The sequence below is a fragment of the Parasteatoda tepidariorum genome, chromosome 3 (assembly GCF_043381705.1).
Source record: "Parasteatoda tepidariorum isolate YZ-2023 chromosome 3, CAS_Ptep_4.0, whole genome shotgun sequence".
In the NCBI taxonomy this organism is placed as follows: domain Eukaryota; kingdom Metazoa; phylum Arthropoda; class Arachnida; order Araneae; family Theridiidae; genus Parasteatoda; species Parasteatoda tepidariorum.
In genome coordinates, this window is record NC_092206.1 from 69,592,511 (window position 1) to 69,664,599 (window position 72,089).

The 72,089-nt window shown below is 28.9% G+C and overlaps 2 protein-coding genes across 5 annotated transcripts in view; one reads left to right on the forward strand and one right to left on the reverse strand.

The window, feature by feature from the left end:
- Positions 1-5,471: 5,471 nt before the first annotated feature.
- LOC107444059 (putative sodium-dependent multivitamin transporter) lies at positions 5,472-59,397 on the forward strand. Of its 4 annotated transcripts, none has more exons than XM_016058125.3 (13): positions 5,472-5,495; positions 34,166-34,540; positions 35,544-35,609; positions 37,558-37,677; positions 39,164-39,318; positions 41,125-41,265; positions 43,160-43,298; positions 46,706-46,916; positions 49,029-49,183; positions 51,261-51,496; positions 53,843-53,940; positions 56,033-56,121; positions 58,706-59,397. In XM_016058125.3, exons 2-13 carry the CDS (start codon positions 34,199-34,201, stop codon positions 58,835-58,837), a joined length of 1,884 nt encoding a protein of 627 aa, XP_015913611.1. In that variant the 5' UTR covers positions 5,472-5,495; positions 34,166-34,198; the 3' UTR covers positions 58,838-59,397. The 4 variants fall into 4 exon arrangements, with proteins under 4 accessions (XP_015913611.1, XP_071034912.1, XP_015913608.1 ...); XM_071178811.1 differs by lacking the exon at positions 5,472-5,495 and adding an exon at positions 7,309-7,403; XM_016058122.4 differs by lacking the exon at positions 5,472-5,495 and adding an exon at positions 14,447-14,847.
- An 8,634-nt stretch (positions 59,398-68,031) lies between these two features.
- LOC107444064 (sodium-coupled monocarboxylate transporter 1-like) overlaps positions 68,032-72,089 on the reverse strand; it is a gene marked incomplete in the record, with an annotated part of 32,326 nt that continues 28,268 nt past the window's right edge. The window contains 3 exon segments of the mRNA XM_043045349.2: positions 68,032-68,296; positions 69,576-69,691; positions 71,832-71,929. Coding sequence (XP_042901283.2) covers positions 68,231-68,296; positions 69,576-69,691; positions 71,832-71,929 — 280 coding nt within the window.

Here is a 72,089-nt window from a genome sequence, read left to right on the forward strand (position 1 = left end):
TTGTAAATGCTATTATATGTTTAGAAAATAATAATTGGTTCAAAAAAAGTATCAACTCTTGGAACCCATGTGATCCTGTCACAGAACCCCAGAGTTCCATGGAACACATTTTGGAAACCGCTGCCTTAAATGATGAATCATGATATAAACACAAATTTGAACGTATTTACAAAACGAAAGATTTCTATTTTGAAAATATTTAATAAGATTATAGAATTTTTTTTCACCGTTTTATCGCTAATAATCTTAAATTAGGTTTTATGTCCAACAGTTAAACTCGCTGTCCAGCCCTGAGTATAATCTTTAGTGCTTTCGCGGAAAAGATAAACTGAGCGTAAACAATTAGGTTGTCACAATCTTTATCAGGTTTGCCATTTTTGGGGATTTTCTCTGCATTTTTCATTTTTTACAGAATAATACTAAAATGAATAACAGCAATGTTATTCAGATTGTTATAAATGCATAATTGATTCAGATGTGATTTTTTTCTGACGCTCTTCTAGAGGTCTGAACAATGAAATCTTTCCGTTCTCAATCGTTATATAAGTCAAAACGAACAAATCACAAAAACGGTAACAAATATTCGCCGTCTGTTTCGCGCTACTCCAACCAAGTGATTGGCGCCTACAAGTGACGTATTTTTTTATTTACATCCAGTCTATTTTTTCGCTGAACTGACTATTCTGAAACTTGGGTCTGATCTTTGCCCTATTACCGTAAGATGAAAATGAATAAAATAAACCAATTCGTGGTTTTCGTTTAAATGAAAACTAAAAATTAAAAAAAAAATGCAATAAACGTCGAAACTGGTTATCCCGGAAATATATTTCTTTATTAACAAATTTAGCTATTAAATTTTGATTTGAAAAGTGAGATGGGAAATACTATTGCCATTTTTTTTAACGCATACCCTTTCATAATTTATCCAATCAATTGCTATCAGAAAAATTAGATAATTAAAATATAATTCTGTAAAATTAAAACTTTAAATAATTTTGTAAATGCAACGAATTATTAAATAAATAATGGAATATAGATTGGATCTTAAGGTAATTAAAGCTTCAAAAATTGTTTTAAAAAAGTCCCAACACTCGGAAGTCCTTTAATTTTTTTCCTGGAACACTAAGGCTTCGTGGAACACCACTTGGGAACCTCTACTCTGAGGTACGTTAAAATTGCCAAATTTTACCACATTTGCTAAGTTTTATCACTCATTATAAACTTTATTTTAATTTTAGTGTTAATTTTACTAAAATCAGAACTAGAACCTTCGGTAAAAATTACCGAAATTTGCGTTGTTCCCATAGAGGCAGAAACATGGTAAATTTTACCATTTTCTTTTAGTTTTGATCAGAATATGGTCAAAAGAACAACTCGTAAAATTTCCCTTTTTGAATAATTATTAATATCAATATTTAGAGACGCAACAATTTAAAGTTCTTTATTTTAACATAAACTCTGTGTAAGAACCCAAGGAAAAGGTAAAGAATAAAAAGTTGAGCAGGTAAAAATGGAAGTACACCAAAGTTATTTTTCCTCCTATTTTATGGAATAAAAAAAAGCTTAGGTTAAATAAATGAGCAACGTATTTCTGGGTGATTTCTGTTAAAGAACGCAAGTCTTATTTGTGTTATTTATTGAGCATTTAAAAAACTAAAATGTAGGTCAAAATTGTTATGAGACAACGCAAATTAATGAGCATAACTGGAAAAAAAAATCAGTTTTTGATTATATGAACTGTCCTCTTTAAATCTTTCATTTCTGCCCAATTTATAGCACACTTTGTTTAATTTTTTCCTTCTCGAAACTAAATTTCCTCGCTTTGTGACAATTTATACATTAATTTTTTGCACAAAGCAAATCATTGAAATTATTGTTCTATACAAAGTAAATTAAAGTTATATCTTTACTTCAGCAGTGAAAATTCTCACAGAATTAGATGAAATGAAAAAAATAATAGTAAAATGACAAAAATTACACTTTTATAAAAGTGGTGTAATCTTTCTTACAATATAAATTGTGTATTTACATGTTAATAACTTAAGCAATTTCCATACAATATGTATTGCTAAAAACGATATTTGTCTGCGTTTATTAGTAAAATTATTTTTGTTTTCATAAACACCAAAGTATGCGGAATTATTTTACTATAATACGGCATAATAATTCATCTGTCATAATTTTTTTCCCTAAGTGATTTATTTATCTTACTTTATTCATATATTTAAGATGAAGGTCAACGCTTATTTATAATTATGAACTCAACGTGGCTTTAACTACAAAGAGTTTCGTATAATTTCTTTCACAACAAAGGATTTTTATTACGAAAGTTTCTTCTTTCGTTCATACGTAACTTTTACTTTTTTTTTTTTTTTGCTTCAAAATTCTTCAATATTTTTTGCGGATATCAATCAGGAAATATCAGAATAATCTATGCTGGGTTGCATTCTAAGTAACTATAATTACATGAAAATTTGAAATTATATAAACTAAACCCTGTAATTATTTTTAATATATCGCTTTAAAATGTGTTAATACTTGTCTAACGAATTGGAATCGAATTATTTGAACGTACATCCCTAAACTTTGCCTTAAAGATTTTCAGATTTTGATTAAAAGAAATCATCTACCAGACCATTAACGACTTACAATTTCCTCGTAAATCATTTATTTCGTATAAAATTGAAACTTTAAGTAGAAGATTGTTTGAAATAATTGCATTATTTCCATTTCTGAAGGAAAAAAATATATATCACACATGTGTGAAGTTTCCGGTAGTAGGGAAATCGCCAAAATGTATGACGTTCTCTTAGAAAATTAAAATTTGCTCTTGCCACAAAGATTGCCATTTTCGAGTGAACATTTGTAAATTTTGATGATATTTTGCTTTCGTTACCTTTTATTGATTTTTAATAAATTTATTTATTTATTGCAAATTGAAAATTTTGTTAGACAAATTCTACAGTACTTTTTAAAAATATATTTGCTACTATGAATGACCGAAATTGGTGGTTGTTGACTTCCACTGGTGAATGTTGGCAATCACATAATCGCTTTTGTAAATGTCCGAAATATATATTAGGTCTAGTTAAGGGCCAATACCCGATCGGTATACATTTCCCAGTATACCCTACATCAGGGTGGTGAACCTTTATGCACCAACGTGCCATTTTTTCTAAAAAAAAATGCCGACAAATAGTTTTGCGTGCCGACAAATAGTTTTGACTTCGTGATTATTGGGAAAATAATAATACGAAATACTATCAACTCAAAACTCTTTATTTACTACGGATAAAAAATACATTTTGCAATGTCTCAGATATGCGCGTAATTCAACTAAAGTAACATCAGTGTGAGTTCTGTTGTTGCAGATTAGATGACAATTAACATATATTAGGGTTAAAAGATGCTAATTTAAGCCGAACTGTTTTTTTTCCTAGTTATTTATTGTTAGCTTGTTTTTGTATGGTTATTAATTGCTTTCTTAGGCATCAATTGCGCATTTTTTTGTTAAATTTATGTGAATTCTAATTTAATTGTTAATATGCTTCATAGTGAACTTTGTGATCGGTGGCGTGCCCAAAAAATTGTGTCGCGTGCCATAAGAAGCACGCGTGCCATTGGTTCGCCATCCTTACCCTATATCAATGTTCTTTTTAGGGTCTAATGCCATTGCCCTGTAAGCAATTAACCTGTACTCCGAACACTGATATTTCTCCTAATCCATTCTCCGTAGATATTAAAACATCAAATAATTATAATAATATCAACGAATAAATTAATTTCAAATCAGATATAACATATATTTCGGACATTCACTAAAGCGACTATGTGATTGTTGACATTCCAAGGTGAAAGTCAACATTCTCCTGATTTAAATCCACGGTAACATATTCAAAGCAATACACTTCATCATTTACGTATTAAGAATAAAAATGATAAATAATTCATTTCTATAATTAAAACAAAATTAATCTTAAACGAAATCGTAAACGAAAGAAGCAGGAAGAAACTGAACAAACACATCGATACTTTTTTCTCCAAAATTATTTTTACATAATCAGATAAACTGTATTTTTCTGCTATAGGCAACAAGAACACGAATAAAGAATACATTTTCAAAAAAATAAAACACTTTCACCGTACACAATTTTAAAAGATTTACTTCAAAATGTCGTAACAAATTAAGATAACTAGATAAAAATGATTTGGCCAAACTTATAAAACTAATATTTCCAAACACAGAATTTTTAATCTGCTATAAATAACATGATTTTTTGTGCAATAAGGAGATAATGTCAGTAAAATATAAATATTTTAATTCTTTGTTAGTAAGAATCGGTATCTGCAGTCAAAATATACTATATTTCCGCAATTTATCAGAGAGGTTATCTTGTAAACTTTGACTTCATTTAGCAATGATTCAATGCACTTATCGTTTCCTTGCTATTAAACAAATTCATTTTAACGTAAACGCTGTATAAGAAAGACAAGAAGGTTTTGGACTGACATTAATTAACTATTATGTTTGTTTAAATTGAAATTTCTTTCGCGAAGTTCCTTACGATTTTTTTTCACAAAAGACAACAAAAAGTTTATTTTTGGTTGCTTTTTGAAATAATAAAATTTAAAATACTAGAGGGCTCCGCCCCCTGCTCGCTGACGCTCGCCAACCCCCGGAGAATTNTTCCAACCACATTTTCTGTATTTACAGGTCTGGTTTGATGTGGGCAAATGAAAGTCGATGTTGTTGCGACTGTGTAGCAATTACACACATTCTCTTTTAGCTCAACCTTTGTTAGTTTAACTTTTTTTTTGTTAGTTGAATCATCATTAGGTTGTATAAGCAAAAGAGCATTATTTTCTTCTATACTATGAAGTTTACGTTTTTCCCGCTTTCGATTAGCTTTCGCATTGAGTTGCGACTTTTTAGTAATGTTAGGTCTTTTCTTTTTAGGCATTACTTGTAAATAAACAAATCGAATTAAGATTTAAAACCAGATTAAACTTACGAATTAACGTTTTAGAAAACAAATAATCAGATTAATCAATATATCAATACGAAATAAGTTGAGATGTTGTAAAACTGAAGAATGAAATTCTAACTATTTTGTGATTGGTTGCATCTCTGAAAAAGAAAATTCAGACTTGTAAATCGCTTTTTTAAGCTTGCCGTTTTCAGACATGTGATTGGCTGTTGTGAACGGCGGTTATTCTTCATTATTAACTGCAAAATCGTGCTTTAAAACTAAAATAAATAAAAATTTAAAATTATGTAAAAGATTTGAATGCCCTAAATGTCTTCCCTGAAAGATTCTGAATGAATTGATTCCTTAATCTTAGATTTTCATCACGTAGTTAAAAAGTTTTTCAGGGGACAAAATTAACTGCAAAAACTTTTTTTTAGAATAGAGAGATATCACTATACATAAACATTAGAAATTAGTCTTCAGACTACAGACCTAGTCAGACTCTAATACTTCAAGTTAAGTCAGGTATGGAATTTTAGTTTTAAAGATACTAACCAAGTTAAAATTTTGCTAATCACTAATTTATAACAATAAAAAATTCAAAGATTATTTTAAATGCTTAGAGAATTAATGTGAATAACTTTTGGTGACTGAGACAAAAATAATAACGAGAATGATTTAATAATAATAATAACTATAACGATTTAATAATAATAATAATAACGATTGAAATAATAATAATTTTAAATAAAAAAGAAGGTTTGGTTAAGACGTAATTGCTTCAAAAATCAAAGGTTTCGAATTTAAAAAGTAATTAGCATCTATGGAGCGTAATAACACTAAAATCTCGATTAACCGAACCTCTTTAATCTGTATACCTCTGATAACAGAAGACGACTAATCAATAGAGGTTTAACTTACATTTCCTTAGCAGTTATAATATTTTTCTATTTCTAATTTGTGAACAAATATTTAACTTCAAATTTATGTTAAATTATATGCATATATAACAAATATCGACAAACAAATCGAGCAGATTTCAATTGTGTTTTTTATGTTTTAAATTTCAAAGCTGCTGAAGAAAAAAAAACTAATATCACTTTTTTTTGCTGGAGCGGAAATGGAATTAGGACATTTTGATTAGACAAATTTTTCTGAAAATTATGTTTGCATACTATTTGCTCAGCTGAGAAAATATTTCTTTTTCATTAGAAACCAGTTATTTAAGACAGCTTACACAGACAGTAGAAAGTAGTTTTTTTCTACATATCATTCCAATAAAAGGAGTGAATTCAACAGATTCTGAAATTAAACTTCGGAAACCTACGAGTATTTCCTAAAAATTAGTCCATTTCTATAAGATGATTATATTAAGTACACTGTAAAACTTCTAGTTCAAATTACGATAAAAAGCACCGGCACTCAGGGTGCAGGCGCTTTTTACCGTAAAATCCATTTTTTACAGGAACAAGTGGCGAAACCAAAAATCTGATATATTGTAGTTTTTGCAGTATTAATTACCGTAAAATCTCTGAATAAATTTAAATAAATAAATCTTAATATAAAATTTCAGTGGAATATTTTACGGTTAAAAGTAGTTGAGTTTATTGATTTCACCCTGAGTTTATTGATTTTGAAACAAAACTTTTGAAACTTACGAACGTTCTCTGAAACTGAGTTTATTGTCTGAAATACACTGTAAGAAATTCCAGATCAGATTACGATAAAAATTACCAACTCTCAGAATGCCGCTACTTTTTACGGTAAAATCCATTTTTAACGGAACATGTTACGGAACAAAAAATCTGATAAACCGTAATTTTTATAATAATAATTACCTTTAAATCACTGAATCACTCTATTTAAATAAATAATACTGTAAAAATTAAGGTATAATATTTTACGGTAAAATGGATTTAATGGAACTTATTACCGTAATTTGTCCCGGAATTGTGCAGTGAGCAGTTTTATTTTGCTACCATCTGTTTTAATGAAGGATGACACGTTATCTTTCTTTCTTTCTTCTTCTTTTTATTTTATTTTATTTTCAATGAAAAATGATGTGCATTATAAGTGGTTCGTAGAATCATTGTGCGAACTGTAAGATAGACATCTTCAATGACTATTTTGTTTTCTGGAAACATGCTACTACTACATTCTTTGATGTACATAAAATAAAAAAGTAAACTCGTTCGTCACATAACTCGCAGAATTATAAGATTACATCGAAACATTTCCCTATTGAAAGGAATTTTGGGTAATCCCGATAACTTCAAGGTTACATAATGTTATTCCAGCCGCATTTTAAAAAAGATAATAGTTAAAATAGACTTAAAGGAAATTGCGATATGTATTGGGAAATAAACATCTCACTCGGCAATAGATATTGCTGTTAAATTTATTGAAGTTATTGGGATTTAGCTTTAGTATTTGGTAAGTATATAAAATTTGAATTAATGTCTTGAATGATTATTGATGACACTTTAGCCCACTAAGCGTTAGTTCCGATTCTTTTTTCAAACTTTCGAATGCAGGTTTGTCGGTATCATAAAACCGGTTTCTCCCTTGTCAACCTAGAAGAAAGTAGACCTCCACACGAATAACCATAAACCCGATCCTCTAAGAGTCCAAACGTAGAAATCCGATCCTATAATAGTCCAAACGTAGTGACATAATTTCTATTTACTCCCTACTGTGCAGATTATTTTCGCTACGTCGGACTACTAAATTGATCCGTGCAGAGGCCTTCCCTCTTCTAGGAGGTGTTGTTTCTCAATTTTATTGAATGGGAAAATAGTGAGAAACAGGAACAGTTCTGTAGAGTTTTAAACAAAGGCTCAGCTTTTCGAGGATCACCTTGAATTAGATCTAAAAGAGTAAAGAGTTAAAGAAAAAGAACTGGAAATAAACTGACAAAAATTAAAATAAAGATACTTTCATATGTTCAAGGAATACAAAGAAAGAAAGAAACCACACGAAGAAAAAAAATAATTTAAAAGTATCGTACTGTAATAACATTCCTGGTAAAAAAAAAAAAAAAAAAAAAAAAAAAAACATTATATTTTTAATTAAATCAAAATTTACTGTATGTAAGCCATTTATTTAATAATTTTTTACCTTTCATATGGCAATGGTTAACAGGATAATCTGTTTTTCGAAATTTTACTTCTTATTACGACACATTTATTAAAAAGGTCAAAACAGAAAAGTAAATTTGACCAAATAAATAGTTTTTAAGCCATGTTCTAAGGTATCATAATAAAAACTCCAAAGTGTACAATATTTGCCAAATTTTATTACACAATATCAAACCATATTTAATTGTTAGTTTTACCAAAACCATAACCTAAATGCTATGTTGGTGTTCCCATAGATGCAGAAAAACGGTAAAACTAACAATATTCTGGTAGTTTTTACCACACATTTTTCTCAGTGCGTAAATGGTTTCATACTTGCACAAAATCTGCAGAATCAATATTTTCTCGCAAAAACTGACATTTGTTCCAATACACTCCCTCCAAACAAGCAAAACTTTTTATGATTAGCTTTTCATTTCTAATTCTTTCAGGAATCTTTTTTATTATTTAAAGTACAGGGAGAAATAGTGCGGATTAAATTTAGTTTTAATGAATAGTTTGTAGTAAACATATACATGTTAGGAATTGTATAAAAAGTACAGTTATTTGGGTAGATTTAATTTTCCAAGTTTTCCCTTCATTGAACAATATTAACTGACCATGTGCATAATTAATTTTTTCTCTTAATCTAAGGATGTTTTATAGAGTAAAACATAAGTATATTTATCCTTTATCTTTTTTTAAAATTATTTTTATCAAGTAATTTTTCGTAAATCAAATTTATTTTATTTTCGTACTAACACAGTTTTAAAAAATTTAGACAGCTTTTCAATAAATAATTTTCTCATACACTTTGTAAATAGAGAAGGCGTCTCAATGTTACGTGACTTTCCCATTCTCCAAACGTTTCCCCTCTCCGTTACCATGGTTTCTACAAATCTTAACTTTCCCCCATGCCAGTTCAATACAGCTTCCCGAGGAGGTAAGAAATAAGAAAGAGGCATGCAGGTGGTGAATTCCTGTACTTTTGCTTCAGGATACACAGAGGTGATGTGCTCATGCTAATGCTTAAGTACGGAAATTTACCTCCTGCATGTCTCTTACTTACCGTTTGCTCCCTCTGCGAGTGATTTGCCAACTGAAATGTACTTCAGTAGGAAAGCAGCAAGTTTTGCCCAAACCATGGTAGCTGAAGGGGGGAGGAGTGTAGAAAGTATGGAAATACCGTTGCCTTGAGACTCCGAATTTATTTTACAAAGTAACAATATAGAACGTTCATGAATTAATTTTTTTGCTGAATTTTAAAACAGTAATTGTAAAAGATTAAACAGATTTGAATGTTTTTTGTACACTATGCTTACGCAGAATAATTTCATGTCCACGCGAGGGTTTTCAATAATAAGAATTAAATTATTTTGATAAACTTCCATTTGAATCAAAAATATTTTAAATACAGCTATATTTTATACAATGTATTTTTTTACAATTGTATTAATTAAGTTACTTATAACACGCACTGTATTCTAAATGTTATTACCCCCAAATGTGTATCTTTAACCGCAGAGGAAGTAAATAAATATATAGGCTGAATTATCTATTCCATCTAAGATTTTATAATTGGTTTGCAAATAAACAAAAATATTTTTCAGCTTCTCGAATGTTGTACCATGTTGCATTAACCTACATTTTAAAACAACAAGTTTATTTCCGGTTGATGACAGATAAAATGACTATGGACAAAATTTGTTTTTTTCCTTAATGATGCAAATATTAACTTACAAGATTAAATAAACTAAATTATAATTTCATGAACTTAGCCAAACTTAAGCCTTTTTTCCACTTCATGTTTAGTCAATCAGCAAATATTTAAATACTATTTGATCTATCAAGAACATATTAGGATTATTTAATTTTTTTTTCTCCTGAGAACTCTTTTCTTTTATCATGGTTTTAATTGCTTCAGTTTCCGTGCATGTTATATGCTTCCTTTAAACATTATTATCATTTTCTTTACTGCACTCCGCTCCACTGGAATGACGCTGGCGAACATTGCACTACGCCACGAAGTGTGCACATTGCACGTAAAGATTTTTTTTATTATATTTTATTTTTGTAGCTAGGAAATATTTCACGCTTAAATATTACCCACAGGCGTAGCTTGTCCCGACTCACAAGACACATTACGCGAGTTAGAAATGTATTTTTAGTGGTATTAATCCCAATCTAGGGGAATGAAATTTTGTTCTGGAAGTAAATGGAGTATTAGCTATGGTGACAGTTTGAGGCAGATTGTGCGGTTGCCAAAAAAGCTTTCACGCTGAAAGCCGGCTAAATACGGAGCTGGTACAGACGCTCATCGCGCGTTCACACCTCATAGAAGCGAGAAGGCATCCACACTGAAGCGAGAAATGCGATTCCTTAATAGTCCGAATGTTATGATATCTTTCTTAAACCCCCACTGCACAGTTCAGTAGTACAAACGCTGTGTCATATTTCTTATTTATTTTCCACAGCGCAAGATTATCACGTTATCTCGGGTTACTATAGTCTGTCTAAGAGCAGAACCCCTATTATCATTCATCTGGATCATCGGGATGGTGAATATGGCTACGAGGTTTAACTATTTCACGTAACCTCTACTTGAAATAGTTGAACCTCGAAATCGATATTTGACACGTAATCAATAGTTGGATCGACATTTGAACGTATTTTTGTTCGGGTCGGCAAGCGAGAAGGAGTCAGAGTAGAGGGAAGCTCTTTAAATGTGCTACTTTTTTTATTTCCATAGCTGCAAACGGTGTTGGACTTAATGGTGAGGGGAGTTCTTTCGATAGACAAACTATAAATTAATCTGTTCGAAGTCTTTCTCTCTTCTAGGAGGCATTGGTTGGTGCCGACAATTAACTACGATATGAGCCGGGATGGTTCAGGAGATAGAGCCTTCGCCTTTCAACGAGGTGAACCGGGCTCAAATCCCAGCGATGGCTGACTTATACGAACTCCGCATCCGGTTTACACCGTCCACAGCGCTGACGTAAAATATATTTTGTTTTAGATGGATTACGAATTAGAGTCCTCTTGCTATCAGACTAACCGTGGGAAGTTTTCGTTTTTTCTACTCCCCATGCGTCGCAAATGCGGGTTAGCTCCACCAAAAAGTCCCCCACGAAGACAAATTTCTCCCAATATTTCGTCCAGGAGTTCCCTTGTCTTCTGGATCGGGATCAAAGTTACAAAGCTAGGTAATTGAACATTAGCAGTCAGAATTCCGAAAAATTGAGTCGGCTGTTCAACAACGGTTATATAATAAAAATAAAATATGCAACGCTAGTAACGAAAGGATTAAACGCCTCCACTCCCTTTCCTTCCATCTACTTTAGAAAATATACAGAAATATCTTTCTCTATAAATCAAAAACATCTAATATCAATTGAATTACTCGAGTAATCGGAATAATCAATTGACCAATAAAGAAATAAATCAATTCCAACAAAAAATAAGTTACGTCGTTAGGTAATTTACTTTATGCCTAAAGAAAAATAACTTTGAATTATCACTAGGATGACAGTAACATAACTATTGCGTCATTATATGAAAAAAAAATTCATTATGACGCTTCAAGGCGCTCAAGAAGTCATAGGTCGAACAGTTAGTTCTTCGGAAGATGTTTGCCCATCATCTTGATCTTTAAAAGATCTTTGCTTTTAAAACCAGTTTCAACACTCATAAAATGTTTTTCCCCAATATTGGCGGCGAAAAAAAATGTAGTTTAAACTTGGCGACATTTAAATGATTTTTCTAAGCTGCAGAATATACGAGTAGTTAAGAACAATTTGATCAACAATTATTAGTTCGTTTATAATTATTCAAATTGCTGCTGATATGTTTATAATTATTCAAAAGTATTGAATCAATATTCTTTCGAAAATAAATATTTATAAAACTGTAGTTAAATATTAATGATTTAATTCCGTTTTCTCAATTATATAGCTTTATAATATCATTTGAACACTTAATTTAATTGGGAATACTTTGTCCAATGATTATGAAATTATTTATAAAAAGTAAAATTTTCAAACAATTTCCGATGGGTACTAGTATGTTTATAGTCCTAATTCTAAAGTATATAATTAATATTTTTTCGTAAAACTAACTATTTATAAAACTAGTTTGATGATTTTTAAATTTTCTTTAAACTATTTAGTTTTAGAATGATATATAAGCAATTATCCAAATTGAGTATATTAAGAAATTACGTGTTATAAATTATTTTTATCGTAATGTAATTGTCATTTGGTATTAACTTGTTTATAACAGGAATTTGAAAGTTAAATAATAAATTTTTTTCAGAGAAAAATAAGTAGCACTAACGGAAGACAATAATTAAATAACATAATTAATCTAAATTTTATTTGTTTGTTCATTCAGTTTTATTTATTTATTATTATTTTTGCAAAATTATATAATGTTCTAAAATTTTTTTTGAACTGTAAGTACATTTTTTAAAAAAAAATATTACAATGAATTGGTTTTTAATTTCTTTTCTCGTTGTATGAATAATATTAAAGTTTTCAATAACTAAAAATATGGCACATCCTTTCTAACTATTAAATTATTAATGGTAAAAAATAAAAATATTTATTAAACACTTCGATTCACGAGGTAATAAATTTAAAATAATGATACAAAGAATTTAAATTAAATAATACAAAGAAAAATTTTTTTTCAATAGAAAACTATAAAATATGGATTTATTTATATATATATNTATATGTATGTATGTATGTAATGTGTATGAAGCATAAATTTTTAGTTTTTGAAAGTAAAAATATTTTTTTATAAAATCTTTAAACTAAATATTGGACAGCATTTATATGCTCTAATTGCCCAAAATTATAATTTTTTTTTTATCTAAGTTTAAAACCTATCAACTGGCATAATAATTAACTCAATTTCAGAAATTTGGGCAGTATTTATGTTTAAATTTTCTATACAAAGTTTCATTATTTCTAAAAAATGTTATTATGTAAAAATTCAATGACATATTTTGCAATAAATACAGGTTTGACGGATTTCAAAAATTTATAACTGCGAAAAAATAATTTTTTTCAACAAATAGTGTGAAAAGTTTACATTTACCACCCAAACTTTCAGTTTTTAATTCAAATTTTTTTCAACAGATGGTGCTGCAGATAATTAACATCTAAATCTAAGTAAAATTCTTGAAAATTGCAAATTTGGAAATTTTAATATATTACCATTTTCAATTGTTTTCATTGATTCTTTCAAAAATTTTTTCTTATCGAATCATTTAAATTGCATTTAAACGCACTATCATAAATACTCAAAAACAGCATTCGTCAACATAGAAAGAATAGTCGAAGGGATTTGCAGCGTCATCTGCCCAAAAGGTTTAAAACATGATTTTGTCTTAAATTTTTTTTAATTAATTAGTATATAAGTGAATATCTCTCATGCTAAAATTAATGTTAAATAAATTCGGAAACTAAGCAATGTAAGAAATAAATCAAATTCTGAAATTCTGGCTATCGATGGCTATAAAGTTCAAAGATATGCAAAATAACTTGCAATTACATAATAAAAACAAACTAAAAAATTCAAACTCCAGAATTAAATCTTCCCGCCACAATAAATTGAATTTGAAACTAACATTTGAAAGCAAATAAATGAAAAAAAAAATATATAAATAAATAAATTCCAAAATTTTGCTTCTGATTTCAAAAGAATTCATAGAAATAAGAAATAAAAACTTATTTACTAAACGATAATAAATCAAAATTTCAGGTCAAAAAATTACATCAATGTAGATTTAAAAAAACTTAAAGAAAATAAAATTGATTTAAAGGAAACAAATAAAAAAAAATTAATTCTGAAATTTTTAAATTTTTGTTCCAGTTTGTATCTTCGTAATTTCGAAAAATAAAATCAAAGAATTTGAAACAAAATAGGTATACTCTATATGAATAATTTAGCAATAAATTAAAAAATAAAACTTGAATTTAATATTAACAATAACATAAAATTACATTAAAAAATACAACTACTTAGAAAGCAAAAAAAGGGAAACTGAGGCCCAGCAAAATTATCGCTTAACATATTTAAATAAAAGCTGAAATAAATTTATAATTCAGTAATTAAAAAAAGCAATCGAAATTGGAATCGTTGACAATTTTTGTACCTAAAATTTTGGTAAATTCTGAGTTTTCTAATTTAATTGTAGCTTTGTGATTTCCACAGAATTCTAGGAATAAGAAATGAAAAATGTCCCACACAACAATTACTTAATGAAATTAAATTAATAGAAATAAACCAACTGAACTTTTTTTTAATAAAATTACGCCAAATACCAGCGCATCTCGCCAAATAAGATTAATTCTTCATCTTACAAGTCAGCAAATCATTAAATAAAATTTATACAATCTATCAGCGGTAAAACTGAAATCGTGTTTCTAGATTCCTTCTTTTCCCCGACCAGCATATCGTGCATCCCGATCAGAAAAAAAAAGATAACTTTCTCGCGTTCCTTCCGATTTCTAAGTCAGGCGAATGAAAAATATATTAAAAAAGTAAAAGTAGGCCATACATTTTTGTCCATCCTTTCGGCCTTCATTTTAATGTGACAACTCTATATTTATAGTTATTTTCGTAGAGCTCTAACATTGTTTTACTACTAAGTAACTGATTTGTTGAGGGAAAAGTAGGTTTTTCAGACAAAAAACAGACTCGAAACGTGCATTCATAATCCACTTTTAAAAAGCAAAGTACAGCTTTATAGTTTGGTGAGTAAATCAAATATTTATTTTTTTGTTTGATTAGTAATAAAGTTATATTTATGTAAATCAATAAATTTTATTATTTCAATATTACGTAAAAAGTTATATTTTAGTTAAAGTAATATTTTGCTATTCAATAAATATATTGTAAACGTAAAGTAGACTTTCTTCAAAAATATTAAAATATGTTACTATGCATAAAAACATTAGTATATTAGAAAAAATGTAGTTTTATCTGTTTGTGTTTTTCATTTTTGTATCAATGAAATATTTGTTTACTGAAAATATATTTTAAATTAAAGTTAACGTAACTTAAACTAAACAGCAATATCTGAATATTCGAAATATTTAACTGGATATTTTGAAGATCACGATTGCTGTACAATCATGAACTTAAACAACTTCCATGCATCATACTGAAAGTATAGTTTGAATTAATGTAAATCTAAAGTAAACTGAATTGTATGTGAATAATAGAAGCATTTAATTTGATATTTCGTAGATCACGATTGCGTCTATCATGAACTTTAAACAACTTTTTTGTACCATGCCCTTTTTATCTAAATTCTTTTTTTTAAGCTAAAACTTGACATATAAGTGCTAGATTTAAAATTTTGAATTATGAACAATAGTTTGTTTACAATTAAAAAATATAAAATATGTTCATTCCGTGTTTTTTAAAGATAGTTGATATCTGCGGATTTTAATTCGAAGTTTTTCAATATATTGTCGATTTAATTCAATTATTGCAAATTTAAATGACATTTTGTAAATTAAGTTGTTGAGTTTAGCTATGACATCTTCAAATCATCCACTTGCTTTCTGCAAAAGAAATCATTTCACTTTTTGTTACAAGCAAATTGAACTCGAATACTTGTTGTAATCCGTCTAAAAAGTTATTTTTCCTATGCAAAAAATTCAGATGGTTTTATTAAGTTTTTCAATGAAACAACTAATATTGAAATATTAATAAGTAGTAGCACAGACACAATTGACTTCAAATAAAAATGTGGGCAGTGGTAGCTTAGTGGTTAGAAAATCGGACTGCGAGTACGTACATGCGATATACCTGCTTGTGAAATCTATGAAATCGAAAATCCTGTGGTCTGTCGCTGAGCAACATCACGAGTACAGGGATCTGGAGAAAATTTCCTTCCCCTTCAGGTCTACGTAAAAATATAGGAATTGGCCTCACAAATTGGGATGGCATGTCTCCTGATCAACCTATGGTATGTTTCCCAAATCTTCGCCAATAAACGATTGTGCAGCTCTAGGGCTACGTAAATAATGTACCCACCTTCCTAGCTACAAGTAAAAATGTAAAATCGAAACTAATATGGAAACGAGGATAACAACGAGGTTTTCGATGCATTTTATATGCAATAATAGGTAAAAATGGACTATTTTGCAAAATAATACAATACCTTATATTATCTTCTGGTAAATATGAAAATCTAGATTCTCCAGTGCAATTACTTAGTTTATTTTCCTGATTTTCTTTCATGTGCATTCCATCAAATTTCTTTCGCTTGATAGCCTTTGTAATATTGACTCATACTCTCTTGTGAACTGAAAATGTTTTTTAATACATGTGGTAAAAATTCCACATTTGTTAAAAATCATTGCATGCATAATTATTACATGCACATGTATTGATATTATGTTCTAATTTTTCTAAATTTGATTTAAAGTGATATTGATCTCTACGCAAATATTATAATATCTGTCTAAAATTTGAATAAAAAATCGAGTTAATCTTAATTTTTTTCCTTTTGTTCCCTTCTGTTAAGATCAAATTCCTTACATTATATACCAAGTTGTTTGCATTAAACTATGCATTTAATCAATTAAATACCTAGGAAACAGTTGTGAGATGGAAAACTTAATTTTTATTATTTTTCTTAGTAATTTTTTATTTGCCTTTTTTCCTTTTATTTATTAACTAATTAACGTATTCTTTGAAATGCTAAAAAAATATTTTGTTTCACCCTTTTAGGATTATGAATGTAGAATTAATAAAACTGAAATTCTTTGTGAACCCATTTTAAGAATTCAGTAGTTGAAAAGATCGCGTTAATGAGAGAAGTGTAATATATATCAAGGGAAAACAATCACCTGTACATGCACCAGTCTTATAATAATTACTAAGACATACATTAAAATCAAAACTAGTGATCTTCTACCAGACGCAATTTTATGTGTTTTCTTTCCGTACAGCAGAAAATAAGATTAGAAAATAGATAAGAAAATAAGATTATTTTATTACGAAATTGCAACGTAAATATCATTAAAAAAGTCATGTAATTTTTCAAAAAAATTATGAATAAAAATTATGAATTAAGAAATCATAATCTTTCATAATCAAAAAAATTATGAATTATGAAATCGGAGAATTTAGTAAAAGGTTGAGCTATTCTAAAATGCCAAAAAAAGCGATAAAATATGCGGAATTGCAAAAAAAAAAAAAAAATGGTTTACTTCTAATGCTTTATTATAGCAAGAGTAGCATTTTCTTCAGATGGTGCTACCAGTAGTACTTTGGTATGACCTTTCCTGTTGCTCCCTCATTCCCCTAACAGCCCGTCACTTTTTCCCTCATTATTATTTACTCAGATGCGGCTAGTCTATTATGGAAACAGGATCATGTTACCCCTCCACCAGTTATTTTTATTAAAAAAATTCTTTGTAATATCCAGACCATAACATAAACGCTATTTTCTCTCTCTCTATATATAAAATGACTGTGTCTGTGGGTGTCCTTTATAGACTCCTAAACCATGAAACCAAAATCTATGAAATTTGGCATACAGGTAGTTTGAATCACGAAGAAGGTCGCTATCGACATTAGAGCATTCTACGACGAACTGTTCGAGCGGTATAAGCGGAAAGCGAATTTTGCAATTTGTTAAACGTTAGGCATTGTTTTAAATTTTACTGAAGACCATTTAATTTTTCGCATATTTTAAAAATAACAGTGACAATTACTAGCTTGTAGCTCTTTTTGATAAGAAAAATACTTTATTTTACTTATTTAAATATTTAATTATTTTATTACTAATTACTTATTACTATGTCAGATAAATTTAATGTACGTGGCAGCACGCGGAGTCCTTTTTACCAAGTTTATACTTCTAAAGTTGTCTGATACTAAGCGCTTTTATTTAATTTATAATATTTCTTTTAAAACGTGTTTCTAAAAAATTATTTACTTAAAATCAACGGTAATTGGATAATAGAAAAATATTTACGTATTTAAAGGCAAAATTACTGGGAGTGTGGTACTAAATTTTTAGGAGAAGCATAAAAAATCACCATATTATTTTTGACGCCCGATATTTAATTAATTTAGGTAATATATGTATATTGAAATGAATTAAATAAGATATGTACTAGAAAGCAAAAGTAACGGAGTAAAATTATTTATTTTTCTAGAAGAATGGTAAGAAATCGTGATACTATCATTGCGAACAAGGATGTTTAATTAATGTAGGTAATATTTTAATTGATTTAAAAAAACTTACGCACTGAAAAGTAAAAATAATGGAGAAAAAATACTTATTCATTTTGGTGAGAGGTAAAAAATCTTCATGTTATTATTGACACGAATGCCTTATTAATATTGATAATAGGTAGTAATTTAAATAAAATAAGCTATGTGCTTAAAAGAAAAGTTTAAAGAGAAAAGTTTAATAGGGAATTTGGTTAGGAAAACAGTAGAAAATCGTCATTCACAGATGTCGCTTAACTAATGTGTACTACTGACGGCAATATGTGTTACTGGTATTATGTTACTTGGTGCAGTTTTAATAAGAATTCTTCAGCGGGTTTTCTGTAGTTTAAGAAAATATTTTTTTCAGTCTTAGCAAAGATACTGCATTAATATTTTAATGACTAAGAATTGAAAGAACATTTTCCATCACTACTTATAAATATTTTAACAGTATATGAATGGTCAGAAAGAAAAATGGTCATATTTCAAAATCCTTATCAAGCTCTAGGAAGATTCTTTCGCTATTTTTTTTTCCTTTTTTTTTTTTTTTTTTTNATCTAAACTAAATAAAAGTTCAGAATTTGTTTTTTTTTTTTTTTTTTTTTTTGAAAAAAATATTTCGATCTTAGTTGGCCTATCACTGACATGTATTTTGCACAAAATTCAAATGTTGAAAGACTATGCAATAAGTATCAAATATTCTAATATAGGTATAAAATATTATATTGATATATTTGCTGATTATACAAACAACACCAATACTACTCAGTTTTATAACTGATACTTTGGATATGAGTTTCATACGGCCTCTCGAAAGGGATATGTATCGGAGGGAATTATTTGATACCGGTAAATTTTGATTAGCATGAGTTGACCACGGGCAATAGCATCATGCCAAGTGATGCTAAAAACATTTTATCTTTATTCTAATGGGATGATCTACAAAAACGAATTTTGCTTTCTTCAATAACGCAAAGCGACCAAAATGGGCAGCAAAAAATACTAAATATTTTTAAAAGTCATTCTAGCTTTTTTAATTTAAAAACTTAGTGGAAGAACCAGGTAAGTGAAATTTTCAGAATGAAAAAAAAAAGTTTTGTCCGAACTATTTTATAACTAATTTGTTAAAAAGCAGGGCTAATAATACTTTGCTTTATTTACTACTGCCTAATTTGAAAAAGGAAGCATTCCAGCATACTTAAAACTGATGTAGAATACTCATATTAATTTTAAAGGGGAAAGCAAGAACAGTTCTGTTACATTAAACATACCCATATTGACACAAACACTTTTTTTAATTTTCTCTGAGTCATTAATTCCCCTGAAAACTTCGTTTACCTGGTTCTTCTATCAAGCTCTTTAACACTGTCGGTATATACTTCGCAGTTTTGAGCACGATTTCGCAGTGTTTCTCAGTACTGATTTATTGATTCCTTACTTTTTTTTTTATTCACCCCGTGCGAGAAATAGGCTTACGGACATTCACCTAGTAAAGTTGATAAACGAAAGTAATTTACGAAATTCTCCATAACTCAATCGAAACAGGGGAAAAAGAAATCAAAAATATTTGAGCTAGGAAGTGTTTTTCCCTTTTCGATCGCATCAAGACGTGATAAACGAATCATATATATTTTTTATAAATACATTTAAAAAAATTATACGTCCACATTAAACTACATCAATCTAAAAACGTACAAAATGCTGAATTTTAATAACAAAATTTTAAAAATAATACTAGCTCCTAGGTTAGACCATAAATATATTTACTTTTTCAGATATTTTTGCACTGTAGGAAAAGCAGAAATTAATTAGTTTTTAGTTTCATGAAAAATAGGTAATAAATAAGCCCCTTTTTGCTTACAGCGGTTAATATACTCAAATAGTATTTACTATTCCCCATTATAAACTGATTTTTTTGAATAATTAAATTAATGAAAAATCAATTAAACTTTAAACTTTTTAATAACTTTTAAAATATATAAATTATTTGTCCGTTTTAAAGCCCAGATATTTTTTTTTATGGCAAAATGGCATATACAGTTTAAAATTATAGCTTTGCTTCTAGAGTAAGGCACATTAACCGAGGCTTTTTATTTTCTTAAGCAAAAGTTCTTCTTAAAACCTTGTGAAAATTGCGGTGGAATGTTTCATTTATGCAAATGTCACATCTGTAAATATTTTGCTTGCATGTTTTGTTTATTTGATTTTTTTTATCGAAAGAGCAAATCTGTTTATCACTGTATTTACAAGCAGTAGATAAATACCGGTTAGAAATCTGTTTTTTTTCTTAAGTGAAAAATGTTTTATAGATGTCTAGTTCACAACTAAAACTTAAAAATAAAATAAATGCAGAAAAAATAATTTATGATGTATGAATAAATTACTGTTATTATGCTGCCATGAAGTTGCACTACTTTTACAGACAACTCGTTATTAAATACAGTTTTAAAAAGTATGCCAGCTGGAAAGTAACTCATTGAATAATTCATTGATTGACATAATATCAAGTTGATTTTTTAATCGAAAAAAAAAAACACTTTTTAAGCATATAATTTTCCTTATTTTAATTAATATTTTCCAAGGAGGAATAAAACGATTTTTTTTAAACTTTTTATTTATCGAAAATTTATTGACAATTGTTTGCAAACAAATACAAAACTGCTTTGTAATTTTAAACATTTTTTTACACTAAAGCAAGATTACATTTTAGACATTTACAATTTACATTTAGACATTTTACATTTTAGGCATTTAACAAAATTACATTTTACATTTTAGCAAAAATTGTTTTTGAAAATCGATATTTAATGCTAATCTGTCTGTCCAATGTTCGGACTGACATGAAATGTAGATAGTGAAATGCAGATAGTTTGAAGACTATGAGAAGTAGATAGTGGACTCCTTAGACCCACTGTTTTTCGTGATTTTATTTATTTATTATACCAGGTTTTAACTTAACTTTTCATGTCTGTTTGGACACATTTAAACCAAAATGGCATTTTGGTCCTTTTTCCAACTAGATAGGCAATATTAGTCAAAAATTATTTATATACCAATAACATTTTATGCGAAACCAAATTTTAGCCACTTTTCGACTTGAGCAAACTAAATTAAACAACAAAAAATACAAAATTTAAAAAAGTTTAATTCCGTAATTAACTTTTACTTCTTCATAAAATTCTCATAATTTTCGTTTTAAGTTAAACGAGAAAAAAAATCCCACATCTTTGTCTACTTGAAAATGATAAGAAACTCCTTTCATTTTACAATTCAGTATCTTCGATATTCTCTTGTGAGTGGGTGGATGTGTTAAAGAAATTTGTAATTGCAATACCACATTGTAAACAGGTTTGAGATTGCTCATCAGCAGTTACTCTCTGACCACTGATAGCCCTCCTGTTACGCATAAATGAGATCTGCTTAAGTACATGTAAGCAAATTAATTTAATAATTATCTCAAATGAAATTTGATTATTAATGTCTAAAAAAACAATAAACCTCAACAAATTAAAAAAAAAATTATGTTCAAAATCAACCAGTGTATTTTTTGCAATTAGTATATTTCTTCAGAAAACTAGTGGTGGTATGCTTTCAAGATGTTTCAATGATCATCAAATGATGGTTTTTGTGTCGTATAAAGAAAAACTTAATTCTGTAAGAGAATTCCATCTTGCTGAGAAATATCATCAAATGATGTTTTTTGTGTCGTATAAAGAAAAAATAAATTCTGTAAGAGAATTTCATCTGGCAGAGAAATAAAACCAATCGACTGACGTTATATCAATATGAAAATTTCTTTTTGATTCATGAAGGATGGCAGAACAATAAATTGGGATTCAATCCCATTAATTATTTTTCCGTGATTGCGTCAATATATAAGAATGCTTAGCAGATTCATTGTCTGTCATTTCACAGTGGTTGATATTTATCTTCCGGTAGCTAATAGATGAGTATTGCATAAATAGGGAATCTCACAAGAAATTTCATTTATTCAAAAAAATTAAAAACTTAAAGGAACGGATAATATAAATTATGGTTATCATTTTTGTGGTGATTACTAGATAAGATTGGAATTCAGATGGCGTATTTCCAATAATATAATAATTTTTTTTTACAGCTAACGTCCAATTTCTGTAAAAAGAAAAATTACATTTTGTGAACAATTCAGTTTTCTATTAAGCGGACAAGATATACTAATTTGAATTGTTTTCATTAAGATCGGTAGATAATGTTAGTCATACGACTGGTAACCCAGTAGCTAGAGGGTCGGACTTTGGTCCAGAGGGCCGAGGTTTTATCCTGGACACCCACGGAGTACATGTGATATACGTGCTCGTAAAATCTTTGGAATCGAAAGTAATGTATTTGCTCGCTGAGTAATGCCAAGGGTACAAGAATCGGGAGAAAATTTCCAACCCCTTCATATCTGTTTGAGGAAGTCTCCTCACAAATGAGATCTCTTCTGATGTAGATCAACATTGTGAGGGCATGTTTTCGGATCATATCATGGATGTTTCCCACACCGTCTCCAATATCCCATTGCGGAGCTCAAGTGCTATGTAAACCATCAAGTACTTACCTACCTAGTCATACTACATCACCAATCGCGCAGAGAAACCAGATGTTCGGTGCTTAGCACCTTCTATGCTTCTTCATGATTGGATATCTAATAAAAGATTAGAAAGAAGCAACCATTATTCTTTGTGGAGTCTAATGTGTTAAACTGATAAAACTATTGCATCTCTAAAGCTAATTTGAATCCTTTGTAAAGACCTTTTGGTTCTAGATCCAAAAAAATACAGATTGTATACAGAAAATTGCAATGGACATACTAAACGGTGTTTCCTCTGATCCCCTGATGATTTTCATACAAAAATAACACATTTCATTGAATAATAAAAAATAATATTTAAGTGGTGACTTTGTTAATGAAGCACCAAATAACTTCACTATCAAGATTAGAAACCAAACCAATGCTACGTTTTTCATTCACATCTTATTATATTGAAGAGGCCATTAGGGCTCCAGATTCCATTACTGCCTTATGAAGAAATCTGCATTTTGTCTTACAGTCATAGTTTTGTTAAAAATAAACACATCTGTTCCCGTTGTTGTAGTTGTTTCCAATGACACTTGCCAATATCAGCAAGACTGCTTGGAGAAACCAAGTGAATCTAAGGTAGTTTGTGAGTTCTATATTTTTCAGCGACAAACACATCACAGCCCGTTTACAGAGGGGCCCTATTCATGCGCCCATTCATTCATCCACAAATCGTAATTTTGACCTGAATCAGAGAGCGATCTATCTCCAATTCAAAACCCCCAGAGATATAATTTATTACAATATGGTGGACATTGTGACCCCACAGATTCAACGAGCTCCACTCCCCATTTACTTACGCCCTCTTGGACATGGGCCCAACGCCCTACCAACCAGTTTATCCAGTCTTCCATCTCTGTCCTGCCTCTCTTTTTACTATGATATACACTGCGCTAATATAAAAAAGGAAGCACTACGAATAACTTTTGATCTAATTATCTGATTTTCATCTGCTATGATTCAATCTTAATGTTTCACGGAGTTAACCTCAAATATGCTAATTAATTAGAGCAGACGATATTTGAAGTTACGAAATAAGTCATTTAAACGTACAGTCTTTCAATAAACATTACTTTCTCCCGGCGGAATTCTTGCTCCTCGAAACATGGGGGATAACCACATTCTGGAAAAAAAGTTGTGTGCTTAAAATTTGATTCCTCCGGAACGTTTCAGCTGATTTTGTTCAAATTTTATATTTTGCTACAGCACTGAGCCTTGATGGCTCAGAGGTAACGGCGCTCAACTGACAATGTGAAGAACTGAGATTCGATCCCCAGTGGAGGCTTGAAACATACCTAACTTCCGATCAATGGGTAACAACTTGACTAAGAAATACATGCGACCTATGCGCAATGCTTACCGCATTGCCGCAATCAGACCGTTGGTCACAAAATTGTGGAGTTTTAACCAATTCTACCCCGGGGCAAAACGGGCTGTTATTGGAATACTTTTTATAAAATTATAATCTTGAAGTTCATGTAAAAATTTTAAAAAATGTTTGAAGAAGAAATTTCAATATTTACCCCCAAAAAATTTAGAATTATTTTTTCCTACTAAATAAATGCATTGTGTTTGAAAAATAATTAATGAGATTTTTTTTAATTGAAGGATTTTTATGGTTTTTCTCCTGTTTATTTGAAGAAAAGAAATGTTCGTGGGGCAGTGTTGGGGACTGGTGAGTGGCATGGAGAGAGACGAAGCTTCTTAATCTTTAGAAATCTTTCTGACTGAAAAGAATAAATTAAAAAAGATTAAAATAATAGTGAGCATGAGTGGTTAACAGCTGAAGTTCAAGTGGCACGCTTTCAAAATCAATTATTCATTGTCATTTTGAAGTATAAAGTAAAATTAAATGCTGTATACAAATTTGTCTTCCATTTTAAGGGAGATAAATACAAAGTTGTTTTGTTTTTCCTGAAGGCCGACAGATCATTGAATTATAATTTCAAAGCAGGTTACCCAAGGTCATCTTAACTCATCTCTATTTATCCAAACTATTGTACCTTGAAATATTTTGACAATTGCGTGGATTTACTTCTGGGTGTCTTCAGATAATGTATATATTTTTCTCTAAAAAAAATAAATCTATTCAAACGAAACATCTTTGTTTGTATACTTTTTAAATTACTTTATAGAATTGCAAAAACCTTGCTGAATTGTGAACATAATGATCATTGTTATTTTTAGTTTTTCCCTATGTTTTTGCTGTTAAACGATCCTTTAAATATTTAGTTAAAAATTAAAAAAAAATTTGTAATTTTTAACCGCATCCATTTGTAATCTATTATTCTGCATGCTAAAATTTTAATGTTATATCCCCTACAGCATCGGCTCCCAATTGTTTTCTTCTACGAAACTCCAAATAATCAATTATTTTGGCGGAACCCCGATTTTATAAATGAAGTTTATTAAGGTAATTATAAAAGTTGTAACCCGTAAAAACTATTTTTAAAGTTTTTATTTGTAATAACTAATTTTTTTTATTGTTTTATCATTAATCATCTTGAATTAGGTTTTATTTCCTACAGTTAAATTTGCAATCCTTGTGCTATATCAAGTCCAGCTATAAATTTGTTTTTGTTGTATATAGCTAAGATGAAAATGATTTAAAAAGGCCGAATTATGGTTTACTTCGAAATGAATACTTAAAAGAACTGCCATATATAAACGTTGAAAATGTTTATAAGGAAAACATATTGCTTAATTAAGAAATTTATTTGTTTCGATTTGAAAATGCAATAGGAAAAACTAATGCGATATTTTATAAATGCTTGTGCTTTTCTTAATTTGTTCTATATAATGTCATTAGAAATATAATATTTTCTTTCAAAAAATGCCATTTCTATTTTATTGGCATTTTACTTGAAATAATTTCATTCAGGCAAACCTAAAGATTAAATAAATTATGATTTATAGGTTGTATCTAAATATAATCGGAGGTTTCAAAACTCATCACTGGTCTTAAGCCCCTTCAAACTGGGAACCCTTTTAATTCTTCCACTGAACCCCAGGTCTCCGGGGGACATCATTTGGGAACCGCTGTCTTACAATAAACTTCAATGAAATTAAATTGGGGTGCATTTATGTAAGTACTTCATCTTGTCTAATTCGAGTGTTTAGATTTCAAATCGAAAGTTAGTTTTGTTCTTAAATGTGTGGAGTTTTTTAAAATGGCATTTTTAGTCAAATTTTAAAATGTACTAGCTTGAAAGCGTTATATGTAACAGGGGATCGTGCGAACGTTGCTGCAAACTTCTAGAAGGGGGTGAGGGAACACTTGACCAGAATTGAAGTTGCATAGCAAATCTCATCGTACGCATCTAAGGGCATTTCTCCATAATAACCTATTCAGAGGCACACGAAGAAACAGTTCTTAATAGGAACGACATTCACGAGCATTGATTCCTATGCTATATTACTCCTGATGTGTCCTAACTTCCCTAGAAGTTAGGACACGGCCCCCTGTTACGCATGACGTTTTTAAACTTGCACATTTTGATAAAAAATAGACTAAAAATTTTATTAAAAGAACTGTAGATCGGAGAAGGAAACTGATTGCAGATTTGAAGTCAGCTACATGAAAATATCCAAAAACCATTAAAAATTCTCATACAAGAGTAAAAAAACAAGGAAATAAATGTGCACCAGTGATATTATTCATATGAATTTAGAATTAAAGGAACTCGATAGTATTTATATTTTACAATCCTTTATTAAATAAGTTATGATCAAAGAAAAAGTAGTGTTCTAGAACGGGACTCAGTTTTTGAGATAGTATCTCGAAATATTCTACTATTAAAATGTTGTTTTTTAATTGGAATTTGACATTTTGAAATCTATATAATAATTTAGATACAGTTCTGTTAAACAGATATTAGTTGCTCTTCAAAATTCGCACATATTTCAGTATTTTTCAGGAGTAAGTTTTAGCGTTCTTAGCACTCATGGATAATATTGGAAGCGACTTCGAAATTCTAGCAATTTAGGGATTAAAATTATTTCTTGTGACCTAATCCTTATCAGATTTTTATTAATCTTGTTTTATTGCTTTTAGTAGTTAAGTGTCAAGTAGAAATGACAAAGTTCCACAGCATTTTGTCATTTCTGAAAAACTTATAATACCTTATATTTCGGAAGAACTTCCTAAAAAAGCTTCAGAGAGTCTGTTTTGTTTTTCGTCAAAAAATTATCGCAACAATAAATTGAAAAAAAAAACATATGGTTTTCTTAAATTGAAAAAACTAATTGCTGCAAATCGAACAAAATTTAGAATTTTGCGACTTTGAGAAAATGCAGAGAGAGACAGGTGAAAAATAAAAATTCTTTCCTTGTTAATTTTTCAAGGTTAGCTTAATAAAACTGCGTTTAAAAATATTTAAGTCATCTGCTCTTATTTCGTTTATCTCAAGGTAAAATTATCATATTCATAAGTTCACTTCAAAGTGTCAAAAAATATAATGATGTGTTTACAAATTTATATATTAATATTTCACTGCCTTGTTCCCTTATGAACTTAGTTTGAGCAAAAATGAAATTAACTTGCCGTATTAAAAAATTCATTATATACCTTTTTTATGTCATAATTAACAAGTCTAGCTTGTTTTTGTTAAGACGGGTTACTTTTTCACAAAGAAAGTGGGATTACAAATGTTTTATTATTATCCTTTTTAGGGATGGTTTTGACTATAATAATACATCAATATAAATACTTCTAATTGGATCTGAAATAAAATTGCAGAACCATTTCAAACCTAAAATGATATACGACAGAAAATTATTTCCACTTGGTTTTAACGTATAAATACTATTAATTACTATGTGTTTTAGTTTTTAAAAATAGTATATTAAGTTACACAGTCAGGCACTAAAACCAACAATCTCTGAAAAAACAGATCATAGTTACAGCAAATTTCAAATTTTATTTCAAATTTATGCTTTTTGTCATACATCTCAGAATAAACTTTATTTTTTTAAACTGTTTTTTTTTGTCCATAATCATGAAACTCGTTTATCCAAAGATAATTTAATGCAAAAAAAAATCAAAAAAGCATTTTTTTTTGTATATTAATTAAATAACAGCAGAGAATATTTTTAATAACAATAACCGAGTTTGATTTTAGATAAAAATCAACCCCCACAACAATTATTATCATAATAAGGTCTACTCTTCGAACTATTAAAATATCATGTTAGCTGGTAGAAATCTGATTTTTAAATCAAACGTTATTCAATGTGTTTCATTTTTATTTTTTATTGTATGTACCCTGTAAAAGTTGAAATTCATTTAAATTGGCAGCTTTAGTTTCACTGCAAGTACTAATAAGTTGGGTTTTTCAAACTTTAATTGAGCAATGTTGTACAAGCTGAGTAGACTCGATAATTCCTTTAATTTCTATCTAATTCAATACAATTTTTGTTCCTATTCTTTTACTTATCTTTATTTCATAAAATTAGCAGTGATAGAATGTTTAGTTATCTAGTATTAAGTAACGTTCAGAATTAATCATACTTGCAAACATTCGAAAAATTAACGGTCATTGCTCTCTATTATTGAAAAGTCAGTTGACGTAGATTATTTATTCAATCGAACAATAAATTCGAACATCAAAAAAAAAAAAAAAAATAAATAAATAAAGGCTTCCACAGAAAATATTTTTGTGTTCTATCATCAAACATTATCAAATTATCAACTTTTATCAAATCATCTTTTTATCAACCATTTCTGAGAAAAAAAACAATGTTTAAAAATAGATCAGACTGTTATAAAATGGTGCAAATTTCATTCAAACATTTTACACATTTTCTCTCAGCCATTAGCTATTTTTGAACAACGAGTATTTAAATATTTAATACCTAAATTGCTTGCCTTATATTATATATTTTATTATGCTGAGAAAAATTAAATAAAGTTGCATTAAAATAATCTGAAACAGCCTTGAAAGAAGATTTTAAACATCAGACACTAATGTTCCTTGAAAGACATTGTTTATTTCGGTTTTGCACGTGGACTCAACTGTTTATTGATATTTAAGATATGTAATCAAGAAAGCACGCACTGATAAGGTTAAAAAGTCAGAAGAGTTAAGTCAGTTTTCTTTGATAACCAGTTTTAAGAAGTAATGATAGATGAAGTTAGAGTAAATAGTCTATATGGTTCAAACCAATGGTTGTCTATGTGGTTCTATATATCTATAATAGTCAATCGTATCATTCTTAACTCCCAAGGATAACACTGGTATGTATTTAAAAATCTATAATAGCTATAAACGATATGGTTTTAATTAAAAATTGCATAACAGATGGCATAATTTTCTTTCCTTTCGATAATTATGATCAGTTGCTGGTTGATAATAAAGTTTCAAATTCAGAGATGAGATTTTTCTGCTTTTTAGCGGATTTCCGCTTTTTTCACTTTTGTCTCTCGAAATTCAGCATTTTTATCGAAAACTCTGATTCTCTAAAAGTTTCACTTTTTTTATGACTATTCCGCTTTTTCAGAAAATTCAGCCTTTGAAATAAAATAATTATATTTATTTCCGATTTTCAAAGATAAACAGAAAATTCAAACTACATAGCTACCAACCCATCAGCATTTTCACTTATTTTAGCTATTTTCTCCGCGTTTGCGTACAGAAGATAAGATTTTACGCATTTTTACTCGCCCGCCAGATAGCTCGTATTTTCGTAATTCAGACGACGCTGCTTCAAACAAGCCTTTTAGAAGTCCCAAGCCCGGAATCAGCTAATACCTCGATTCTTATCCACGCGATTTTAATATCAAACATAGCTTTTCGTATTTACGTGATTTAAAATTCCGATATCGCGATTAGTCTGTACACGTTTTTAAAAAACCGTGTAGCAATTCGTATGTCACGCCAGTTTAAAATCCTATGTCGTGATTCGCTCATGCGGTAATAATATCAAGCATTGATTTTCGCATTGTGATTTAAAATGAGGCATTGGGATTCGCATTTACGCGTTCCAAAAATTACGCATCATGATTTATATTTACACGATCAAAAAATTATGAATCGTAATTTGTATTTACGTGATTTAAAAATTCTACATCGCAGTTTGTATTTTCTCATTTTCAAAATAGAATATCTAGTTTCATATTCACGTGATTTCAAAATCCATTATCGTGATTCATATTCATTCGATCCAAGACATCACGACATCCAAGATCGCAATTTGTATTCACGTGATTTTAAGATCAACTATCGCGATTCTTGTAAGAAGTAAGCTTTTTTTTTTCTTAAATTAGTTACTATAAAGGTGAGTGTTTTTCGAACGACAATTACTAGTACATGTAGCCATTATAGCATCAGCGAAACTGGAAGAAAATATATTCAAAACTAACATTCCGTTCTTGCAAAGAAGAAAAAGTAGGATTTGTCAAAAGATGTCTGAAGATGAGCTAACTACTAAATTGATCCTCAATCTGCTTGTGTCAGCTTTGCTATTATTACAGAAATATATAAAACTTTTCCCAACTGGAGGACCCTTCATTCACAAGTTGCATTACAAGCAATTTGACCATATTAAAGGAATTTTTTCCTTGTTTTGTGAAACATGAAGCATTTGCAGAAATCGGAAATTAAACAAAAATAAAAAAAAGGATAGTGCAAACATAAAAAATATAGCAAACGAAAGCAATCACTTAAAAAGTGATTCAATTCTTTTTTGGAAAAAGAGCTACTCAGCACCAAAATCCATAATTTAAAAAATAATGTTGCTGTTATTCATGCTATAAAATGCAAAATTCTTATCAAATGAAACATAATTATCTAAACAGTTGCTGATTATCATGTAATTTTTCAATCTAAAATAGCAATTTTTGTTCGTTAAGGAATTACTATATATTTCTACTTCACAGTTATTGATTTGTTTCACAGAGCTCCAGCTAATTTAGATTATAATATGAACATAGTGATTCCAATTGTAAAAGTTTATTTTCTTGTTTAAATAATTTTAAAAGTCATGTTACTGATATATTTGCTATAAATCACGTAGCAGTATTTATTAAAAGAAATGAAATATTAATGTATGTTCTCAGTAGTTTTAATTTGCTAAACCAGGCAGTTTCTCAAATAATTATTCTCTTATGTGAACTGAGGAAAAATATAAAGTCATAGCCTTATTTTTTCAATTGGTAATCTTAATTTTTACTAGATGTTAAGTATCGATGTAATCATTTATATACTAAATTAGTACACAATTTTATGTCAACACATTGTTATTTATTATCTTAAATTGTCTGGAATTTATTATTAAACGATTACACGTGCGTAAAATTTACTCACGTGGAAATTCAGCTTTTTTGCCTTTCGGCCAATCAAAGGAAAAAGAAAAAAAAATTTTCTTGTTATTCATTGAAGAAAGAATTACTCGAAAATTCTCACCGAAACATCCGCTATAACTTGTTTTTTGGGGAGAAATGATTATATTTCTTTTGTATATTACCACATATTATTGCTATTTCGAACGCTATTTATAATTTCGCAGAATTTCGTTAGGATGGTAATGTTGTAGTTTGACTCATCAATGTCCCAATAAACTCTACATTGCACAACCAAATTTTAAGAGTTAGCATTCATTTAACATGAGAACATTTGCTTAACATAAATTACTAATTAATATAATAATAAGTGTTTACAAAATTTATCTTCATTATGTTACAAAATCATGAAGGCCTTTTTTAAATAGTAAATCAACTTTCATCATTGTTCATAATGAGATTCATAGGCTTAAAGTATAATGCATTAGACTTCGTTTATTTATTTGATTAGTCCCTCCTGTCTTGTCTGACTTCAGGTGATTCTGCAGATATCACTACACTCAGTAATTGCTTCAATTGTAACCATCATTCCTAACCGTATGCGAATTGTGCTTCTATAAGAAGGTTGCGCTTCTAAGGTTAACCTTCTTCTAGTAGGTTGCGCTTTTAGTTCCTCGCATCGACTTTTGAGAGTGCAATTCATAATAGCCTAGCACTATTTCGGCGATAAGCTTCTGCTTGACCAGGAATAATATATACTTGTAGAAACGTTTTATGCCAGAAATAAATTTGAGGCATTGGAGAAATGATTATATATGCAATAAAATTATATTTTCTTGCAGTATTAAAATTTATGTATAGTGTAAGGCTCTTAGTCTTAATGAAACATCATTTTAGGCTATACCTGGCAAATTGTCATTTGGTTTAACATAGAATATAACCAAGGGATTTTCAAAATAATCATCTTAAAATAACTTTAAAAGAAATATAGTTTAAATCTAGTTTTTATTTTGAAATTAGAGAAGTAAATAAATGAATTAAATTAAAAATCACTATAATAGAAAATTGCTTAATTGACGAAAATTAGGGAGAGAATTAGTTTAGGTATCACTTTTACTATCGATTGTTCATGCATAATAATTTTATTCATAAAAAAAAAACTTGTATAAAATTATAGTTTCTGATGTTCCCCTTAACATGTAAATGTAAGCACCCGCAATGCTCAGCAAAATGAAGCTTTTCATTCTGGTCGATTTGTTAAACCAGCAGTGATCAGCAAGTGGTTAAGGTGTGCTATTCTTTGTAATTTGAATAGGCGTCTTAAGATTACATAATTACCTCACTCTCAATAATTTTCTTTTCTCCGTTACCATGGTTTCGGAAAAAGCTCTCTTTCTCTCACTGCAGTATGTTTCAATAAGAATTCGAATATATATATATTTGATGAGAAAAAGTGAGATTTGCAAAAATCAAGAAAGGAAAAGTGTAAAGCAGGGGTGTTAAACTCGCGGTCCGCATGTGGCCCGATATGAATATTTTTGTGGCCCAGTCAATATATCCGAAGCAAAGTAAAAATAATTTGAAATTGTAAATTAGAAACGAAACCAGCATATAAAATTATAATATACTTTATTTATAAACTATACGGAATATTTTAAATTGTACGCGCGAAAATATAAAATTCAAATTGGCTGAAATGGCCGTTTCACATTAAGCTATCAATTGGATAGTACATATTCAGGTTTATCCTACTACAGCGAGATAAGTTGGTTATCTTGCCTCAAGGTTCTCAAACAATTCTGGGATTCGAAAGAAGAAATATGTAAGTTTTTACATACTAAAAATCAAGATGCGAGCTTGTTCTCCGATTAAATATGGGTGCAAGATTTATCTTTTATGGTTGATAAAACCAAACACTTATCCGATTTAAATTTATTGTTACAAAGCAAGGATCAGATCATTACAAACATGTTTGACATAATTAAAGTATTCAAATATAAACTATTTCTTTGGGAAAGGCAACTAAAATATGAAGATTTAACGCACTTCCCAACGTACAACAAGAACAAATCTAGTTTAGATGATACTGCATCGTAACAAAAATAAGCAGAAAAAAATTTCAAACCTTAGAACAGATTTTGAAACAAGTTTTAAAGATTTTAATTCTTTGGAAGACAAATTTTGTTTGTTTTCTTCGATTTTCTCAATAAATATAGACTATAGAAATATTTTCTCAGTAAATATAGTACCCAGTTATATGGAAATGGAAGTTATTGAGATTCAGTACGACTCAAATCTGAAGGCAAAATTCATTGAAGTGGATGTGCTTGAATTTTACGAATATTTACCGCAAGGTTTGAAAATACTCGAAAATTCGCATATGAAATTATTTAGTATTATAGAATTATTTTAATTAAGTACTTATCATTGAGAGCAATTATTTTCTGTTAGGAATGGAAATAAATCTCCTGTCCGAAACCGTATTAATAACGCTCACGTTGAGTAAATTTTGAAAGTAGTCTCGGCCAATAAAATTTCTCCTAAAAATAGTAAAGATAGTAGCAGAGAAGAGATGTCAAGTATCAGAACGTAAAAAATAATTTAACTTTTATTACAATGTACTATTCAAAATAAAAAATATTTGTTTCTATGAACATTGATTTTTTTTACGGCCCACCTAAAGTTAAGCATTGTTTATTTGGCCCAAGTTAGCTTTTGAGTTTGACACCCCTCGTGTAAAAGATCCAAAAAATCGCATAACACGTAATCTTGTGGAACCTACTCTATTTAAAAAAAAGTATAGCTTTAAAATAAAGTAGAAGTAATTTATATGATCTTGAAAATAGAACTAACGCCATGTTTTTAAATAAGTGTAGTTGGTACATTTATTCAAATAAGCTCTTTACCAGTGAGATATTTTACCTCGAAAAAAATACAAATATCTTTTTATTTGTAGGTTTTCTGAGAATAGTGCTGTTATTGCATAAACATGGCTACTCGAGAAGTATTCGAAGTATGGGATTACCTTGTAGTAGCAACTATGCTTCTAATATCGGGTGCTATTGGTGTGTACTTCAGATTTTCTGGTGGCAAACAAAGGACTACAGGTGAATACTTAATGGCCGGTAGAAATATGGGACTAGTACCGGTCATAATTTCCTTAATGGCCACCGTGCAAACTGCCGTTGGTACTCTAGGATTTCCTGGTGAAATTTACCTCTATGGAGCACAGCTCTATCTTTACCCTTTGGGATTCACTGTTGCATTGATACTAGTTACTTTCGTCCATACGCCAGTGTTTTTTGGGATCAAAATCACCAGTGCATATGAGGTAAGTTGCGTTAGTTTTTTTTAAAAAAATATATATATTATTAAAATGATAAATGAGATCCTTATGTAGCCTAGCACAATAATGTACCATCTCTGAATAAATATGCTTTTAATCAACATTAAATAAACCTTTTCTACTGATTTGCATTTTTGGACGCATAAAATAAGTCTTGAATCTTTTTTCCCCAGAATAAACCAAAATTTAGATATACTCAATTGGATTGATTCCTTGAATGATTTACCAAAGCCATTTAGTCTTTTTTATTTTAGTTTTAATTATAATTTTTTATGCTGGATTTTTAAAAAAATCTTTAATTACTTATTTACAATTTTTTTAGTGAGCAGTGTTTTGAAAATATTAAATAGTAATTCATTATAACGTATTTAACTATTTTCATTCAATAACTTTTTGATGATTATTATGACTACTTAGTGTGCAAAAAAAGTTATGAATTTCAATTTTTTTATTTGTACTGCTATAAATGAAGAAATTATTTAAATTAATGAAAATTTAAAAACTATCAAAATAATAAACATGAGTATTCAACTTTGGCTTTTTTACGCAATCTTAAAAGTGCTTTTTTACGTAGTAGTTGAAATATGCTATAAATATTCCCGTAATAATTTTTACTATTATTATGTATGTATTCTTGGGTAAGTCAAAAAAATTTTTTGCCAAGAAAAATAAAAATAAAATTGATTTTTTCTTCTATTTGATCCATTTTATTAAAGATTTTGGAAATAGGCTCTAGGATTTATATTTGATTGTGGCTAGGAAAATTGCCTGCTTTGCAGAGAGAGCCATAACATTGGATATAGTGCAAACTCTTAAGTTCAAATCTCAGATTTTGCAATTTTTATTTATTGAATTGTGTAGATCAGTATTTTAAATTATTTTTAAAATAAGAAATATATTATTTAATTATGAAAATTGATATTTTTATAATTAATTGTTCCAAATGCGTCTAACTAATATTTTTCCATTAATTTTATTTCAATGGTAGTACTTAGAAAGAAGATTTGGAAAAACCACTCGAACTATTATATCTGGCTTATTTATAATCCAAATGGTACGTATGATAAAAAATTTTCTTTTTTCTGAAATTCTTAAAAATTTACTTCCATTATAAATATTCATTTAGAGCGAGGAAATAAATTGGTTTTTAATTATGTGACTTTTGAAGTCTCCAGTAATGTATTTTCTCCTAATACACTTCTATTTTTTTAACAATGTACTTAACAGCTTCGTAATGTATTGTTAATTATTGCGTTATATAAATTTAAATAAAATTGCAACGAAATTTTCCAAAAAATGTTTTATTGAGCTAAGGCTTTCCTATTGTAAAATACTTAAGTTTTAAGCCTTGAAATCATCCGTGCACAGTCAAACACGATATTAGCTTTCATAAAGAGAATGAGTTAAAGTAACATACATCAAGATACATTAACTGTTAACATTCATCAGGATTATTAGAAAAATTATAATTGCACAAGGTATTTGGTGAATGGCTATTTAAACTCTGATAAAAATTTGAAAAATCAAACAATACGAAAGTATCAACACAATGAACACTAATTCAAAAATTATCTTATTTTTACTAGATTTAATATTTTATATGTTATAACCAACGTTGAACAGCTGAACCAATTCTTAGTTTATGACTATCACAATTCAACTCCATAGCTTTATAATTTTGATTCCAACTCAGAAGACAAGAGCACTCCTAGATCAAGTATTGGAACAACCTGCATGACTTTAGTAGAGGACTTTTTGTTTAAACTAATCCGGAGTTGCGTTTCATGGAAGGGAAAACCACAAAAACCTCCCATGGATAGTTCGATCTGAGTGGGATTCTTACCCATGAACCATCGTCCACCATGGATATTTTATACCAGCTCTGTGGCCGGTGCGATTCGGGATCAGAATTCGTATAAACCAGCCACCTAGCGGTGATTGGGAATCAAATCTGGGTTACCTAATTGGGAGGCGAACGATCTATCCCCTGAGCCACCCCCCTCTTAGATTTAATATTTGAGACTAATTCAAATTTCACTACTTACTAACTATAACTTATACGTCCTCCTGAGACATTCGGTAACATGCTGACCACTACGTTCTTTTTAGGTTTTCTCTTGGCTCATTTTTTTCTGTCTCGTGGTTTTTCCTCTCTTGAATTAAGTTAACAATTTTAAACATTTGAATAATAATAATAAATTAAGCATTCTGCAAACAAAATGGCTTCTTCAGATAATTAACTATACTATAGAATTATATTCTATTAAAATAAATATATATATATATTTTTTAATGGCGGGCACTTGGGGGTTGTCCCATTGGCCACAGAAATGCCAGAACTGCTACTCTCTTCTCGTTACCCAGTGGGCACCTGTGGCGAAGCCACGGCGGTGGAGCAGGGTCGCCCACGTCGCACAACAACAAACCCGTTTATAGGGCGGGTCACATTCACACAATCACACACAAAGGAGAAAGGACATAGAATACAGAGAGAAAGAAACATCCATGCCCTGAGCAGGATTCGAACCCGCAGTCAGGCACGCTAACCACTCGGCCACAGCTAGGTCGGCTTAATATATATATATATATATATATGAGGTAGAAATTGAGATTTATTAATAAGGTCGTTTTTGGTGCAAAACATGACCTCATTTTCTAAATCAGGTGTATTTTTTACATCTGTCAACCACAAAAACACCTTATTTCCTAGTAAGGGGTAGGTTTTTAACTTCAGAAGTCGAGNTATATATATATATGTATATATATATATATGCATATATATATATATATATGCATGCATGCATGCATGTCTGTCTGTCTGGGTTGGGGGAAGGATTTGGAAGATATTCAACTTATAAAATTAACTAAAAATACACAAATTATTCTAAAAAGTAAATCAAAATAGTATTTTTTTGTACTGTAACCTAAATACCTTCTTTAAATAAATAATTAACTAGTTTTTGCTTTTATACTTACAATATATGTATACTTTTTTTTCACAGGTATTATTTATGTCTGTTGGTCTCTATTCACCTTCAATTGCTCTCAGTGCCGTTAGTGGATTGTCACATTTTATATCCATTTTGTTAGTTGGTATTGTGTGTGCCTTTTATTGTACTTTGGTAAGTTCGAATTCAAGCCAAATAAAAAATATATTTTTATTAAAGGAATATTTTTGTAACATTTGTTTTCATGAAAAAATATTTTGCAGTTACAATTGATTTGTTTTTTATGCATGATTTACCCTTATATAATTTAACCTTTCTAATTTACAAAATAGATAACTTGATTTATTTCTAGCAGTCTTAGTTGCTTAAATTCCTTCGCAAAACAAATTATTTTTGTTTTCAAGTAAAATGCAAAATCTAATAAAATTCTTCTGTTTAACTTCTTGCTAAAGTAATCTAAATCTATATCTCAATCTTAGGTAAATAATGGTAATAAATCAAAATTAATATTGATATTTAAGTGTTCTTATATGTATAATATTCATGAGTATTTCTTATGTATTATTCATAATTTATTGGAGAAGTTTATAAAAAAATTTATATTTTAAATCCTAAATCATGAAGTTAGGATTTTAAAGAAATCTAACTTGTAAAATTTTTTACTGTAAATAAGCTAAAGAGCTGTTTCGGGGATTATAAATATTACTTTTTTCGAATTTTTGATTAGATTGAGTTTTTAAAAAAAGGGTTATGCGAGAGAATTAAATTATAATAATAATATTTTAATTATAAATGCATAGCTTTTGGCATCAATTACAGTTGTAATTTATTCTTAAGAGTTGTAACAAGCATTTTTTGTAATGACTTTGTGCAAGGAAATCTACGAATATTTATTGGAATCACTTTAATTGCGCTCTGTAACCTCTGCCTTTCACACATATTTTCAAAATCCTGGTCAAAACTGAATTTTAAAAATTATTCACTCTTCGGTTTACAAAATAAAACTGAAGGGTCAAAATACTGAATTATTTTTTGATTGATGGAAGAAACTCTGAGAAGTTCAAGGACAATTATTAAAAATATCTTCAAATTACATTCCATTTTTTTCTAAATGGAGTTCCCCAGATTTCAACATAGTTTCTCTTTCTCACTTAAGTATTAATTTATGAGCTTCTATGTCAATATATTTTTGTCTTCACTTTTAATTAATCCTAATAATATATATTAAGGGTAATGATGGTAATTATAGAGCACCTTATAGAGTCTAAAAATGATCTAGTAACACAAGCATGAATTGAAAAACAGTACAACGGCATAAACAATGGGATCAAGAAAAAAGAGAAGAAAAAAGAACGAGACAATTTCTACAACATCGGAGAGTGAGTAGTAGCAAAACTAAACTCGTAAACTATGTCTTGCAGCATGACTAACAGCAAGTGGCTTATTTTGTGGTTGAGATACATTCCTTAAAACAATAATTTTAAGTAATTTGTGAGATGAATTCACCATAATAGTTTAGGCATTGAATTTACAAAAATGTTATAAAAAAATCGTAAAAATAGTAGTCCGGACTGACTATAAAGTAAACCTCCATTACTGTGTTTAAGTACATGAGATGTTAAGTGGCAACGCATCTAGAGTTTAATCATATATTTTATAGGGTGGAATGAAAGCTGTTTTGTGGACTGATGTATTTCAATCTATACTGATGTTCTTTGCTTTATTGTCAGTTATTATCAAAGGATCTATCGATGTTGGGGGATTTCAGGAGATGTTGAACATTGCTGGAAAAGGTGGACGATTGAACTTTTTCAAGTGAGAAAAATGCATTTTATTGGTTTTACTGGGCATTTTCATACAGTTTTAGAATAATAATATTCATTTCATATAATATTATCGAAATATGAAGAGACTTAAAATATGGCGACAAAATGAACCTTGCTTTAGAACTGAACCACTTTATATATATTTTAAGAAAAAGTTACCAATAATAAAAAAAAATAACTTGGTAAATAACTACACTGTTTTTTAAACAAATGGTATTTTTTTCCTCTCTCTTATTATTATAAATGATTCTTTTTAAAGAACAAAAAGAAACTTTTTTACTAAAGTTTGGAATCATTTTAGAGGCTATATTAATGTTGTTTATGAACAAGTAAAGTATAAAATATAAAATATTGGTTTTGTATTTCAATTTAGATCAAAAATTACAGAGCCGTTTAACACTTTTTGATTGCTAATATATCATCTTCACTAACCAATATACTCATTTGAGATTGTGATATCATGAAAGATGCTAAATTCAAATATTATGTAGTCGTAGAGCTATTTTCGTAAAAATATATTTTGAGTTACTAAATTCGTAAAAATTCAAGATTATTTATCTAAAGAACTCTTTTAAAAATGTATTGGTTAGCAGTTAAATAACTTGCAATAAATAATAGTTTTAAAGTTAACGATTCGATGGTCATTATAATAGTCCATTCATTATCTGAAGACAATTGTAAGAGACAAATCATGGTACGAGTCATTTAGCTAAAATATAGAGGTTTTGCGGAACGTTTAGACAGTTTTTGTTAGGCACGGGAAAAGCACAATGACATGCCAGCGTTGAAATTCTCTATGAGATCTCAGCGTTCTAAGGTCGATCGTCTTCTTACAATGGAATAACTATAGGTGTTACTATTTGAAATCAGCGATTAGCAGTTGTGATTTAACATGACTAAAAGGACTGTTTTTCTTTAGCCTTTGATTTCAGGTCCAATTATTTAGGTAAATAGCGTATAACGCATTAGGTATAGCGTATTAGCGTATAGCGTATTAGGTAATAGCGTAATAGAAAACGTATTTCAACTTTCTTATACACATCGTCTAAATTTGTGCAACAAACAGCTCCTCAACTTTAAATTAGTAATTGATTTTTTTTACTCTATTTCCGGCATGTTTATTTTTCTAAAACGTGTAAACGTAAAAGGTTTGAATATTTTTTGAAGACATTTAAAGCATTTTTTTAAATGTAATATTTAAATGTAAGAGGTTTTAATGTTCGATAATAGTAATTCCTTCTTATTCTACGATACGTATTAAAAATTACACAATTATTCCCTAAAAATGTTAAACAGGAAATAAAAATAAAACCTAAATGGACATAAATGTAGGAAATTCAGGAATGAGAAACATTTTTGATTTGTGTAATGAATTGGAAACTTTATTGAAACGTCTCACGTTATTGAAATGACTTACGATATTGAAATGCCCTACGTTAATAAAGCTAAAATATATTTTAGTCAAACATTTTCTTTTTAAATTTAATAATTTCAAAAAAAAAATTTTTGCGAAAATAAATCACTCGATATGAAGTTTGTATGCTGCTTTTAAATATTTGATCTCTATCATATTCATTCTATCAGTGCCAGTCCGTAATTAATCAATTATCTCAAGTTTATCTATAAGTTCTAATTTTCTTAAGCGTGTCATTCTTTTAATTTTAATTATTTTAATTTTGTTTACGCATTAAAAGAATAACTATAAGATTACTACTATTAAGTAGCTAAGATTACTACGTTATTCTTCTCCAATTAAATGTTCTTTAATCTTAAAAAAATATATTAATATTTTTAGCACAACCTTTGACCCAACTTTGAGATTTACAGTATGGAGTGCCTTGATTGGAGGTTTTATGTATGGTTTAACTACATGTGGTGCTAATCAAACCCAAGTGCAACGGCTGTTGTGTGTTAGCTCCCTGAAAAGATCGCAGTTGTAAGTGCAATTTTTTATTAATTTTTCATATTTTTTTCTGATTTATCTGCTAATCAATTATGTAAACTATAAAACTTGAATTTGTGGTTGACAACTTTATAAGTTATATAACATTACGCAATCGAATGAAAAATGTAACATAATCAATTGAGCATGAAAACACTAAGTGATATTTACAGGTAACTTTAGCTTTTTGATGTTATTCGATTAATATTCTGAAATATTAAGAACATTTTTCTTTGCATACGTGCCTTTTTTTGAAAGACTCATAATTATAAGCAACTAAGATAAAGTTATTATTGTATAAAAACTAATAATTAATTTTTAAAAAGCATTGAAAATAGGAGAAAAAAACCTTATAACGTATAAAAACAGCGGAACTCGAGGGTTCCGTGGAGAAGGTAAAGGTCTTCCCCAAGTTAGGTCCTTTTATAACCAGTAATGAATTTTGAAACCTATGAATATATTTAGATCCAACATACAATTTGTAATTTAATCTTGTGGTTGTCTTTATGAAATCACTTAGTAAAATGTTAATCAAATAGAAATAACATTTTTAAAAGGAAAATATAACATTTCTAATCACAATATATTCTACAAATTATGAAAAAACAAGCATTTATAAAATATTCTTTTAGTATTTCCTATCACGCTTCGCAAATTAAAGTAACTAAATTCTTAAATAAAGAAACATGTATCCGTAATAAACATTTTTAACGCTTATAGCAGCTCTAAGTTTTCATTTCGAAGTAAACCATAATTTGGCTTCATTTTTAAAATTATTTTCAGCTTATGTATATACAGCAGAAACAAATTCCTAACATGACTAGATACAGCACAAGGACTTAAAATTTAACTGTCGGTCATAAAACCTAAATTAATTAATTATTAATCATAAAAAGATGAAAAAACTTTATTTTCATTCCACTAATTAAATATTTTAATTATAGTTTCTTATACACTAAAACTTCAAATTAATTACCTTCAATTTTATTGTTAATTTTTTAACTTTATCTTTATTTAAGAAGTATTTTTGAACTTTATTTATGAAGTAGGAGTTTCACCGAAAGAGGGTTGATTAATTAGGGTTCCATAGACGAAAACAATTGGGAACCGTTGGTACATAAATGATAGCATGTTCATTTTTTCGTATTTATTTGAAAGAAATTGCAATGAGTCACGAGTGCCATTTCGATAAAGGTCAGTGACTTGATTTTCTGTGATTATACTAATATTTACGCAACATAAAAATATAATTGGCTGTACACTTACAGTTTATTTCGTATTTTGTTTCAATTACTATAAGGCATTACATCATTTTTTTGGTATTTAACATGCAAGAATTTCTTGAATCAATAATTAAAACGAAAATTTTCACACACTTTCAATTCACTCTTTGTTTCTGACTTAAAGCATAGTTATTTTTTCATTTAATCGGTTTTCAAAATGTAATTGTTTTCTACATTTAGGATTTTGCAAGAAAATATATTAAATGCAGGTAAATATTTTAAGAATTTTTTTATCTGAAAAAAATATTATGAAAGTGAAAGTTGGACTGAATATTGTAATATTTGTTCAAAAGTTTAAAAAAAAAATATTTAAATTTAGTGTCTAATTTCAAATGTCTGAGTACTTTTGACCAAAAATTTCATTCGAAGCATCAAAAATAATTTCACGAATAATAGTTCGATTATACCTGTCTATATATATATATATATATATATATATATTATAGTAATTTTTAAATTTCTACTATATCTTATTTTTTTTAATAATATTTTATTTATTTTTAAAGATTTTATCTATATTTTGCGTTACAACGATATATTTTTGTTTATTTGGCATATTCTTTTTTCTTTTATATGAATGTTTGTTTACTTATCACTTATTTCAGGGCACTTGTTATCAGCATTCCAATGAATTTACTAATGTATTACACAATTTATACATGTGGGTTGGTGATCTATGCAAACTTCGCTGGATGTGATCCTTTATTAAGAAGTGACGTCACTGGAATTTCTTCGGCTGATCAAGTAAATCTTTCAGTTGCCTAATTAAATTAATACAAGTAATTAATTTCCTAATTAAGTACCAAAGATAAGTCACACTCAATACTCTCCTTACCTTAAAAAAGAGCGTTGATTACTTAACATAAAACTTCTGAAATAAAATACTTTTTAACCGTTGGCGTAGTTTAGACAAATTTGGTATTAAAACACTGAATATTCTGATACTAATCTAAAAACATTTCAAAACTCGAAGTTCTTTCACAGTTTTTACTTGAAGCTGCATGATTTGTAAATGATCGCACTCACTTACCAGTTAGTGACTCATGTTCAAATCCGGACTGTGGATGGTTAATTCGTATCAGCTTTTCACTCACGCAAATCATGATGCTGAAAAAAATATCCAATTTTTTATCTAGCTCAACATGGAAGGACTTCGTTATTTTTCTTTCATTGTACATCACTTGCCAGCTACATTACTCAAAATTTCCTCCAAGATGGCATGTTTGCACTAGTGTTTGATCTTGAAATTTCCTTACCAACTAGGTTAAGTTTAAAATTGGAAGGTTATGGAGTCTCAAATTTAATGTGTATACGTTTTCGAAGAAGTTGATGAAATCAAACTAAATATAGAAAAAAAAAATATCTAACAGTTATTCAAATCGGTGAATTTCCCCTAGGACTCCCGGTGGCTAAGTGGTAGCGCTTTACGCTCCCATGCCACAGGTCCTGAGTTCGATTCTCCGGTCGGGCAAGGTTGACTCAGCCTTTCATCCCTTCAGTGGGTCGGTCGATAAATGAGTACCAAGCATGCTTGGGAAGTAAACACTGGGGTTCCTCGTTCATCTGACCACCTGACCGGAACATCTGCTCCTGCACCCCAGAGCCCAAAGTCAAGAAAACTGAGATGGGCACAGTAGGCCTTGGCCCTCTATGGGCTGGCGCGCCACTGAGTTTAGTTTAGTTTTAGAATTTCCCCTAGTGCAAGGTCGAGGAGTTATTTCTGGAGTATCATCCACTCTGTCCAAATTTGGAGCCGTGATGTCTCAGAGAATAGAGCTTTCGCCTTCCAATGAGGTGAACTGGGTTCGAATCCCAACAATAGCTGGTCGAATACGAATTCAACATTCGGCTCGCACCGACCACAGTGCTGACGTGAAATATCCTCAGTGGTAGACGTATCATGGGTTAGAGTCCCCTTGCCATCAGGATAACCTTGGGAGGTTTTCACGGTTTTCCTCTGCGTGTAACGCAAATGGGGTTAGTTTCATCAAAATTCCTCCACGGAGGCAAATTTTTCCGAATATTTGATCCTGGAATTCCCTGGATAGGATTCAAAATTACAAAGCTACTGCGTTGAACATTAGTAGTCGTAAATCCAAAAATTGGGTCGGCTGTTCAACGATGGTTATAAAATAAAATACAAAATATCTATGCGAATATAAAGTTGAAAAAATTTCTAAAATTTGTGTGAATGAATACTTTATTTCACGTTAATAACCATTTCGAGCGCTCTTATACGCTTCAAAGGATGTTTTTAAATCTTAACAGCAATAATTGATAAAGTTTAAATCAATCGTTGTTGGTTTCCTACGAAATTTGGTGATAATTATCGTATATTTAAATTATTTAACTAAACTCTTGAGTGATATAGTGGTAGGGCGTGTTTTACTTGTATAACAAATGTTTTTGGACCATTAGTAGTTGCTTGGAGAATAATTGTTTTTGATTTGTCCAATTTCAAAATCTTAACAATATGGCGGTCAAGATGACTGTTTGCTTTCTAGAAATGATAAAATGTTCGGGTGATGAGTAAAATGTGAGTTCTACTTGTCTGAATTGACCGACTGAATTGACAAACTAGTTATAGCATATTAAATTCGATCCTTTTTATTGATTGATAAAAATAATGATTGTAGATGATTATTTCAATTATTGTAGTAGTCGTCTACATCTGTCAATTTTGAAAGATTATTATACAATAATTAACTTTTATTCTCTTCGATTGCTCTCAAATTCATATTAATATTTTGTCTGAGTTGTGTGTATGTTTGATTAACAAACTAATTTTATTTTAAGAAATACTGTACACAAGTATCCTAAATTAGGATTTTTGTTTTATATTGTATCGCAAAAGTATTTTGCTAATTATTATGTTTATCATATCTTACTGTAATTATAAATTTTAGCGCAACTTAATAACGAATATAATGGGCGCTACGTTACAAAAATCGTGCGGAATAACACCTGGAACTATCCTTGATCGTGGGACACTTAGTGAAACACCCCTTTATGTAAAGTAGTTGTAACATTTTCGGTGCTTAGACACAAGAAAATTTTTGACAGCGTAATATGTTGAAGTTCAAAATTAGAAAGAAACGAAGTACTTTTATACAGTCGTAATTGCAAAACGGGAAAACTGTTTATCAATGTTGATAAGAGGAAATAATTTTTAATCCTTTAAAAGCAAATTTATATTCGAGTGTTGATAAAAAAAGAATCTTCTTGGTTTTAGTTCAAAATTAGAAAATTAAGAAGTTAGATGTAGTTTCAAATCTGATTTGATGTAGCTGTTCAAAATTCATTTTCGATTTCAATTTATTTTTGATTTATCTTAAATTGCTTTGATTTATTTTAAGGAACAATAATATTTTAAAGAACAGTGCTAATAGTGGTTAACCCTTAAGCACTTCAACGCATAAATAAGTAAGCAAACATTTAACTATTAGCTCATTCTTGTCCGCAAGCTTCCCTATATTGCCAACAGTTTAAGTTTGAACTTATTAGGTTTCTATTTCGTATACGGTACAATGTATTTAACAATAATTAGTTAGTTTTTTTTCTCTCATTCCTGCAAATGAATTCAGGAATTGTGCTGGACAGTTTTAAAGCAGATTTATGAAACTGATATGCATATTTTAACCCTCTGAGGGTTAGTATCTACTTTTTCGAACTTTCAGGATAGGTTTTTCTGCGTTTAAAAGGAAACGATATTCCCAAATTATTCAGTGGGGGAATAGAACATAGCACAAAACTTTCAGTACAATCTTAACTCAACAACTTGGCTCAACACTTGGAGGGTTAAATCTGTAATTATACTGATTAATTTTTAATATATTTTTATCACGATTGTCAATTTTTAAAAAGCTGCAAGATAGCTGTATATTTTAAAACACTTTTGGCACAACAATAATGAATATTATAGATTTCTCAACTGTCGAAGCTGCAGTTACATAAAAATACTACTAATGTAATTTATAAAAATCCTACATTGTGTATAATTTCTTTTAAGTTTTTATTTTACAGTTCTACAGTTATTTTTAATTTTTTCTATCATATTAATTGCTTTTAAACTTTTGTCATAAAACTTGTTCTGAAATTTTAGAATTTCAATCAATAGAAATAAATACACGTATTTTTTTCTCAATTTTCAGCTCTTTCCATACTACATGATTCGATCTTTCAGCATTTATCCGGGAATGGCAGGATTTTGTGTGTCTGGCATTTTCTGTGCAGCCTTAACATCTATATCATCCGCAGTCAATTCTCTTGCAGCTGTAACCTTTGAAGATTTTGTGAAACCATTTTGTAAATGTAATTCTTTGGTTACGGAAAAGTCATCCGCAAGGATATCAAAATTTTTTGGTAAGGCTCTGATAAGTCGAAATTTTCCAAATGTTAACTATCAAATACTGATTATGAATACATCTAATTGTACACGTTACATTGTTAAAATTTTCCAAAATTAATTTTTTTCCTAATTTATTTTATCATGTAATATCTTTATTTAGTGATTATGGCGACAATGATTTTAAAAACCATCTGGTTTTTGCACAATCGTAATAACATTCATTACATTAAAAAAAATAATTATTATTTTATCTAACTTCAAGCAAATTTTGTAAATTTCCAATTCTTCTTCCGCTCTCATATTTAATTTAAATTTAAATGATTAAAAAAAAGTATGTGAAAGAGAGTATAGTTAAAACTACCAGAATATGGTGAAATCTACCCGTGTTTCTGGCTCTATAAGAGCACCAAAAAGAACGGAAATTTTTTCTGATGCGCTTTGATAGTGACTGTTGGTAAAATTAACAACAAAATGAGGCTTTATTATTCACTGTTTGGTAGTACGTATGGTAAATATACGATAAGTCATTAATTTTAGCAGTATACTAGTATAATTTGAGATGACAAAAATGTGTTCAGTTTGTCAGGTTTTTCCTCTATTTTACTCAGCAAACGCTTGTCAACTTAGTTTTTCGTCGTTTAGCTGTTTTTACTTCTGTATAAGCAGTAAGTTAACATCCACCAACTTTAAAAAACGTAAAATTAGAAATTCCTGAATTAGACTTATCTAAATCAGTAAGTCAATAATGATCCTAACATCTTAAAATAGAGGAGTAAGGGTTGCGGGTTCGAATCCCACAGAAACCATGGAGCTACTTATTTATATTTATTTATTATGTCACTTACGCATACAAAGTTTGGTTTAAAAACTCTTGTCATGTCAAAAACACAGATAGCATGAGATAAAGAAAGACATCAAAAACACATATCCAAGGATACGATGGAACTCGAACCCGCTACCTCAATGCTTCAATAGATTTTCTTTGTTACATCTTTCTCTGACTTATGCTATTTGTTCTTTAACTTTACAAGTGTTTATTATAAATAGCACTTTGTAATGAGATTTACATATGTGTAACAGTAAATAAATGAATAATATTTTGGAATAGTAAAGTTTATTTTTTATTACCTGAATTATGTTATTTTTCATAAGAGATCAGTACTATTTATGTACTATTAGTACTATTTCAGTACTATTTAAGTAGGGTAATTATACCAGGTTTTTTCCCCTTGTTGTAGGACATAACCGTAAATTCAGGAATTTTTTTTCTTTGTTCCGAGGTGATGTGTCTGAATCAAAATTAAACGTGTAAATCCCGAAAGTAATTTTTCTCGCTCATCCGCGCAAGGAAGTTATAGGACAGACAGAAACTTACCATATCAAGCTGAATTCGAAATCCTGTCCAATCTTTTTGTCCCAATAACCACTTATTTAATTAGTCTAAATAAGTGGGTATTGGGACAAAAAGATTGGATAGGATTTTGAATTTAGCTTGCTATAGTAAGTTTCTTCGTTCTATAACTTCTTTAGACTCATTAAATAAGTGCACATTCTGATGCATTTTTTTAAATGTTTTTCTTTAGAAATACCGTTCTCACAATGCTGACTTAAATTCAGAAATTTTTTTTTTAAGTCTGTTAAAGCAAGATAAGAGGTGTAAACTCGGGGATCCAATCCCTCAATCTGAAGTGGCGATTATATTTCCTCGTATTCCTTGCTATGTGAAAGTTTTCAAAGCCCTTCGACATACGATCCCTTAGCTGTGAATGACAGATTTTAATTCAAATTTCATCAATTCAGATTGAGTTTGCAAATGTTATAATGTTGTAGTCACAATACTACATCTATAAGGGTAAAAAAGGTTACCTTAATAACTTAACCAAAACGATCGATTTATGAGCAGAGCACGTAATATTTAGATTTACGAAAACATTACAGATACTCTAGATGATATTTATTGTTATTCAGTCATAATACTCAGATGTGGTGATGGAAACAATGTGACAATTAATAATCAAAACAGAGATTTTTCTATGCATTAGCACTCTTTTCTAGTTAAAATAAAAAAAGTAACCATTTTATTATGACTTAAGTTTTATTGTTTTAGCATTGATTGTATATTTCAGCCTTATTCTATAGTGCCCTGTGCATTGCTATGACCTACATTGTTGGAAACATTAAGGCTATTATTCCGGCGGCTTTTGTAGTATTCACAGCTATTGGAGGTCCAACTTTGTCAATAATAACTCTAGGCATGATATCGACAACTGCTAATGAAAAGGTAATTATTGATTTCAATTTTGCAATGAATATGTAAACTTATTTTTCTCCGAAAGAAATGAGAGAGGTGCAAATGTAACAAAATCGAAATAATGTGCCTTAAATTTCAATGTTTTTCATTTTTGCTATTTTTTAAAGCTTCTCTTTTTGTACTAGTTCAATTATCAGTGTTCATTTTCGCAAAATTATAAATAGATTGCATGATTGCTACTACCATTAAAAAAATTGTGATGAAACGAATCCATTAATGATATAGGAAACTCCTCAAAGTATTAAATATTTGAATGAACCCTTTACTACATTTGTAATTACATAATTTCAGTTTCACAAATATTTACTCTTTAATTTAAAAAATTTCAATACGCCGTCCATTGGTCATTTACATTAATGATTTATTACAATTATTAGTGCCTTCATATACCATCATATAGGTAATTCCAGCTATAGAAAATTATTTGTATCAATTTCCAGTGATGCATTGCGGTGACTACTTTGTCCATATAGCGGTATATCTATGTAAGCATCTTTGTTGGGTTATTATTTTCTGAAAAATATGGCTTTCACACTCAATGGCTTTTTAAAATTGTTTCCGTGTTCTCCTATATTTGTGCGACGACATACTTCTTAGCGTCGTTTAATTTTGTTGAATTCAGTTTTGTTCACAAACAAAGTACGCCTCTCGAAAATGCCTATTAAAACAAAGTCAGGCTTCAAATGAAAAGCAATGTTTCGAAATCTCTGAAAGGGAATAAATTAGCCATAGGGTAAATTATGCCCCACAAAGGCTTCAGTTCATTTACTTTTAAGTTAACAAGAACTTTCCAGCTTATGTGTATTCGTGGTGTATCGGCTACACTGTTTGGCTTCTTCCCGAGAGGTCATGAGTTCAAATCCGAGCTATGACTATTGAATTTTCACTCATTTTTCTTTTTTGTTTTTCAAAAAAAATATTATTACTATTTAATATATTTTATTCATTTTATGAATTATTATTTAATGCAAAATTATCATTAAATTAAATTATCAAATTATAATTTAAATTAAAATTATGAAATTAAATATTATTATAAATTATTATTTTATATAAAATAATTGTTATAATTTATGTTTTTTTAAAAGAAAATAATTTCCTAAAAATTAAAAAAAATTACGATTTATTTATTTTTTGATATTTTTAATTAAAATACATTGATTATTTCAAACAAAATTACAAAATTTTAAGACTCTTTTTATTTAAATAATTCATATATTTTAATTAAAATATGAAAATTTTATTATTTTGTAATTTTTAAACAAATTACAAAATTGTATTCAAATTATAAATTGCCATTTTTTTTTAAATAATCCATCTACTTCAATTGAAAATTGTTAATTGTGAATAAAACATAGTTAATAGCTATCGACCTCTCTTAGAAAAGAAAAATAGAGATAAAATTCAATTGCGCCAACTAGGATTTGAATTCTGAACCACTTTGGTAGAAGGCAAATAGCCTGTTTCCTTAAAAATACACATCAGTTAGATAGTTTCTGTTAGTTTAAAAGTTAATGAACTGGATCTTTATTGGGTCATATTTTACCCATGGGGAGGATCCTTACCGAATATGTACCCTATCCAAAGACTTCAAACACAATCTATAACTTTAATTTTGTCTTAATAGGAATTTTCGAGGTATGTACTTCCCTTGGATTTTTTCCTACATATCTTATCTAAGATGTTTCCAATGAAACACAAAATAACAGAGTCCATAAAAAGCAAAGAATCCACACAAAACAAGGAATCCAAACAAAACAAAGAATCCAAACAAAAAGTAAACTTGGAAGGTCCCGCGATCATTTTTCTCGTGTAGTGCAAGTACTTTTAAATTTCAAATCAAATAGGATTTCTCAAACAAAATCAAATTTGCATTTTTGAGTGAGTACAGAGTTTCCTTCTCTATAAAGTTTTGAATTGTCATTTATTTGGTTCAGTTTCACAGTGTAGAAATAAATTACTTTTATCAAAAATTCAGTTACAACCTTTAAAAATGTTATAAGAAGTAAACTATTGTTGTCAATGTTGTATTATATCATCATTTTAGGGGATAATTGTTGGACTTTTGTCTGGAATAGCTCTCAATGCTTGGATTGGTACAGGGTCAATTGTTTCAGACTATCCTCAAATTAAACTACCTCAAAGCATTGACATGTGTCCAGCAAATACGACAAATCTATTTTTTGAAACTGTTACCGCTATAAGTAGCACGAATGTGACGTTACTGGATGATTTGGACACAACCTCATCAGTTGTAACTGATGGAATCACTGTTCTTAAAGAGTGAGTATAAAATTACATATTACGTGTAAAAAATATTTAACTATACTTATATTTTTTAAAGTATTTATCTTTTTATTCTATATTTTTAGTTCTTTTCAAACACTTATTTTTACAAATGACTTTTCTTTGACCTTCATACTGCGTGTAAAAGCCGTGTGTCCCATGCTTTTTTATACAATTTCATTATATTTAATTTAAATTAACGTAGTTTTAGATGCATTTACTTTTGCTATTTTCTCCACAAATGTATAAAATGAGGTGCAATGTAATATGTTTCTCCAATTTTGGAACATATTTTGACATTAGTTTACCCTCAAACGTTTGACAAAGTAATTATCGCCTTCCAATATCTCATAATCTTATCTGCAGTTAACTTTAATCAGATTTTATATCATATCGAAATTTCACTTTGGTGTCTTTCTGTATAAAATGGAAAAGTTTTTTTACGATTTTTTTTTTATCTGCATTAAATTTTGGAAAATCTAGTAGATATGTGGATGGAGTAGGTATGTAATACAAGATTTACATTAAAAGATAGTAGTTTTAAACATTTTTACTGTTAGTGATAATAATGAAAATGCTAGGAGATGCAGTAACATTTCCAATTTGGTTTACATGCATTCTACCTGAGCCTCATTTTACTTTGTATAGATCCAATTTGCCGGCCATTTCTTGCCATACATTTACCAGCATATACTCAGTGATATCAAGAACAGACAATAATCTTGTGTTTGGGCGTGCATAGGAGATACGTTGGGTGGCTCGTTCAAAGGAAAAATAAAAAAAGCCTGGTCATGATGTTCATGACAAGCAATCCAATGGCTAATATCCATATTATTCCACTATTCTCTACAAATCGATATCATTGCGAAAGTGCATAATTTATTGCCAAACAAAAAATTAGTTGTATCTTCGTGCAGAAGGGAAAAAGCTATTGTATGAGTATATTTAAACTAACAACTCTTATTACGGTCGCTTTAAAAAGAAAGGTCTATTGAAAAATTGGAAGTATATGCGCATACGCGCACAATCAAAACTGAAATTACCAAACTTGTTCATCACACTTTTCGAATACTATTCTTCACACTTTTAGATTACTAATGCCTACACTTTATGTAATTATAATATTCTATCATATTCAACTTTATTTTTTTTCTGTACAGTGTGCGATATAAAACAGCGAACATTGTAAGTAGATAGAATTTTCAAGTAAGAAGAGTCAATCGTGATTGTTCAAAAGGATAATACGCTCAAATACGCTAATTAATTACTTCAAACTACGTTTTATTTTATGAAATTAGACACAAAGGTATATTTTTGAATAAATATGATTTTTTTCCAACGGAAAATATGAGGATAGCCACAAGCTTTAAAATATAATCCCGAAATAGTTTAGGTAGCAGAGCGGTCACAAATTAAGTCCCATTAATGCAATTTTCACTTTTTGAGTATTTCTTTGTGTCTCCAGAATTAATGAATTTCAGCAAACATTTTTTTAAATTTCTGTTAGGGTACAGAAATAATATAATATAATACCTGTAATATAATACCTGATCCAATTTGAATATTATATGTTAATATTAGAGGGAGATATATATTAATTAATAAAATAATTTACAAAGTTATAAATTTTAAAAATAAATTAAATTTGGTCAATTTTAAATAATAAGAACCAAAATTTGGGGAAAATTAGGCAAATTGGTCTTAATAAAGAAAAATTTAAGAATACGATTTCTTAGAGATTGCGAAATAAAAATGGAGTGTAATTAAATTCAAGGGATTTTAATTTTTATCTCTTTTGCCTAAATTAGTGAGACCATATTTTTTTAGTTTACTGCAACCCACATGTTTTAAGGGTCAAGAATAAACAATAAACGTTTTTTAATATATATTATTAGAAAATTTTTAAAAATGGAGTAAAAAACTATCCACATGATCTGCCTCAAATTAGTTTTTACGAGAAAGTAAGAAAGAATAATATCAATTTAGGCTTATTCGAATCATTATTTAGGTTAATAAAGACAAATGATGGATTAAAATTATGTGGAATCTATTTTTGAGGGACGGAGATTAAAGGCAATAAGGCAATTTCTAAGGAATGCCTATCAGTTTTTCCACTAAAGTCATTGGTTTCAACTGCAATAGCGTAGAAACATGTGTTATTAGTAAAAAATTTATATGAGATCCTTTTTTATCATAGTACTAACATTTGAGTAGTTTCTATATATATATTCATTGATTGTTATCGTAATAAATATTTTATGTATGACATATAGTTCTAGGCATTTTTTTTCGTTTTTCAACATTGCAAAAATATTAGGCGTAATATGGAATTTATTTTTTCAGAGAAATCTTTCCACTTTTTAAATTGAGCTTTCTTCTTCATCCAGTACCCGGTACAATTTTGACATTCATCGTTGGCTATATTGTGAGCTTCATAACAGGTAACTGCTATCTTAAATTGAATAAGAATATCTGCACTATTTTTCTAATCTGCTTTTTAAGTTAATTGAAATTTGTATTATCACTTTTTCATCCATTGCTGTTATATGTTCATGTTTGTTAATTATGCTGGGATGTCATCTAGAATCTAATATGAAGTTAATAATTTAAATATTACTTCTAAATTCTTCTCATATACGGATATGCATTTAATGTCCAGCAAACTGGAAGTGTTTTTTAGTTTTAATGCAATTAGCATTAATAATCATGACGTTTAAATCTCTCAACTACAGTGAGTCAATTTAAAAAATCCTTAACACGTTGAATACCACGCTAATTTTACATGGCTTGCCCGTCTGGCCAAAACAATTTTCTCAGTATGTATTGCAATAATTCTTTCAAGCCATTTTAGTAACAATAATAATATAAAAAAATTAAAAGCATTCAAAATTTATTCGAATTACTAGTTTCTAATAATCTTGGTTTCGCGTGTCACTGGTGACCCCCATGGTATTCAACGTGTTAACAGTTAAATTCAGAGCTGGCTTTCAATATTATTAAGTAAAGAACTTATAACTCTCTAGCAATTATTATATTAAACTTAAAAATGGTGCAAAAGATATATTTTATTTCGAAATTATTCTAAATCAAGGCTAAAAACGTATGGAAGAAGCCATTAGTTCCCGAAATCGAAAATAACGGTTAATGCTTGCCGCTTAACTTTGTTTTAAAAAAAAGTGGATGGCTCTAATACTAGTAAACACTTCCTCCTAATCTACAGGATTTTAATATAAATTAATGAAAAATTAAAGCATACTATATATATATTTGAAGGGAATCTGATAACTTTGAAATTAAATTTTGCACGATTGAATTTTCAAGAACTATCAAGAAATTTTTCAAGACCTTGTACATTTTCGTCAAAACTTTTATGCTATTCCTAAAATATTTTTTTCCTACAATGTTCTGTAATAAGTTTTAAAATTTTTGATGAAAATTTGCACTGCAATGTATATGTTTACTAAACCAAAAGACAAAATATTTTACATTAATGTTATAACAAATTTATACTCTGTTAAAAAACGTAAAATTTCTATCTTTAAACCAGAAACTTGATTGGTAATGCAAAACAGTGAAATTTACAAAGTAAATCAGTATAGTCTTCACGGCTTTTTATCATACAATAAAAAGTTTTTTCTAAAAAAAGTAAGAAGAAAATCTGTAATCAGATTGGTTTTTAAGAGTAGCAAATTAAGTTTTCGTAACAAAAACTTAGAAAAAATTAAAATAAGTGAGAAAAAAAGTGTTGTCTCAACAGACTTTTACCATATGGGCACAAGTTTTCTCTGTGAAAACTGCAAAGTAAATCTATACTTGCATTATACGTAATCAGACGCTTGCTCCAGCCAAGACACCCTGAACCAGTCAAGTGTTTTATTATGAGGAAATAGAAATAGTGAGAATTTTGCTTGAATATTGTACCAATTTAAAAGTAAAGAATAAACGCAGTCTTATTTATGCGATGTTCAAAACCATAAAGTAATTGCTAAAAATAAAAGCAAGTATAGAAAAGAACTGTAAAATTATTGGAGAGAGGTAAAGTTATATTACGGATCGCGAAACTGCATGGAAAAAAACTTGAATTTTTACTGACGGTTTTAATCCGTTTGTGATCAAGATGAAATACGGAGGCAAACTGTTTTCTGCACAAAACGGCTTTAAGCTTAAATATATGGAGGTACTCCCAAAAAACAGCAGGATTTTTTTGAATCGTAGTTTATAAAAACATAGCAATAGAAAACTCAACAATAACGAATAATTTTTATCTAAAAAAAGACCCTGTATCTTTAAACAAAATTCATCGATTGTGTAAAATTGTTCTTACAAATAATTGAATTAATTCTAAGATTCTATGCGCATTATTAATAAAAAATTTTCTACTTAGTAGTTCACACTTCGTGAATGCTTCCAAGTTTTAAATTATTCGTTGAATTGTTCCATAATTTATTCCATAAAATTTACTCAAGCATTAAAATAAAGCAATTTCATAAGCAATGATGTCTTATTGTACATTAGTATTACTTGTTTTAATAGGTGGAGACAAAAACGTAGATGAAGATTTAATCTGCCCTTTTCTAAGAAATTATCTTAGCAGAAATACTATCAAATCAAGTATGAAACTAGTAAGTGTTAAAATTTTATTCTTGTTTTATTTTCAAGAAAACATAAGATAATCCTCGTTATTTGGGTACGGGTGCTGGTGATTGACCATGAAATTACCACTTTTCTTATGTGAACGAATATTTGTTAGAGACCTCTTCATATGCCACCTTGAACTTCTGGTTCAATTTTGCATTTTCGTTTTTAACAAACATTTGATGATAGAGTATCAGTTAATAAATTGAATAAATAACTTTTAAATTTTTTAGAGATTTAAATGTAAATCTCTAAAAATCTTAAATTAATAAAATAATAACACTCAAAAATTTAAATTAAGTGCACTGTTAGATACATAATACTGTTAAATAATACTATTAGTAATTTTGTATAGGAAATTTAAAGGACATTCACCAGTTTTCCTATATTTTCAAGATTTACTCTTTGTTTTAAATTACCAATTTTGAAAATGTTAAAAATTCATCTTAATAATAATTTATCTAATGATCGAATTTTCATGTTCTTGGACTCAATATTAATGGTTCGGTGGGCAAATTTCAAATATGCTAATTGTTTAGTGCGGACAATATTTTAAGTTGCGAAGTTAGACACAAAATCTTACTTTCTTTGTATAAACATTGCGTTTTTTCGCCGGATTCAGATTTCTGACCCCCAAAATATAGGGGGTAGCTACAATCAGGGATATATGGTCCCAATAATTTCAGGAGATTGATCCAAAGATCATTATTTATCATTTAATCTACTAATAGATCGATTAAAGATCAGCATTTTTATCATTTAATTTGCTAATAGTCAAAAAGATTTTTTAATTGTAAGACAATAAAACTTTTTGCATCATTTTGAAGAATATGATTTTGCATTGCATAGTGCAAAATCAGTAGATTTATGAGAAATCGAATTTTAAGCATCTGACTTTTTTGAAATTCAGTTTCTCAGGAATTATTTAAGGAACCAATTTCTCTCAAATTTTATATTTTGCTATGTAAAGTTATATTCTTTAGAATGATGCAAAAAAATTGTAAAAAAATGAAAGTTTTAAGAAAAAGGATTTTTTTTTCACATTGAATCAATAAACACGATTTTCTAAGATATTAGTAGGGTCTAAAATTTTAGATTTGTTTAGCATTGAAAAGGTTTATTTTGTGATTCGTCTAATTTTTTGAACTAGCTCTGCCTGTTTCTAAGCCAGTGGTTCCCAATTTTTTTTCGGCTGTGGAACCCAAAATGATCAGTCTCCTTTGGACGGAGCCCCGAGATGTGATAAAAGCTTATCAACAACAGTAAACATATTAACTAACTAGAAACTATCAATTATTTTAAAATAGGGAAAATTTTGAATTCTGAATGAAATTCTTTTATTGTATCGTTTTATAAATGCTGATCTTGAAATTAAATTTACTTCAGACAGTTGAATTGATAGGTCGGGAGTGGCCTCTAAACTCTGCATTTAATGCTGTGCATGTATATGTAAGCTGAATTTAGGCTTTTGTTGAAATAAAAAAGGGAAATATAAGCGTTGAGAAGGGTTATCAGAGCTTTAGTGTTAAATTATTTTTTTATACATAATTTCATGTTGAAAAGTTTGATTTGATACATTAATGCAATTTTTTTATAAAAGTTTGTCCTTTTTATTGTTCATTAAATCTAGTGTTATACGAAAACAAATATGTAGTATTTTCACTTTAAGTTTACTTAAATTCATAAAAATAATTGAGATAATAAATCAATAATGTATAATTGATGGGATATAATATCGATTGCACTTTTCGAAAATCATAACGGTTTAATAAAACTTCTAGCTCTTGAAATTTCTACCAAACTCGATGGTTCAGCAGAGATCTTTTTGAAAACCGTTATCCTATACATTTTGGTCAATAACCATTTTTTTCAAACATGCATGTCAACTTTATTGGTATCAGTGTTCGATTTTCCAGACAGGATAGTCCATCCTTCTGAAACTAATATCAGTGTCTAATGTCTCCCTATACTTCAATACAATTTTTTTGCCATTGCTCTTTTATTTCTCATTTCTTTTTAATCTTGTAATGTATTAAGTGTGATTTACAATACATGTTTATGGAAATGAATACTCTATAGTATCACGCTGATTTCAGTATAAAATTGGAACCATTTCAATCTGATCCATCCATACTGGTCATACTGGAATCATATATAGTCCTGCTGGAGCCATTCTATTTCACTAGGACTTGTGTTTTATATTGGAATATGTTTCATTCTGGAACTATATTGAGAAAAATATCCAGCTCCTTGAACTATCGGTTTCATTACCATATTGCAATTCATATCATACGAGATCCAATAACACACTGGAGCACCTGACCATGCAGGCTCCAGTTCCTTTTCGGATCCCGTATTATATACTGTATATATTTTAAACTATGTGATAGTTCAGTAACGATAGATAAATTACTTTTAAACCTAATTAAAGCAATCAATTATCATTGTTTCATTTAGTTTAGAACACAGTAATGTCGTTTTTAAATATTTAATAATTTTTTTCGTTATTTATTTTTTATTATTATTAATATTATTAGCAATCAATAATTGCGTAATTTTTATTTAATTTAGGACTCAGCAGTGTCGGTGCCAAATAAAGCATTGAATTTAGAAGAACAAAATGGTTTTGCGAATCATGCCAATGGTAAAAATGAGAAAAATGGGAAAATAAATGACAACATACTTGAAGAAAGCAAACTTTGAGAGATAGAACAGCTCCCTTTATTTTGTGTTAGGACAAATGATATTTTTATACCAATTTAGTATTTTTCCTTGCATTATACATTTGAATCTAATATCATCTTCATAATTTGTTAATATTATACACTGCCTCAATTTCACAACAAAAAGTATATTTTTGTTATATTTATTTCATTGTATATCTCATAATTTTATACGATACCATTTCTGTAATTAACATTTAATATTCTCTACGTTTTACATTCTTTATCTTTGTTAAAATATTTAAAGAAAATACTTATATCTGAAACTAATATCTAAAGATGCAAGAATCTTTAGACTTTTATTGCTTTAATTTATTTTAAAGCTATTTCTTAGGTATTTATACATTGTTTTCTGTTTATTTATCTCCATTTGGGAATAAATCTATAAATTGCATTATATATCGATCATCTTAGTCTTGTAACCTTTAACTGAAATAATTCTAAGACGACCATCTTGTATTTAAACTACTATTTGTTAAACATATATTTTTTTTAATATTTACAAACTATATGCAATAAAATTATTTTTGAAATGCTTAATTACATTTTATTTGAAATAGACGTTTTTATTTATTAATTTTGTTGCGTTTAAATGATTTATATAATAATTTTTGCAGCTGAATAGAGAAATTCAAAGTTAAAAAAAAATGAACTTTTTTTCAAATTTCACTCGTTTTTTTAAAACAATTCCCTTCAAAATAGTGGGAAAACCCAAACCTTATTTTTAAAAAGCTTTAGTTTTTATGTATTTTAAAAGAAAAATTATAATATTATAAAAAAATTTTTGTGGTTAATAATGGTTAGAAGTGTTACATTTATTTGCATAAAACAATTTTAATATTAGAATTCTGCTTCATAATACCACAGAACATGGTAAACGCATATTTAAAACTTCAACTTATTTTATTAGTGAGTTTAAAAAAAAAGTAAGTTTTAAAAAAATAATTAATTTCTCTTATCTTAATAAGATTGTGAGACTTGTTTTGGTTCAAATATTTTTTTTTCTAATAACATTTTTTAAATTAATCTTACATTAATTTAAGTTTATTTAAATCAAGCTGCAGTTGCTTTCCATAAAATGTAGTAGTTTGAAAATAAATTTTAATTTATTTTCAAGTATTACACGTAATATATAAAATTTTTCTCGATAGCACATTTTTCTGTAATTGGCTTCTTCTTTTTTTCTGCTTTTTATTATTAAAACTAAATCGATGATACGTTGTTTTCAAGATCGAAAAAAAGCAGATTTTCAAGTCAGTAAGGGTACTATGATTCATGTTGCTACTATTGCCGTGAATGAGTTTCTGCAATATGGGAATCATTCCAGATTCCTCAGTGTGATAATCAATACAGCAGAATGTTTTGAAGTTGCATCCTTTATCAGACATTTTAGTTAGTTACGATTATTATTAAACGTATATGCATACCGGAGAGAGCAAGCTAATATTTAAATAAGGAAAATTCAAAAAGGCTATTGAAGTTCGACTAATAATTATTGAGGAAGATAAGTGTACAAAAATATGTTCTTTGACCAGATGAAACAGCAAAGAGTTAAGACTTATTTGGAGCAACAACAAACCACCAGGCTCTGATATTTTGAACATTATTCCTCAATAGCAATGTGGCAGATTTATATTACGTTTTTATTTTTTCTTTGTTTTGTTTTTTTCCATCCCACATTTAACGACCCTATACTTTTTTAATAAATAATATTAAAGGCATTAATTATACGTGTGGGTATATGCCTTATCAGTTGGTTCGATCATCCTAAAATTCTGACAGCGGCTGTTAGGGGATAATTTTGCCCCCGATCCTAATATTCGTTCAAAATTTTCAAATACATAGTTCATTCGGTTGCGCCGTTTGAGAAATGGAATACTTCCATTCACTTAGAACTCGACATCGATAAAAATGAAACGACTGCAGACCAGTTTCTTTCTTTCAAATATTTTAACGATTAATATCTAATATTTGCCAGCTTATTATAAGAAGAAAAAAAAATTTCTGCGCATCCCTTAATATTTAATTATATTTCATTCGTTATATGACTTAAACCAATACCTCCTAGAATATCTCAGTACTGGTTACCATAAACAAGAAATTTGACACTTTAGTAGTCCTAACGTCATGACATGTTTCGTACTTTTTCTCACTTCGTAACTAACTTAGTAGTCCGAACGTAGTGGCATCTGTCCTATTTTCCTCCACTGAGCAATTTATGTTCATTACGTCGGATTACTAAATTGATCTTTGTTGAAGTCTTCTCTGTTCTAGGATGTGTTGGATAAACTCAACGATAAGCATGAACATGATAGCATTTTCTGATTACAAAATCAAGTTAGCTTTTCTAAAGTTATTTAAAACCACCTGTCTAGTTTGCTTATAGTTATCCTTTTAAAACGCGAATCTTCAAACTAAATCATTTGAAATGAACAGTATATGAAATAAAATGTAATAAGTTACGTATCGAAAAGCAAAATTAATGAAGAAATAAAACTAATTCGTGTAGGAGAAAAGTAATGCCATACTATTATTGACGCCAATAATGCTATTTTACATTTAGTAATAAACTTCAATTGTAATAAGAAAATAAGATATGTTCTAAAAAGCAAAATAATTAAGACAAAAGTGGTTAAGGAAAACTTAAACAATTACCATACTATTACCAATTCCAATCAGGCTTAATTACATTTGGTATTATGTATAAAATTGAAATAAAAAATAAGTTGTATACTGAAGAAAAAATAATCTTAAAGGAATGATACTAATTCATTAAGAAAAACGTAAGAAATCAAACTATTATTGAAGCCAATGATGCTCAATTAATTTTTATAATAGGAATTAATTGACAAAACATTTGTATGTACTATAGTCAGTAGAAAATTGTTTAGGCAAAACAATGAAAGAAAGCCATATTATTATTGTAGCCAGTTATGCTTAATTAATTTTGGCAGCTAATTGAAATTTAAAATGAGCAACGTTAAATTAATGGAGAAATGGTATAGTTTGTTCACCAAGAGTTGGCACTTGGCTCCACCTCCTCAAACGCAGAGTTCATTTCAGCGCGGGGGAGTAAGAGGAAAAACATTTCCCCTCTTGAAATCGAGATAACCTCTAATGCGCGCAAAGCCTGTACACGGACTTTTATAGGTAGTCCACTCATACCACTATGAAGGCAAACCAGTCTACGAAAGAGCCCTTTAATGGAAAATCCAGTAAAAATAAAAAAGTGGTAGCAATTATATGTCTGAAAATTTGTTTAATTTTTGAATATGATTAGTTTGTCTTATTTACTTGTCAACCACTACAGATTCAATTCTCAAATATATATGACAAATTCCTCTCAGTCACTTTTAAAACAAAATTTGGTTTCAAGAGCTCAAACTGTTCACTTTTTAAATAGTCTGCGCAGATTACTTATAAGAAACCGTGTGGAGGCTTTCTGATGTAGAAGGTGATGGCCAAACACAAACAGTGAATTCTTTTTTAGTCACTTACTTTGCTTTATCATCAGCTATTATACCTTTCGTTATTCTAGCTAATTTATATTTAAAAACTTTTTCCCAGCAAAATATCTCAAAAAGAACAAACTAATCAATAAAAAGAGAGAAATAGCAACAAGTTAATGAAATAAAATGCACATGTTCGAAATATGCACATGGAGATTGCGAAATAAATATTTTTGTCATACGATCGCCAAATAGCAACCTTGTTCACATCCTTCTCCCCAAAATAGTGAAATGGTATCATCCGATACCACGTGATGAAGGCGGAACCAAGTGTCAACTTGTGGTAAACGAACTATACTAATCCCTTTAAGAAAATCGTAAAAATTTCTAAACTATTATTGACGCCAATCATGTTTAATTTATTTTCGTAATAAATACTAACTGATAAAATTAGCTAGATACTCTTAAGTGCTACGCAGCAAAATCAATAGGGAAATAATACTAATTTGGTTTGTCGAAATTTTAAAAATAGCTTACAATATTATTATCGACGTAAATGATAATTAATTTTTGAAATAGATAATATCTGTATCATATTAAAATATGCAATTTTAATAGGTTCCAAGCGTGCAAATATAGGCACAATGTATATTTGATACCTATTAAAACTGCACCAGTAGTGGGAAGCTTTAATGGAGAGACTGTGAAAAGAGGTTATTTACGATCCCCTCTGAAAGAGTACGTACCAGTGAAAATCTCAGGATTGTAGTAAATTTTGACTATCATATTTTGGCCAACATCACCATGCCAAATGATTCTGAATAAAGTTAATTATTATTTTGATTGTTATATGAATAACGCAACAATGTGATAACTTATCTAATAAGGTAAAGTCACCGGGAAGAACAAAATATAATTTTTTAAAAAATAATTGAAAATTGATTTAATTTGAAAAAAAATATTTCTGCTTTAGTAATTGAATCTTTGAATTTTTTTTATAGGATTTAGCAGTGTTGTTCAGTGCTGATATATAGATTGTTAAGTTTTTTTAACCCGTACCAAGAGCAGATATTCAGCTAATATATATATATATATATAGACTTAAAGTCGTTAACAACAAGTCGTCGACTAACTTAAAATCGTTTTCCTGGAGATTGGCTGGCAATTTTTCTACATTAACATCACATGAAGAGAATATGATAAGATTGTAAAATCTCAGAGGTGCATATTATCAGCATTAAGAACTTATATAAAGCAATTTTAATACAAACAATATTATTAATTTATAAAACGAGGAAGCAATATTATTTAACACGTTACTATAGGGCATTAGCTGGAGATTAATCTCCGTATCCGAAGCACGCATGGCCGAGCCTAACTCAAATCATCGTTGATCTTATAGGATGACGGACTCTTCCTATATGGTGCTTCATCTCCCCCCTCCCAGTGATTTAAATCTTAAACTGAAAATAATTAAAACCTGGTGAAAAAACTTTAAAATATGGCAAAAAAATTTAAACATGCAATATTAATAAGTTGATGCTAAATAATATTCCAAAAGCAAATACCATTGCAAGTAATTGCCCAATTAACTTCAATACTGTTGACTGACAAAATATTTTAGTTTCTATCAGACAAAAAGCAAATTATGTAATAAAAACGCATATAACTGAATTTCGGCAAATTAAATTAAGCAATTTAATTTTTTGGGTGGACTATATTTGAGGGTGCCCCTTGATTCTCGCTAAGTTGTGAACACGGTTGATCACCGAGTTGGGAGATGTTAAAACCCTATCGTGATTCTGATTGTATTAGATTTTAGCGTTAGTTTTAAATGTTCAATGGTATATGTAATTTCAGAGGTCCGTTAGTTCTGCGTTGGATATCGGCTGGTAAGGTTACTTTTGCTTCTGGTCAATAAGATTGAAGGTATGTGGGCAGTCATAAAAAGGGACTTTAGAAAAAATTGTCACCCACAATCCGGTACCACAGACGCCTTTTTCGATTCATATTTCGCCGAATTTATGTGGCGATGGAGGTACACATGGTAAATGTCTATTATATTAATGATAAATTTTTTAGACAGTATCTAACTGCCATTAGAGAATTCTGTGCACCTAAATCTGAGGACATTCAAGCTTAATGAAGAAGTGAGTTGTTGTTTTTTTCCTGTTCTTTCTGTGTTTACTCCATTAATATTTGTTTCGATTCAAAACGTATTTTATTGGTTTTAATAATTTTGCTTACATTGGGTTCATTGCAGTTTTGAAAAGTTTTGGTCGATGTTTCGTTGAAATTTTCCAATGTTTTATTGAAATTACATTATGTTTTGGCAAACATTCCTGTTACCACGGAGTTCCACGCAAACAGGAATGGCGCCAAACATAAGTCGCCATTTTGCCAAGGGGCACTCTCAAGTATATTTATACCAATTTTTTTTATTATACTGAATACTAATAAAAACACAAATATAAAGTGAAATAATTATGTTATCAATGATCAATAAATATTTTTGTCAGAATTGCTGCAAAAAAATTAAAAACTATTTACAATTGATCTCTGAATATTCCCAAAACCTAGCTATGTACATTTTTCATTGATTTTTCTTTTTGCATCATTTTGTGTATGAATGATTTGCACTTTTATGTATTATTTAAGAAATATCTCAAACAAATATGAACTGTTAATTAATATTTCTGTCTGAACAATTTTATGTAAGTAAGTAAAAAACAATTAAAAGTATGTAAATGATATTCACGTCTAAGATATTCATGGCGATCCATTTTATGTAACAAGGATATGAGTATTTTAAAGTAAACTCTTATCAATATATTTCACACATTCGATACAAATAAAAATCGCAACAAGCTTTAGCTGGTAAGTTTAGTTGTAACATTTCTGCAGGCAGCATTATTAAAAATTATTACCTTCTCACACACATGCGTTCTCAATTTTGATTGGCTGTTTTGTGCCCTACTAACCAGAAGTCTTCTGTGATTGGCTACGTGTTATCATTCCACTATCTTCTTATATTATATATATATATATTCCAGATGAAAAGCACTATTCAATTGACAAACAAAAATATTAGCTACTTAATTATAAAGTAAAAATGTGCAGTCACCCAAAATAATCTCTTTTATAATTTTTGAAGTGTTCGGGCAATATCTCTTAATATATTCAAGACAGTTAACTGTAAACGTAGCAGAATGTACTTTTTTGAAGAAAAGATGCTATTTTTCTTAAAAAAACACTAAAATTTTTTGTTACATCCGATTTAGAGAACAAAAATGACTCCAAAATCAAATTTTATTAAATTCTTATAATTGGGGTGGTGGCTTGCAAAAGAAAACGGACAATCAGCATAAAAATAGAATGTAATCACTTTTTGGCTTTCATAGAAACATATTTATGTAAGCCATCTCTTGGGAATCGTACTGAATTTAAGTGATTTATTAGAAATTAAAGAAAATCCTCTTATATTTACACTTTGTATTTAGATCATTTTATTTTTAAAATATTCAACTGAAATAAAATTTATATTGCTATCTTGCATTTAATCCGCTGTGTTTAAAGTATAAGTAGCAACATATTATGTATTTTTAATTTTTTTATTTCTCAAAAAATAATCCTATTTAATAAAATTTATTATCCGAAATGTCTGAGCTTCTTTTATTCTTCCTTTCTTGAAGCAGAAACATATTTTTTGTATGAAATAAAATTGTATTTTTTATGAGATAGAAGTGTAGTTTTGTATGAAATAGAAATATATATTTTTCCTATGAAATAGAATGTATGCTTGCAATTTTTACCCTTACATGAGCAGTCGTGCATGCACTCAAGCAGATTCACAATAAAATGTTAACCAATAAATGTTACTAAATGAACCTATATTTTTTAACAAAATCATAAGGTGAGATGAATAAATATCACTGAAGTGGGAGAAAACAAGAAAATCTATTTTATTTCATTAGACTTTCATTGTTGAATTCATTTACATAAATAATGATTTTTTAAATGAAATTCCTTCTTCCCATTCTTTTTACTTTCCCTAATCACGCTTATTTTTATTAAACAAAAAAGTTATCTCAATCATTGTGCATATTAAAACAATAGTTTAGAAAGTTGTTTAAATTAACAATTAAATTTTACATATGCTAAATATATATGCTAAAAACGTGCTAAATATATATGCTTATATATATGCTAGAAACGTTCTGCATTTATTCCATCAATGCTTATAGATACGTGTTTAATATTTTTTTTAGTAAATAATGCCTAATACTTCTTTGTTAATAATACTTAACACTTCTGATTTATACTTAAATTAAAAATGCTAATGTGGACTGAAAGAAAATATGGTTAAATTCACCATGTTTCTAACTCTGTGGCTGGCGTGGTTCGATAATGATTTTAGAAAAATTACCTAGAAAATACAATTTGATTATATGTGTTAAAGCTTGGTAAATGTGGTAAACTTTGATTATTCCATCATGACTTCTTTGAGCATGGCGTAGAAACCATTTACTCGTTACAATATACTTTTAAGTTTTGTATTTTTATTGAATGTGTGGTAATATAAAGCAGAATTTAGGAGACCAGAATTTTTATTAAACTGTTACTATATGATCAGGAACCGTTACTGAATGAATGGTTTAAATACCGCGAATTTTTACTTTATTGTCATGACTATTTTCTTCTTTTTTTACCATAATTATCTTTACAATACTGTAATTCTACCATTTTTTTTATCCGTGCAAATATGGAATGACACATTTTATCTACACATTATTAATAAGCTCATTTGTGTTAATATTGTGCAATCAAAAAAGTTGTTCAACCATGTATTTTGTAGACTAACGTGTCCGGAATTATTTTATTTTTTTTGACAAGTTTCAAGATTTTTCGATCTCTGCATATAAAGATGCCATTTCAATTCCCTCTTTCGTAGACATTTTTATCATGGCTAGAAATATTTATAACTTCTCATGATATTTTATCAATCGCTGTTACATCGTTCTTGCATTTATTATACAGGGTGTCTCAGTTAATCGTTTCAGAACTCCTAAGGGGGGTAGGGTGCATCCCGACGACTCGAAATCATATAGCAATGCGGGGTCGGAAATGCTTTCCTGAAGCGGTGATGTACACAGAAGCATCATAAAGAAAAGAGACCGAAAGTGAAAAATCGTTTTAATAATACATTAAAAAAATTATATGGTACATGGGTCAAAGTAAGTGTTCGAAGTTTCTGCTACCGTCTACAATGTACACCGCACATCTCCGGCGCATGGACATTCGAACATTCTGCAATACTCCAGGCATACCTCGAATTTCTCCGGCAGCTACTGAGATTCTAACAATCAGCTCCTCAGCATTGACAACAGGGGTGTCATAAACCAGTGTTTTCATATGATCCCAGAAATCCAGACATGATAGGTCGGGTGACCGAGGAGGCTATATAATTTTCTGAAAGTATTATTAAAACGATTTTTCACTCACGGTTTCTTTTCTTTAAGGTGCTTTTGTGTACATCCCCGCTTCAAGAAGGCATTCCCGACCCCGCATTGCTATATGATTTCGAGTCGTCAGGATGCACCCTATCCCTCTTAGGAGTTCTGAAACGTTTAACTGAGACACCCTGTATGTTTGTCCTAGTTTTTAAGCAAATATTCAAGTGGGAAAAAACTACACAGAAATAGCGTGTAAAAATGCACTTAAATAGTTAAAATAATAATTATTTTTTAATTTAAATATTTCTTACACTTGTTAAAAGAACACATTCTAATCACGTTCACGCTTTAACAGTCAAAGAAACGTCATGATTTAGAAGATGCTCTAAATAAGCAAAAGTTTAAAGTTGAAATGTACATTTTTTTAAAGCTCACAATTTTTAGCTTGAATAAAATAAAATCACTTAATTATCAAGTTTTCTTCATATGTGTTTCTGGAAATGTGTTAAAGCTTCTCTGTTCCTTCGTTCCAGGCGCCTAAAATGATTTTTTAAATAATTAATACTTTAAATAAATAATATTATTTCAAATAATAAATATTTGAAGTAATTTAGGTCATATGCTATTATAAACTAATCTATCTTATATCATGTTAAAATTTCTGCAAACCACTTGATTTAAATTTGAAAACCAAGCATTTTTTTTTCAAATTTTAAACAGGGAAAAAGCTGTTTGCAAATACATATTCTGCAATAATTTTTTTAAAAGAGGCTAGAGAGTTTTTCCTAGCAAAATTTTCAATTTCGTGAAAAAGTACACTTAATGATCTGTTTTATTCTGAGCTGATTGACTAAAGATAATGCTCAAAAATCTTCCAAATTTACAGCTGAAATAGTAAGACCCACTTACTGAAAACAGGAATTGACGCATCTATTGCAAAACAGTAATCGTCATCAAACTCAAGAATTTTGATTAAAATTGTTTATTCCATCATTCAATTATTCAATTGATGTAGGAACTTATCTTATAGAAAATATGCGACCTATCACTATATACCTCTACATTTTACTTTGAAAAGCGAGCATTAAAAATAAGTTTAAGTTTATAAAAATGAGAAAGGGTCATTTTTATAGCATATTTATTGTTTTGCATTTTATTGACGTAAATTAATTAAAATTCATTGCTCCCTGCTGTCAAATAATTATAAATTTGGCTCAACATTTATAATATTGTTCATTTTCGTAGCTTGTAAGTGTATCTGTTTCCCTATAATCTCACACTATGTCCGGATAACGTTGCACGATATTACACAATAATCATACTTTTTCCCTTTCCGATCGTATAGTCTCTTTCAGACAACCAGTTTCCATTGAAAATCAACAAAATATAATCGCCAACGGTTATTAAATGTAAATAATTGTGAGTCAAATATTTATAAATCCTTATAACTTTGTTTGGCTTAACGATTACTTTAGACATTGGAAACTGACTCCCGCGTAATTTTTCTTTACGAATAATTTTTTCAGATAATAAGAATTTCCAATAGCCTTTGAGTTTTGACGTTATGAATATTTGCTAGCTCCATAGGTGTTTAATTAAATATTCATTAAAAAATCAAATGATTAAATTTCATTTAATAAGACGAATGATTGAATTTAATTAAATAAATCAGATATTGGCAATAAAAATAACAATTTCATTAGTATTGATTATAGTTTATTAATTTTTATGACTGCAGCAGCTACATCTATAGGCACTCTGCTGAATTTATCAAAAAATTACGATTTATAAAAATATTTAAAATTAAAATTCTTACCAACATTTCTACAGGATCTGCTTTACTGAATGTTTTTAATTTCGCTCTGAAATAGAAGCTCCGTACTATTGGACTTAACGTTTTAGGATGCACGTCCTGTTTAGCTATGCAGCAAACTAGAAGATAAAGTTTGATTAAAACTTTCATCAGAAAACTCCTTTTATTTCTTTAAAAAAAACAATTTTTATAATAAAAGCTTACATATCAATAATTTAATTTTTAAAAAGAAAAGAGAATAATAAAAGAAAATAAAAATACTATAAACTATGTTTTTAAAATAGACTGAAGCAACGAAAATAATAATTTAAACACCATTTTTAATCAAATGAATCGAATTAAAAGAATATGTAGTAATGCTTATTTATACAAAAAACAAATTGACAAACTCTTTCAAAATTTGATTAAAAAAAAAGCAATGTATACCCAACTAAAGTGTTTAATTTATATATAGAATCATTGAGTTAACTGTATATTATTATAGACAAATTGACTAAATATTTATTTGATAATTTATATATTTTTACCATATGCAAATCCATTTTGGGCAAATCCGTGTCTAAAAATCTGCGCAAAATGGACAATTCATGTTTTTTTCGCTCTTTTTTTTCTTAAAAAATGTTAGTTTTCTAAAATCATTAAAATAGTATAATTAAATGTAAAACTTATTAATAATAAAACTCTCTAAATTATCCAGTATAATATTATCTTGCGCACATCCATTTTCCGGCCAATCCATGGTAATTAACAAATCAAACGCTTTTCAGTACACGCTATAAAACGAAATCCCTCTATTTACACTTTCAGCAGAATTCGGGCTTCTGTTTTCGTATTTTGTAACCTGGCAATCTTATTACGAAAATATTTTAAATCATTCATGAAAGTTTCCCATCCATGTAAGTTCATTTGAATTCGCTACTCGCTTTACAGATTTCGTTTAGTGTCGTGTTCTGTTTTTTCTTTGCATTTTATTTTCTGTTTTTCACGTGATATTTATTGACTAATGAGCTCTATTTTGTTTCAGTTTTTATTATGCTCCTCACACTATTGTATTGATATATTTTACTTTTACTGTTGATACAATATTAGAAAACACTATTCTTGCTGATATAATCGTGTGAGCTGATGAAGGGATTAATGTTTTTCCCCCGGATTTTCATTTATACTTTTCAATATTTTTTAATGTTGTTTTATTTTATTTTAGTAATTTTTCTTCCTATCTTTTCATTATTCTGTCATTATTTTTATTTCATATTATTATTTAATATTTTCATTTCATATATTTCTTTATTTTTTCTATTTATTATTTTAAACTTTATTTCAAACAAGACGTAGCAAATACGGAGCGGATAAAAATAAAATTATTTAATACTATTGACAGATTTAAGTACGCGCCTTCTTAAGAGAACATAATTATCTTTATTATACAACCAAAAACAAATATTTTATGCAGCAGCCTCCATCTGTTTTTGAGCATTTTGGCTCTAAGTCTGCATTATGACCTTAATTCTAAATCCTAGAAATTACCAAGAATACGGAAACTTATTAACATTTGGCAACACCGATTCTTAACATTGACAAAACAAGAATCCGGTGCTTTTTTATTGATTTGCTCCATCATGTCTGGCATTTTCACGGTTTCGTGAGAAGTTCCGATTTATTTCAAAAATTCTAGAATGTCGACAAAATGCCGTATGGAGTATGCGCAAATGTGAGCAAATGTATTCTCTTAGGGGTAAGGAAAAAGGTTCGATGACGCCAGTTTCAATTCCTGCCAGTCTCATTCGAGTCGATGCTTCTATTTTAGCTATCGAATCTACCATGAATGTGTATGTTATATATGTTTTCATGTTAATTGCAATTCACCATATTAAATATTCATGGCAGCAGATTTATGTAAAGAATTTTAGAATGTATTTTCTTGCTAGCGACAAATTGGTAGCAAAAGTTACAAGTGGGTTAAGGATCCATTTCATAATATTTCCGAAGGGCTCTCAATTGTTGAGGACGAAGCATTCATAGACTTCAAGACAAGTTGCGTAACCAACAGACAGTTTAGTAATAAATCTCTCTTTAAATTCTGAGCAGGATATTTCAGTTTTATAAGATTATTTAGATTAAATATATATTGTTAAAGAATGCAAATTGAATTTAACTATCGGACAAACTTCACTAATTCATTTAATAGTTTATTTTTTATTTATTTATTATAAGCAACAAGACATAGTTTTTCATTTAATAATAGAAATGCACACTTACTTAATAAGTAACTCCCGATAATACCACTGATTAATGTAACTAAACAAGCAAACACAGGTATCCATAGAAAGGACATTTCATATAAAGGAAAAACATATCTGAAAAAAATAATATTACATAATTTATGTTTCTTTCTCATTATACATGTCTCACAGCTTCACGCCATATCTTGTAAATCATCTTAACATCTGAAAAGTTTTAATTACTGTTATAAAATAGAAATGCAAGTATAATAAAGTGACTATGCTGGGACTTGTA

What these genes read in the sequence shown, in the direction of transcription:
- LOC107444059 (XM_016058125.3), top strand. Translation starts at nt 34,199, where the DNA reads ATGGCTACTCGAGAAGTATTCGAAGTATGGGATTACCTTGTAGTAGCA. An exon ending in TCCCTGAAAAGATCGCAGTT is followed by an intron (nt 41,266 to 43,159) that starts GTAAGTGCAATT and finishes CACTTATTTCAG; the next exon opens with GGCACTTGTTATCAGCATTC. An exon ending in TCAAATCAAGTATGAAACTA is followed by an intron (nt 56,122 to 58,705) that starts GTAAGTGTTAAA and finishes TATTTAATTTAG; the next exon opens with GACTCAGCAGTGTCGGTGCC.